At 40.2% G+C, this 72,089-nt stretch overlaps 1 protein-coding gene across 2 annotated transcripts; it reads right to left on the reverse strand.

Annotated features, from left to right (window-relative positions):
- Positions 1-21,396: 21,396 nt before the first annotated feature.
- SLA2 (Src like adaptor 2) lies at positions 21,397-51,485 on the reverse strand. 2 transcript variants are annotated; one of them, XM_063453272.1, is made up of 8 exons: positions 51,401-51,485; positions 35,754-35,873; positions 32,164-32,290; positions 30,879-30,965; positions 28,898-29,001; positions 26,659-26,808; positions 26,265-26,397; positions 21,397-22,108 (listed from the first exon to the last, which is right to left on the reverse strand). In XM_063453272.1, exons 2-8 carry the CDS (start codon positions 35,827-35,829, stop codon positions 21,958-21,960), a joined length of 828 nt encoding a protein of 275 aa, XP_063309342.1. In that variant the 5' UTR covers positions 35,830-35,873; positions 51,401-51,485; the 3' UTR covers positions 21,397-21,957. The 2 variants fall into 2 exon arrangements, with proteins under 2 accessions (XP_063309342.1, XP_063309343.1); XM_063453273.1 differs by lacking the exon at positions 51,401-51,485 and adding an exon at positions 39,531-39,582.
- Between the last annotated feature and the right edge of the window lie 20,604 nt (positions 51,486-72,089).

The following is a 72,089-nucleotide window of genomic DNA, read 5'->3' on the forward strand; positions in this document are numbered from 1 at the left end:
CACACACACACACATTGCCCCTGCCCCCATACACACACACACACACATTGCCTCTGCCCCCCATACACACACACACACACATTGCCCCTGCCCCCATACACACACACACATTGCCCCTGCCCCCATACACACACACACATTGCCCCTGCCCCCCATATACACACACATTGCCCCTGCCCCCCATATACACAAACATTGCCCCTGCCCCCATATACACACGCATTGCCCCTGCCCCCCATATACACTCACATTGCCCCTGCCCCCCATACACACACATTGCCCCTGCCCCCCATACACACACATACACACACATTGCCCCTGCCCCCCATACACACACACACATTGCCCCTGCCCCCATACACACACACACACACATTGCCTCTGCCCCCATACACACACACACACACACACAATACCCCTGCCCCCATACACACACACACATTGCCCCTGCCACCCAGCTACACACACATTGCCCATGCCCCCCATATACACACATTGCCCCTGCCCCCCATATACACACACATTGCCCCTGCCCCCCATACACACACACACACACACACATTGCCCCTGCCCCCATACACACACACACACACATTGCCTCTGCCCCCCATACACACACACACACACACACATTGCCCCTGCCCCCATACACACACACACATTGCCCCTGCCCCCATACACACACACACATTGCCCCTGCCCCCCATATATACACACATTGCCCCTGCCCCCCATATACACAAACATTGCCCCTGCCCCCCATATACACACACATTGCCCCTGCCCCCCATATACACTCACATTGCCCCTGCCCCCCATACACACACATTGCCCCTGCCCCCCATACACACACATACACACACATTGCCCCTGCCCCCCATACACACACACACATTGCCCCTGCCCCCATACACACACACACACACATTGCCTCTGCCCCCATACACACACACACACACACACACATTGCCCCTGCCCCCATACACACACACACATTGCCCCTGCCACCCATATACACACACATTGCCCATGCCCCCCATATACACACACATTGCCCCTGCCCCCCATATACACACACATTGCCCCTGCCCCCCATACAAACACATTGCCCCTGCCCCCATAAACACATTGCCCCCACATACACACACTGCCCCCCATAAACACACTGCCCCCACACACATACATTGCCCCACACACACACTGTAACTGTCACACACACATACTGACCCACACACACACTGCACCCCTGACATATACTGCCGCCCTCACGTACACACTGCAACCTTCACACACACACACTGCTAATACACTGTCCCCCTCACACACACACACACACACACTGCACCCCTCACACATTGCACCACTCACACATACCACTGCTCCTCTGCCCTACTACAGCCCCATTCCCCAGAGGACCTCAGGTAAGTTGTCAAACAGTTCTTAAACAGTTTGACTACTTACTCTGGGAGGGGGTCTTGGCATTATTGGCACTATAACCACTAAACTGAGCTGTAGTGGTTATTGTGTCTGGATTATTTATTTAAATAATCTACAAGTGCCCCTCCCGAGATCAGGCTCTGGATCCACCACTGGAAGGTTGTGTCCCAATGTCTCTCCCACTGCCGGCCTCATACTTGGGGCCGGTGCACGCAGCCCCTGGCCACCGGTCCGCCGGAAGGGACGCACAGACCCACCCCACACGGCTCTCAGCATCAGGGACATGGCTCTCCAGGGACCTCCCAGACCCAGGGGCCCGGCAGCTCCGGGGTCCGCCCAGGCCTTCCAGGTCGTTTCTCCAAGGTGAGTTGTCTCCTTTGGTGCCTCTGCACTCCTCTTTCAATGATGCCTTTGGGGGGAAGCCTTGTCAGTAGTGTGGCGCGGCTGCGTCGGATCACCAGCTTCCAGAGCTTCTGTGTCGGCTTGTATCACCTCTGTTCCTGCCAGGATGTGTTCTCAGTTTAGTATATTTCTCCTTAGTGTTGATGTCCATTACATCTGGCTGGCTGTCTCTTTGCCATTGCCAGTTTAGGTAGTCGGCGTAGTGTCCATGCGGGGGTTCCCGCTGTGGTACCTGTCGCCACCATATGGCCGGGATGTCCCCCGCCGGCCGGGGAGGGGAGACGGGGCCGTGTCCCGGGCCAAGGGTCTCCCCACGCCAGGGATGCTTGCCTTGCGGCGGGTTGGCTCTGTGTTGCGCCTTTTCACGGCGCCATGCTGCATGCTATGGCGGCCGATGCTCAGAAGCCGTGTGTAGGCCGGACCCAGTCCTCTCCGCCCGCCACTCAGTCGGCTTCATGCAGATATCAGGTGGGTGTCGGAGCTTTCCCCCTTTCAGATGCAACAGGTTTTGCTTTTTTTGAGCGGGTTTGGGTCATGTTTGGTGCTGATTCAGGCCGCTGGAGCCCATGCAGAGCGTGGCCCGGCGGCCCGGCCCCGCTCCTCAGGAAGTTCATTTTGAATTCATGTTAAATTCACACTTTAGTTAATACACCAGTTTGTCATCTGATATCCTACCAGACAGAAGAGCTGACAGTACATTTGAACATTTTAAAATTGCAAATCAAGAAATGTAAAAGCTTTAAATATCTATATTATTATTTATTAGTTTAATTAAATCATTATTACTACCTATAGAAATCAATTTATTATTCTACCTTTCATACTAATATACACTAATACCCTTCAATAACCTTCAGTCTAAATAGCGATTTTAAACTTTAATTGATGTTGTAACAATTTGTGTTCTTAGTACATGTTTAATGTGTTAAGTTTCCATTCTTTCTTGAGGCCTGAAAGATTTTCTCAAGCAACAAAGTGGTTCCTAAAATACAATTGTGCTAACCTTATCCACCCCCTTACGTGGTTTCAAACCTTTTACTTAGAATTAATTATCAGAAAGGCAAAGAATGAACATAAAAATAAATATTTACATTTTCACCGATTTGTTGTTACGGTACTTGACGGGTTATTTGCTAAATCTTTTCAGGATAGTAGAATTTGTATAATTTCACCTTTTTTGCCCTTTAATTTACAAACAAATTGTTGTTATCTCATCAAAACCTTTACCTTTTTATGTCTTATAGATAAGTGACTTGGTGTTATATTTTGGGGAATTTTACTCTGCTCCTTATACTTATAATTACATTAATTATTTTAATTGTGTTATTGTTAGACTTGTGTAATGCAAAAAAAAAATAGTTTTAGTCAAACCACTTCAACAACTTTTAGAGATTTTGGCAACATTTTCGTTATTGAAAAAAGATTTGGGAAAACAAATCAGACAAACCTAAAGGGTGCAAAAGTGGACCAATCAGTGTACTGCAAAATGTATACATGATATAAATATTTTATTACAATACACTGATATACCTTCCATTTTGTTCCCTGATCTACAGAGAAAAAGTACCTAAAAGAGAGAAACAGATGATATTATGCACCTATTAACTAAATAAATAGATTTTCTCACCCTTCCTGGGTGATACATTTATTCCTCATTCTCGGGTCCTGGGGGAGTCTGAGGGTACTGCACAGTATCTTAGTTGTTCCTAGAACTGCACTCTTCTGGACAGCAATCTCAGATGTCCCATCTGTAATCTGTTAAAGCCACTCCCCCAGCTTGGCAGTCACAGCCCCGAGTGCTCATATCACAACTGGGACTACTACTGCCTTCACTTTCCACATCCTTTATAGCGCTTCTTTAAGTCCTTGGTATTTGTCCACCTTCTCATGCTCCATCTACCTCATGTTATTGTCACTGGGTATTGCCATATCCACCACCACTGCAGTCTTCCTTTCCTTGTCTACCATCACGATGTCAAGTTGGTTGGCCAGCACTTTTTTGTCCGTCTGGATCTTAAAGTCCCACAAGATCTTAGCCCTGTCATTCTCAACTACCCTTTGTGATACCTCCCATCTGTGCTGATGTTTCAGTACACAATCCTAGAAACTTGGTTGTGGCTCTTAGCTATTTCTGCTAACATATTGTGCTGTTCCTGCTACTATGTGCTGGATTGTCTAAGAGGCCTTTTTGCACAGTCTGCACCTTGGGTCTTGCCTGGTGTGGTAGGCCCCTGCTTCTATTGATCTGGTGCCAAGTTTATGTTCCTGTGCTGCTGGAATTGATGCCTCAGTGCTGTCTTTCAGTCCTGCCTTTTCAAGCCACTGGCAGGATTTTGTCATGTAGGCCACATCCACTATCTGCCGGTGATACACCCCATGGAGAGGTTTGTCTTGCCGATATCTATTGATATCGATCAAAAAATATAAAATATAGTATTTGTCGATCAATATCGACAAATATACATAGAGAGAGATATATTTATTTTATACTGAGCCTCATTTTTTCCTTCTATTTTTGATTTCTCACTTGATCGGTAAAAAAAATGTATTTGGTGGTTGCCCCTTGTCCGTCAATCATCTATTTTTTTACTATCAATCCTTTCTTTTGTTGGCATTACAGATAGAATTCCGAATCACAAATCAAATGAATATATTGGGCCATTGCACGATTTTTTTCGTGACACGGCTACATTTCTTCTCAGAGTTGGGAATTCATACAATTACCCAGTCGAAATCCAGACAAATTGCAGTTCGGTCCTGCAGGCTGGGGGGCCAGCCAGACAGGCCCCTTCAGTCCTTCAGGTGGCAGTCGTGTAACTGGCAATGTCCCATCTCAAGCCCGTCAGTCTTGATTTACTTTCTCGAAATGTTGGGGGTTATGCTGCATAGTGCTTTCCAGCATGATTGGCAGTCAGCCTGGTGTGCATTTACGCCAGGCTGACATGCCCCTTCTCTTGCTGGTGCAAACCATATCACTGGTCCACCTGCTCACCCTGTCCCAATTTACATACCTCTCTATGTTGGGAGGTCTGACTTTGCATGCATTATGCAGAGAAAACTGTGAATGTTGCTGCTGGTCAGGGTTGTTTGGCATATGATCAAGCTACATAGACAAGAATAAGAGAATGGATGTGGTCAAACCTCTTCCTGGCCTGCCGAGACCTAGAGCTCACTGCCAATGATTCTCCATTGCACAGGAAACTTTTATAATTTCAGTACTTTTACAGCATTGCCACAATCAGTGACATATCCATCATTAGGCAAATAAGACTTAGGCCTATGTCGGCAAATATAAAAGGGTGGTAAAATAGTTGTCTTCTTTTTTTTTTAACTCAGAAATCTTGGGCAGCTGTTTCTGAAACGAATTGCCACTTACCCAAAATATCAGCATTGGGGCATTAGTAGGAAAAAACAATGGCTTTCAGCTGATATAAAATGCATGTATGGTGACCTCTTCCTTCCCAAAGAAAGGAGTAAAACTTTTTGTTTTTCAAAGTCAGTTTGAACGATGATCGCTACAGAAGTTCAATAGTCTAGTGGAAATATAGTACATTAGAGGTCTGAATGCCTAGGTAAAGGATCAAGGAGACGGTGTAAATATTTCAATGTTAAAGTCTGCTCTATGGAAATAATAGGCAAATTTCTAACCACTGCGATGCAAATAAAGATCTACCACCGTGGGTTCTCCTGGGAATGGAAAACAGATAAGATATGTTTCGAAAACCAAAGGGGCATTGTACTGTATATTCAACAATTATACATTTTCAGTATTTTTCTTTTTCAACAAACCAGTAAGCAAGGGGCTATTATTAGCTTAAACCACACACATAATTTGTATGTTTTATCAGAGAATCCAACATGTGATGCAGGTATATAGTTAATTTTCACTACCTTTCAATTGATTTCAAGTAAATATGTTCATTATATGTATTTTTTTTTTTTTTTACTTAACACTGAGATGTGGGGAATGTAAACATAAATTCATTTAATTTAGGCCTGAATAGATATATAAAGCTGTATGTTGTGGTTCTGGGGCATATAGCCTGTCCTTGAAGTCTCAGCAAAGTAAACATTGCTTTTTCTGAGAAAGGGCAATATTTATATTTGCCCCCAAGGCTAACTCTAGTGGCTGTCACGCTGTTCTGGTGTTGCGATCTTTTCAGGAATATCTCTCCCCATTGAGACGCATTGATGTATTGATGAAATGCTGATTTTGCAGTGTGACACTTTTCGCTCATGCGCACTAGTCCCCAGTTCTTCCCTTTTGGACCGGCACTCCAGTGGACTAAAGATCATTTAAAAAAAAAAAAAATTATACTTGTCAGGGACGCCAAAAAGTCTAAATATATAGAAAAACACTCTAACATTAGGAAAACATATTTGAATTGTTCGTTAGAGTGTTTCTTTTAAATGAAAAGGTGCAAAAAGGGGAAAAAGGAGTTGATGAGACTGTGTTGAGGTTACGGAAATGTTTAACAACAGCAGACTGTGGCCTTAAGTAAATACATAAAGCAAAAAAAAGTAAATAATTATATGCATATATGTATTAATAATGCATAGAAACTGACATTTATCTTTGGACTGATGTGGTCGCTCAAAGTAAAAAGGAAGAATGTGTCATTTACTGTAAAGAGGTTATTTTGCATTTTCACGTGAAATTTGTAAAGTAGAGCATAACGAGATATCCTCAATCAGATTTCATGCGAATCAGGTATTTCTTACCATGGGCACTATGAGAGAACACGATGGGGTTTATTTACAAAACACTGAATTCTAATGAATCGAAAAATGATTAGAAAACAATAAGGTCAAAATTAGCCAAACTGTGACTATATCTAGATTGAAAGATTTTATCCACATCAGCTATTTTTGTCTACATTTTGCAATTTGTTTTTCAAATTACTACAATATGCTATTGCACGGGGAAAAAAACCCAAACAAATCTAATTCTGGTGTAAAAAATGGTAACATCATATTCACACACATATTTTCAGATTTTTGCAATGTGTCAATCATTTAATTAATAAATCCATAACGGAACACAAGGAACCCTGGCTGATATGAAACGAGGCCAGATGTATCCTGTACTGGTGAAATGATATTCTTTAACATCACCTTGGACTGATGGCGTATATTATTACTGAATTACTGAAAGCAGAGGGAGGATATGTTATTTACTGTAAAAAAAAAAATGCTTCTGCATTTTCACGAGAAATTGAGAACGTAGAGCATAACGAGGTATGGTTGATTCATTTTTTTTATTTTTTTTAACCAGTTATTTCTCACCACAGGCACACTGAGAAAACACAAAGGGTTTATTTACTAAACAGTGAATTGTAGTGAATTAAAAACAAATGGAAAATAAAAATTGGCCAAAATAGTCGAAATGTGACTAAAGCTATTTTGGGCTACATTTTGTAATTTGATTTTAAATTCACTACAAAGTGGTGTTTAGTGAATAAACTATTTGTTAATTGCTTTTTCTGTATAACGAGGTGAAGAGAGGTTGAGTTGTGATGCTAAAAATTAGAAATTTAGCAGTTTAGCTGCACTAAGTCACAGGGAAATAATAGATCGTAACCCTTTCAGGACAAGGCAAATGCAACATACTCCCCAAGTGTCCCTATTAAGAAAGGCAGTCCATAATTTGGGACTCTTTTCTATCCTTATGGCTCTCTTTTCTAGGATCTTCATATTTTTGGTGTGTCTGAGTGTATAAATAACAGGACTGCACAGCAGTCCCCCTTTGTCAAGGCCCACCCCTGTGGTGCAGAAGGGGTTAATAACCACTTACCTGGATCCAGCGCCGATTTCCCTCTGCGCTGGCTTAGTTCCACTCACGCTCCTCCCCCAACGACATCTGCCGGCAGGGGTGACCTAATGCCCCAGCATTTTTCAATGCTTTCCTATGGGGATTCTAGTGATGCTGGAGTTCCTCATGCAGAGACGTCCAGCATCATTTAGGCGACCAAAAGTCGCCTTCAAGCCCGGAAGTCCCTCTAGTGGCTGTCTGGTAGTCGCCCTCATAGAAAAACTAGAACAGTTTTTTATTTAGCTTGCCCCTCTTGGGTCAGTATTTACCTCAATGCCCTTCACCTAGCCTGTTTACCTAGCATTAATATAACATCACAACTTAACCGGTTAAGGAGTAGCTACTACTCTCAAGCGAGAAGCATACTCAGCCCTACAAACAACACACTAACCCACCTAGTTAAGTGGCAACGCAGATAGATAATACCCTCACTTTCAGTAAGCTTGACCTAACTATGCAGACATGAGTATATAGCCTGTTATATTGTTATTTCTTTTTTTGTAAATTGTGCAATTCCTATCTATGCCATGACAATGTATCAATGTACCATCATGAATTAGCCTGTCAATGCTGTTATGGCACTCCACATATATGTTTGTACCTATTTGCACAACAAAAAGAAAGAATTAAAAAAATAAATAAAAAGAAGATAAGTAAGAGTCTTGCAGAACTCAGGATACATTTGTTCAAACCATAAATTAAGTGTTTTTATATATACTATATGTATTTTAAACATCATAAACATCATAAACTGCTTTCAGGTAGTATCTATAAAAGTTGACATTGACGTTTATGGCAGGCTTATGCAATGTATGATCATATAGTGTAACTAAACCCCCATTATTTTTTGCCTAGATTAGGTGTTTTTAATAAAACTAGTCAAATCTGTCAGCATCAAAGTAGCTGTTTAGTAGATAAGTGAGTGCGCTGGATTTCTATTTTTACTGTACTTATTGGCCCCCAGCAGCACCCCATTTAAGCATGTTTAGGTGAGTGCAGCCAGACCCTTGTTTTCCCATATATATTTAGGAGTCTAGCCAGCTCTTTGGTTTTGCACCGCCCCCTGTTACAGGTGTCTCATCTCAGGACCCCATTTAAGCCTTGTACTGCAGAGAACTCGAGATGGAAGGATTTCCCCAAGTGAGTAGCTCATTTAGTAGACAGTTGGCAGTGAGAGTAGGACCTGCCAAAGATGGGGTACATTGACGTTTGTGGCAGGCTTATGCAATGTATGATCATATAGTGTAACTAAACCCCCATTATTTTTTGCCTAGATTAGGTGTTTTTAATAAAACTAGTCAAATCTGTCAGCATCAAAGTAGCTGTTTAGTTGATAAGTGAGTGCGCTGGATTTCTATTTTTACTGTACTTATTGGCCCCCAGCAGCACCCCATTTAAGCATGTTTAGGTGAGTGCAGCCAGTCCCTTAGTATCTATAAAAGTTCACATGTCAAAAACATCATCAATGAACTTGGTCTCTAAAAGGTCTAATTAAGAATGTAAACAAGAAACAACAAAAGAAAGAAAAAAAGAGAGAGAGAAAGGAGGAGAACAAAAAAACAAAGAAAATCTGTATCACCACATGTATCTGTCTTCCAGATCTCATAGACCTATTTGGGATCAATTAGAGATATATTCCTTCCATGGTTCCCAAACTTTGAAAAAGGTATTGTGTTTTACTGTGAGCTCATCCATGGAATAGTTATATTCTATAGGTAGGTATTGTGTGTTTTACTATGAGCTTATCCATGGTAAAGTTATCTTCTATAGGTAGGTTTTGTGTGTTTTACTGTGAGCATATCCATGGTATAGTTATCTTCTATAGGTAGGTATTGTGTGTTTTACTGTGAGCTCATCCATGGTATAGTTATCTTCTATAGGTAGGTATTGTGTGTTTTACTGTGAGCATATCCATGGTATAGTTATCTTCTATAGGTAGGTATTGTATGTTTTAATGTGAGCTCATCCATGGTATAGTTATCTTCTATAGGTAGATATTGTGTGTTTTACTGTGAGCATATCCATGGTATAGTTATCTTCTATAGGTAGGTATTGTGTGTTACTGTGAGCTCATCCATGGTATAGTTATCTTCAATAGGTAGGTATTGTGTGTTTTACCGTGAGCTCATCCATGGTATAGTTATCTTCTATAGGTAGGTATTGTGTGTTTTACCGTGAGCTCATCCATGGTATAGTTATCTTCTATGGGTAGGTATTGTGTGTTTTACCGTGAGCTCATCCATGGTATAGTTATCTTCTATAGGTAGGTATTGTGTGTTTTACTGTGAGCTCATCCATGGTATAGTTATCTTCTATAGGTAGGTATTGTGTGTTTTACTGTGAGCTCATCCATGGTATAGTTATCTTCTATAGGTAGGTATTGTGTGTTTTACTGTGAGCTTATCCATGGTATAGTTATCTTCCATAGGTAGGTATTGTGTGTTTTACTGTGAGCTCATCCATGGTATAGTTATCTTCTATAGGTAGGTATTGTGTGTTTTACCGTGAGCTCATCCATGGTATAGTTATCTTCTATAGGTAGGTATTGTGTGTTTTACCGTGAGCTCATCCATGGTATAGTTATCTTCTATAGGTAGGTATTGATTGTTTTACTGTGAGCTCATCCATGGTATAGTTATCTTCTATAGGTAGGTATTGTGTGTTTTACTGTGAGCTCATCCATGGTATAGTTATCTTCTATAGGTAGGTATTGTGTGTTTTACTGTGAGCTTATCCATGGTATAGTTATCTTCCATAGGTAGGTATTGTGTGTTTTACTGTAAGCTCATCCATGGTATAGTTATCTTCTATAGGTAGGTATTGTGTGTTTTACTGTAAGCTCATCCATGTTATAGTTTTCTTCTATAGGTAGGTATTGTGTGTTTTACCGTGAGCTCATCCATGGTATAGTTATCTTCTATAGGTAGGTATTGTGTGTTTTACCGTGAGCTCATCCATGGTATAGTTATCTTCTATGGTTAGGTATTGTGTGTTTTACTGTGAGCTCATCCATGGTATAGTTATCTTCTATAGGTAGGTATTGTGTGGTTTACTGTGAGCTCATCCATGGTATAGTTATCTTCTATAGGTAGGTATTGTGTGTTTTACTGTGAGCTCATCCATGGTATAGTTATCTTCTATAGGTAGGTATTGTGTGTTTTACTGTGAGCTCATCCATGGTATAGTTATCTTCTATGGGTAGGTATTGTGTGTTTTACCGTGAGCTCATCCATGGTATAGTTATCTTCTATAGGTAGGTATTGTGTGTTTTACTGTGAGCTCATCCATGGTATAGTTATCTTCTATAGGTAGGTATTGTGTGTTTTACTGTGAGCTCATCCATGGTATAGTTATCTTCTATAGGTAGGTATTGTATGTTTTAATGTGAGCTCATCCATGGTATAGTTATCTTCTATAGGTAGGTATTGTGTGTTTTACTGTGAGCATATCCATGGTATAGTTATCTTCTATAGGTAGGTATTGTGTGTTTTACTGTGAGCTCATCCATGGTATAGTTATCTTCTATAGGTAGGTATTGTGTGTTTTACCGTGAGCTCATCCATGGTATAGTTATCTTCTATAGGTAGGTATTGTGTGTTTTACCGTGAGCTCATCCATGGTATAGTTTTCTTCTATGGGTAGGTATTGTGTGTTTTACCGTGAGCTCATCCATGGTATAGTTATCTTCTATAGGTAGGTATTGTGTGTTTTACTGTGAGCTCATCCATGGTATAGTTATCTTCTATAGGTAGGTATTGTGTGTTTTACTGTGAGCTCATCCATGGTATAGTTATCTTCTATAGGTAGGTATTGTGTGTTTTACTGTGAGCTTATCCATGGTATAGTTATCTTCCATAGGTAGGTATTGTGTGTTTTACTGTAAGCTCATCCATTGTATAGTTATCTTCTATAGGTAGGTATTGTGTGTTTTACTGTAAGCTCATCCATGTTATAGTTATCTTCTATAGGTAGGTATTGTGTTGTACTGTGAGCTCATCCATGGTATAGTTATCTTCTATAGGTAGGTATTGTGTGTTTTACTGTGAGCTCATCCATGGTATAGTTATCTTCTATAGGTAGGTATTATGTGTTTTACTGTAAGTTCATCCATGGTATAGTTATCTTCTATAGGTAGGTATTGTGTGTTTTACCGTGAGCTCATCCATGGTATAGTTATCTTCTATAGGTAGGTATTGTGTGTTTTACTGTGAGCTCATCCATGGTATAGTTATCTTCTATAGGTAGGTATTGTGTGTTTTACTGTGAGCTCATCCATGGTATAGTTATCTTCTATAGGTAGGTATTGTGTGTTTTACTGTGAGCTCATCCATGGTATAGTTATCTTCTATAGGTAGGTATTGTATGTTTTAATGTGAGCTCATCCATGGTATAGTTATCTTCTATAGGTAGGTATTGTGTGTTTTACTGTGAGCATATCCATGGTATAGTTATCTTCTATAGGTAGGTATTGTGTGTTTTACTGTGAGCTCATCCATGGTATAGTTATCTTCTATAGGTAGGTATTGTGTGTTTTACCGTGAGCTCATCCATGGTATAGTTATCTTCTATAGGTAGGTATTGTGTGTTTTACCGTGAGCTCATCCATGGTATAGTTTTCTTCTATGGGTAGGTATTGTGTGTTTTACCGTGAGCTCATCCATGGTATAGTTATCTTCTATAGGTAGGTATTGTGTGTTTTACTGTGAGCTCATCCATGGTATAGTTATCTTCTATAGGTAGGTATTGTGTGTTTTACTGTGAGCTCATCCATGGTATAGTTATCTTCTATAGGTAGGTATTGTGTATTTTACTGTGAGCTTATCCATGGTATAGTTATCTTCCATAGGTAGGTATTGTGTGTTTTACTGTAAGCTCATCCATTGTATAGTTATCTTCTATAGGTAGGTATTGTGTGTTTTACTGTAAGCTCATCCATGTTATAGTTATCTTCTATAGGTAGGTATTGTGTTGTACTGTGAGCTCATCCATGGTATAGTTATCTTCTATAGGTAGGTATTGTGTGTTTTACTGTGAGCTCATCCATGGTATAGTTATCTTCTATAGGTAGGTATTATGTGTTTTACTGTAAGTTCATCCATGGTATAGTTATCTTCTATAGGTAGGTATTGTGTGTTTTACCGTGAGCTCATCCATGGTATAGTTATCTTCTATAGGTAGGTATTGTGTGTTTTACCGTGAGCTCATCCATGGTATAGTTATCTTCTATGGGTAGGTATTGTGTGTTTTACCGTGAGCTCATCCATGGTATAGTTATCTTCTATAGGTAGGTATTGTGTGTTTTACCGTGAGCTCATCCATGGTATAGTTATCTTCTATGGGTAGGTATTGTGTGTTTTACCGTGAGCTCATCCATGGTATAGTTATCTTCTATAGGTAGGTATTGTGTGTTTTACTGTGAGCTCATCCATGGTATAGTTATCTTCTATAGGTAGGTATTGTATGTTTTAATGTGAGCTCATCCATGGTATAGTTATCTTCTATAGGTAGGTATTGTGTGTTTTAATGTGAGCTCATCCATGGTATAGTTATCTCCTATAGGTAGGTATTGTGTGTTTTACTGTGAGCATATCCATGGTATAGTTATCTTCTATAGGTAGGTATTGTGTGTTTTACTGTGAGCTCATCCATGGTATAGTTATCTTCTATAGGTAGGTATTGTGTGTTTTACCGTGAGCTCATCCATGGTATAGTTATCTTCTATAGGTAGGTATTGTGTGTTTTACCGTGAGCTCATCCATGGTATAGTTATCTTCTATGGGTAGGTATTGTGTGTTTTACCGTGAGCTCATCCATGGTATAGTTATCTTCTATAGGTAGGTATTGTGTGTTTTACTGTGAGCTCATCCATGGTATAGTTATCTTCTATAGGTAGGTATTGTGTGTTTTACTGTGAGCTCATCCATGGTATAGTTATCTTCTATAGGTAGGTATTGTGTGTTTTACTGTGAGCTTATCCATGGTATAGTTATCTTCCATAGGTAGGTATTGTGTGTTTTACTGTAAGCTCATCCATGGTATAGTTATCTTCTATAGGTAGGTATTGTGTGTTTTACTGTAAGCTCATCCATGTTATAGTTATCTTCTATAGGTAGGTATTGTGTTGTACTGTGAGCTCATCCATGGTATAGTTATCTTCTATAGGTAGGTATTGTGTGTTTTACCGTGAGCTCATCCATGGTATAGTTATCTTCTATGGGTAGGTATTGTGTGTTTTACCGTGAGCTCATCCATGGTATAGTTATCTTCTATAGGTAGGTATTGTGTGTTTTACTGTGAGCTCATCCATGGTATAGTTATCTTCTATAGGTAGGTATTGTGTGTTTTACTGTGAGCTCATCCATGGTATAGTTATCTTCTATAGGTAGGTATTGTGTGTTTTACTGTGAGCTCATCCATGGTATAGTTATCTTCTATAGGTAGGTATTGTATGTTTTAATGTGAGCTCATCCATGGTATAGTTATCTTCTATAGGTAGGTATTGTGTGTTTTACTGTGAGCATATCCATGGTATAGTTATCTTCTATAGGTAGGTATTGTATGTTTTAATGTGAGCTCATCCATGGTATAGTTATCTTCTATAGGTAGGTATTGTGTGTTACTGTGAGCTCATCCATGGTATAGTTATCTTCTATAGGTAGGTATTGTGTGTTTTACCGTGAGCTCATCCATGGTATAGTTATCTTCTATAGGTAGGTATTGTGTGTTTTACTGTGAGCTCATCCATGGTATAGTTATCTTCTATAGGTAGGTATTGTGTGTTTTACTGTGAGCTCATCCATGGTATAGTTATCTTCTATAGGTAGGTATTGTGTGTTTTACTGTGAGCTTATCCATGGTATAGTTATCTTCCATAGGTAGGTATTGTGTGTTTTACTGTAAGCTCATCCATGGTATAGTTATCTTCTATAGGTAGGTATTGTGTGTTTTACTGTAAGCTCATCCATGTTATAGTTATCTTCTATAGGTAGGTATTGTGTTGTACTGTGAGCTCATCCATGGTATAGTTATCTTCTATAGGTAGGTAGTGTGTGTTTTACTGTGAGCTCATCCATGGTATAGTTATCTTCTATAGGTAGGTATTATGTGTTTTACTGTAAGTTCATCCATGGTATAGTTATCTTCTATAGGTAGGTATTGTGTGTTTTACCGTGAGCTCATCCATGGTATAGTTATCTTCTATAGGTAGGTATTGTGTGTTTTACCGTGAGCTCATCCATGGTATAGTTATCTTCTATGGTTAGGTATTGTGTGTTTTACCGTGAGCTCATCCATGGTATAGTTATCTTCTATAGGTAGGTATTGTGTGTTTTACTGTGAGCTCATCCATGGTATAGTTATCTTCTATAGGTAGGTATTGTGTGTTTTACTGTGAGCTCATCCATGGTATAGTTATCTTCTATAGGTAGGTATTGTGTGTTTTACTGTGAGCTTATCCATGGTATAGTTATCTTCCATAGGTAGGTATTGTGTGTTTTACTGTAAGCTCATCCATGGTATAGTTATCTTCTATAGGTAGGTATTGTGTGTTTTACTATAAGCTCATCCATGTTATAGTTATCTTCTATAGGTAGGTATTGTGTTTTACTGTGAGCTCATCCATGGTATAGTTATCTTCTATAGGTAGGTATTGTGTGTTTTACTGTGAGCTCATCCATGGTATAGTTATCTTCTATAGGTAGGTATTATGTGTTTTACTGTAAGTTCATCCATGGTATAGTTATCTTCTATAGATAGGTATTGTGTGTTTTACCGTGAGCTCATCCATGGTATAGTTATCTTCTATAGGTAGGTATTGTGTGTTTTACTGTGAGCTTATCCATGGTATAGTTATCTTCCATAGGTAGGTATTGTGTGTTTTACTGTAAGCTCATCCATGGTATAGTTATCTTCTATAGGTAGGTATTGTGTGTTTTACTGTAAGCTCATCCATGTTATAGTTATCTTCTATAGGTAGGTATTGTGTTTTACTGTGAGCTCATCCATGGTATAGTTATCTTCTATAGGTAGGTATTGTGTGTTTTACTGTGAGCTCATCCATGGTAAAGTTATCTTCTATAGGTAGGTATTATGTGTTTTACTGTAAGTTCATCCATGGTATAGTTATCTTCTATAGGTAGGTATTGTGTATATTACTGTGAGCTCATCCATGGTGTAGTTATCTTCTATAGGTAGGTATTGTGTGTTTTACTGTGAGCTCATCCATGATATAGTTATCTTCTATAGGTAGGTATTGTGTGTTTTACTGTGAGCTCATCCATGGTATAGTTATCTTCTATAGGTAGGTATTGTGTGTTTTACTGTGAGATCATCCATGGTATAGTTATCTTCTATAGGTAGGTGTTGTGTGTTTTACTGTAAGCTCATCCATGTTATAGTTATCTTCTATAGGTAGGTATTGTGTTTTACTGTGAGCTCATCCATGGTTTAGTTATCTTCTATAGGTAGGTATTGTGTGTTTTACTGTGAGCTCATCCATGGTATAGTTATCTTCTAAATTTGCTAAAACGTCTTGTGAGGATGGTCCTTCAATTTTCAGGCAAGTTGCTGCTAGTACTCTCTGCTAGGGCAATCATGTTTAGTAGTTTTTGCTAATTTTCTGGCATTCCCTCAATTGGACGTGAAAGTAAGAAAGCAAAATGAATATTTTATGATGCAGGGAAGTAGCTAAATGCCAAATGCTAAAAGTGCACTGAATGGCTTAATTCCAATCCTTGCATTGTCATGAAACAGTTGAAAGGACACTTAAGGGTCAGGAACACATACATGTATTCCTGACCCTTTGGTGTTTAAACCACCATCTAGTCTCCCCCTTGCCTCCCTAAATATAGTAAAATCTTACTTGTTTTTAAGCCTGCAGCTGCTGCCTCTGCCCCTGATCTGCCTGCTTGGCTGCCATTATCAGAAGTGATTATGTAAACCAATCACAATGCTTTTACATATGATTGGCTGAGACTGTCAAGGAGGCAGATCAGGGGCAGAGCCAGCATAAATCAAATTCAGCCCTGGTCAATTAGCATCTCCTCATAGAGATTAATTGAATCAATGAGGAAAGTTTAGTGTCTGCAAGCAGAGGGTGGAGACACTGAATGGCACAGTGTGCAGCACTGCCCCAGGAAGCATCTCTAGCAGCCATCTGAGGAGTGGCCAGTGGAGTTATCACTAGGCTGTAATGTAAACAATGCATTTTCTCTGAAAAGACAGTGTTTACAGACAAAAAGCCTGAAGGTAATGATTCCACACACCAGAACAAATACAATAAGCTGTATTTGTTCTGGTGACTATAGTGTCCCTTTAAGGTGGGGGCACAAAAAAAATGTAAGCTGTGGTTTTAATATTTCCACCACCATATGGTATCTGTTAGTGACTTGTAAACGTGAAGCTGCGATTTTACTATGAAAATGCAAGGACAAATTATTTTTAAAGTTCCAACTAATATCCTACCCAGAATTAAAATAATTAATAACTGAATCAGTATAAAACTTCAATTTGCAGTTTACATAAAAGCGAGAAATATTTCTCTGTATATTAAAACCATCACTGGAAAACAGAAGGTAAATTGGGATTATGGACTACATTTTGTTTAGCATTAATTTGTCTCCTCCTCAACAAGAAATTCGAACTGGGGCCCTGGAACTTATAATGATGAAAGGATACGTCTGGCTGTCATATGTGACTGTTTTCCACTCTGACGCAGAGATCATTCATCAGTCATGGTACCCAGAGATCAATGTGGGCAGGGAAGCCCTGTGGGTGGTGAATTTCTCATGGTAAATGTCTATTGCTAACCTTGTTTCTATGGCTTTATAAAGTCTCTGTTCCTCTGCTTAAGATACTATATAATTAATTTTTCTATTTTTGACTTATTTTTCCACTATCACATCTCCAATATCCTTTATAAATTACCAATAATAATAATAATTTTATAAGTTACATCAGATTTTGAAATTTTACGTTATTGCATTGTTTTGTAATACAATAAATTCTATATATTTACCCTGGTATTTGTACTTTTTTGCTCCAAGTGTTTTCATTTCTTTAATAGTCCGATTGATGTCTAGGTTTAAAACAGAATACCAAACGAGAATTTGGGGAAATATTATACATAAAGTCACTGAGTGAGTTTTTTGTATTAAATTCCATAACATATACTGTAGAATCAAGTAGAGAAGGTACAAAATTTATCTGCTTTTTATTGCAAGAGACACCATAACCCATGTAGCTCGTTATTGTGGTTATGGAGCAAACACTGTTGGGTGTCAGGCAATATGGATGCACAAAGGAGAACACTAGGTACTGGGTCATGCAATGTAGAAGTAAAGGGAGATCGTAAAGGGTGGAAGGAAGAAGTTGCCAGGAAAATGCAGAGGCATATAAGAGGGAGCAGAGGGGTCCAACTGCCACCAGGGCTGCTGGTCTGGTGGGGCGCCCTACTGGAATGTTGGTGTACTGGCTGGTCATCGGGCAAACACTCGGTGGACTACTAGCAGCAGACCGTGTAAATAGCACTCTGTAGTGCATCAGAGAGTTGCCATGGGTTATCACAGCAATGCTCTGATGCCTTAATGACGGCTGACCTGAGGGAGACCTACACACAGGCTGCTCCTAACATGGAAGCAGACCAAATAATCAACCCACTAGACCACCAGGTCCCCTCCCTGGCCAAGGTAAGCAAGAGGTAGGAGGGGATAAACTTTAGTTTTGTTTTATTATGTGTATTTTTTTATGCCTAACCTAAAGCTCCTAACCCACCACAATGCTGCCCCTATCCACCCACAGTACTTTTCATATCCTCCCCACAGTAATTCCGCTACCCTCTCCAACACTGCCTCTTTCCTACAAAGTAAAGCCCCTAACTCCCCATAATACTGCCCATGTTCCATCACAATGCTGCCTCTTTTACCCCCTCAGTAATTTTTTTTAATGATTATCTTTTCAACATACCCTACATAACAGCCCGTTTTTACCACACTACGGTCCATATGCACCCACTCTGCAGCCTTTGTCTTCCAGTAGCCTATACATACGATAGCCCTATCTTCCATAAAAACATGTTAAAGTCCTAACACACTACAGCCACTACCCCTATACACTATAGCCTTTATCTCCCTCTATCATGCAGCCTATACATACTATAGCTCCTATCTTCCACTAACACACACGTTACAGTTCCTACACACTACAGCCACTACCACCATACACTAAAGCCTTTATGCTGCCATATGCACAGACACTACAGGCTCTATTTACCCCCAGACAAACACTACAACTCCTATCCACATACAGACTACAGTCCCTAACTCCTCCACACACTACACCACAAACAGCCCTATCCATACACACTACACCCCATAAGCAGCCTCCACCCACAACTCAACTCACAAACAGAGGTCCCACATACACGCAATTCCAAAGGCCATGTCCCCACAAACAAACAACACCACAAGAGGTGTCCCCTTAGAGACATACTACACTAATGCATCTTTAGAGATATACGACACCACAAGCAGTATCCCTACAAACACACAATACTACAAGCAGCCTACACACAACACCACCCTAATAAAAGACTTGGATTAGGAATTTGGTTGAAATAGCTGGCCACCCAGTCGCTAATCCAATAAAGGGGAATCTGGCACAGGTCCACCATGCCCCTGGCACCTAAAAAATCTATAAAGTAAGGGGGGCCATAGTCTTCCTGTGCCCCTGTCAAGGTACCTGTTATAACATGTCAGACTGGGAATCTCCTCCTGAAGGAGAGGGACCGTCCTCAGTCTCCTCCCTATCTCCGCAGTGGTTCCAATGCCGGCTGCTGTGGCCCTGCCCCTTTTTATGACAATGAAATAGTCCGTTTTGGGGGCGTGGCTATCTAATTAAAGAGCCACGATGTATAAAGAGCTATAAGGCTTTGAATCATTGACCTGTTGTGGTTCAAAGTTACTTTGTTCACTATAGTGCATTTTCTGGTTTGTGATACTTGGTATTTTGACTTCGGCTCTGGTTTGACTATTTTGTATTCTCCTTCCCTGTGACTCAGCTTTTATTGTATCGCTTTTTTTGTTTTCTGACTTCCTTGACCTTGTCTTAGCGTTAGTCTGGCCACTCTAAGGTCTGGTATACATTTTATAATATTTGCACAATGCGTATTGGATCCCTTTGTCATTCCTGACAGCCCCCATCTGTGGCCAGTGGGTGGGGGCTATTAAACAGAATTAACAGGGGAGGGCATAATGTTCCCACAGCCCCCACCCATAGGTGGAAGCTCTCATAGTAAAGTAGTGTCAACCCCACCCCAGCAACCATCCATCAACTGAAGGATAAGGCAAGACAAGTTTTTACACGTTTTTATAGTTCTCATATTCTCTGTTTTATTTTACGTATAGGTTTTTCTTCTCCAAATGTTATGTTTTTCTTTGCTTTGAATATCCATAACATATAAGTGATCTTTATGTTCTCCTTCACAGCAGATATCCCTTTTGGGACATATACATGTACATCTTATACTTCTTGTTTGTTTCATAATATATTGCTTTGTGAAAATTGGGGTTTATTTTCTAACTATATTCTTTAGTAGATAGATAGATAGATGATTGATAGATAGATAGATAGATAGATACGTAGATAGATGATTGATAGATAGATAGATAGATGATTGATAGATAGATAGATAGATAGATAGATACGTAGATAGATGATTGATAGATAGATAGATGGATGGATAGATAGATAGATACATAGGTAGATAGATAGATGGATGGATAGATAGATAGATAGATACATAGGTAGATAGATAGATAGATAGATGCAATTATGTGGTTACCACTAAATGTTGTTACATTGGAAATACCAAACTACCCACTTGTTTACACTATTCTGCACACATTTATTTTGTTTTCCATGTGTCATATGGCTTAAAAAATGTATTTCAAGAAAGACCAACACAAAGCTGGACCTTGAGCATTCAAGATTCTATGTTAAACTTGGTTCACATAATGATCTGTACCAGGGATATTTAGACAAGGAGAGCCTACAACCTACTCATTGTCACTCAAGAAGTATAAGTTGTGGACACTTACAAAATTATCAAAGTATACATTTTTTATTTATTCCTTTAACATGTTCATTACAATCATACTTCTGTTACGTAGCAAAGTGTTTTGAGACCTTGACATGAATAATATGTAGCACCTAATTGAATGGGGTAAATATTAAAAAATGTATTCCCTAGAAACAAGCGTGGTCTATAGTTAGTTTTTTGTCTATAATATGTTTTAAGATACAGACTTAAAAACATCAGTTAATGTCATGATTATTATGGAAGAATTTACTTTTATATTGTTTGTCTTCTTCTTAGTAGACATCTACCCTCTTTGCATTGTTCCTCATGTTTATTCGCTAAAGTGTAAATAACCAAAAATTTAAAAACCAAAAATTTAAAAAATAAATGTTATACCAAAACAGTCAAACTGGAGAAAAAAAAATCTCTAATACAGCTGTTTTCATTTTGGCTATTTTGGCCTACATTTTAAAAATGAACGTTAAAGGCTGAACTTGATAAACTCGAGCTTTTCAACGGCCTACATTACTATGGAACCATGAATCCTCAACACTCCACAATTTACTCTATAACCAAATCTTTTATCTTTCTCTAGTCCTGAACCATTTACTTATGTGTCAAATATGTTCAGGTGAAACGTTTCCGGTACTCTAGAACTTCACATGGTAAGTGGTCATAATTATATAATTGGTCCCACACAGGCTTCCCATTCAAGCAATTTGAAGCCACATAATATAAACCTCATATTGCTGCTAGTCTGGTACTAGACTATTTAGAGCAACTGTACATAACGGGGTAAAAATAATGATTTATTCAACAAAAACAATCATTATATAAAATACATTTCTTTACTGTAGATTTTGAGTCTAGGGATTTTAGAATTCTACTGCTTTATATACAATTTTATAATCTGACATTTCCCCTCTACTATTGTAGAATAAGACAACAAAGAATACAATACAGAATAATAAAATACAATATAAGATATGTACACATAAAGTGCAGCACAGCTGCAATAAATATAATTTTGTAAAAATTAGAATTCATTTTGTAGTATAGTATTGACAAGAAGTTGCATCTTGCAACGTTTGAGCTGTTCCAGAACAGTTCAAGACTGATCATATTTAAGGAAGTTCATTCATTTCCAGAGCTCCACCCAAAAAGTTTTGAAACCATTTTGAAGGCATGTCTGGCAGTAGAATATCATCATGAATCGTTCCGGCTGTAATTACTAAAATGTCCTCCATAAGTGTTCTCTTTCTGCAGCACTTTTTGAATTAAAGTCTTCCGTCATGAACATGTAAGAACTGACTGCTTCTCGGAGTCCAAGGCTGACCGGACAATCTTCACCTAATCCATTGTCTTCCTTAAAGAGTGCAGAGCTGGGGGCGATCATGAAAAATATAAAATATGAATATTAAAAACAAAAACAAGAAGACTATAGATCTGGAAATGAATACAAGCATTTGAAAAAAATACACATAAGAAGCTAGATTAACAATCTATAGAAACATCCTTTATTTTAATTTATTATCTTTACTAACTGGTTCAAAATATACTTAACATGTAAACATAATGTGTTCTACCATATAGAGAGGCACACCACCTAAAGTCCCCAAGCAGACACTGAGCAACGGCTGTCGAGCCCACCTCAGCGCCTCTCACGTGCACAGGCCACGCTTGCTCATAGATGACACACTCCTCCTGATACAACACTTTTAACTTTGCTCCAAGTACCGTCTCAAAATTATACTAACGATGCTAGCAAACCATCCGCACACACACGCGTGCAGCCCCTTAATTCAAATGTAGTGTCGGGATAACGGAGGTGACCACTACAGTTACAAAAGCATATTTTATTTAACAATGTTATCTTTACCCTTTATTTCGATACCTAGCCTCTCAGCCCTTCATGCAAGCACAACATGATTATCTGCTCAGCGTGCACAAAAGCATACTGCTCTTGCTACTCATGCTAGCCTAGTAATTGTTTAGCTTGGTATATTAACCTGCAGTTCTGTAAGCCCCACCAAAATGCAATATGTTTAGCGAGGTGTGCGAACCAAGCGCCTCATATAAGATCCAGAAAGGGGTTACAAGGAGCTTTTGATTTTGGTTTTGCTTTGTTTTCCTTGGATTTGTTAATCAACAAATGCATTTCGGATCTTAGGGTAAATGCCTAAAAATAACCCATCTTGAATATTCTATGGTATGCTTCCATGGCAATTTTTTTTTTTTTTTTTATTTTTTTTTTTTTTTTTCTATAAATCAATTTATTTCTGATGAGTGATCTTGTTAATGGGCATCTGTATTGTAATCAATGTTAGACTTTGTCGGCTTTTTATGTAAATTGAAATACTTTCCCCATGACTCCATGTGTTTCTGAATATTCGTTTAACTTTAGGAGATGGGTTCACTGTGACCTTGTGAGTTTGCCTTTGAAAATAGATGTGATTAAATTATTCTAAAGCTATATGCATTTTGTCGGCATCCGGTGTTGAATGGCAGTGGGCAAAGTCTGAGTTAGAAAGTACGAGAGAGACGACTTGGCAGCCAAAAACAGCCAGCGACATCATCTTGGCTCACATTCATGCTCGGTTTACTTTCAGTCCAAAAATCCTGCCAGATCGGTCTGCTTATATGTAGAATCCTGATAAAGTTCTCTTGTATGGACAGAAATTCCCTGAAATAGTCTTACTGACATGCATCGTTGCACCATCAGTTCCTGGAGACTTCTCTCTAGAGTCTTGAAAATCCAGACATCAGAGAACAATAGGGCGATAGAATTCTGATTTTAAGAAGGTCAGATGATTTATAATACAAAAATGACTTGTCTTGCTAAAGGGGGGCCTGTTAAGAGAAAGGAAAGTAAAAAGACAAACTGAGGGTTGAGAAGAGTTCAGTAACAATTCAAAGTGAATTTCAAATTTTAGACCAAATCTTTGGGAATTTTGCAGTTCTGCTAGTTTGGTCTTACGTTAGAAATTCACTTTAGATTTCCAACAATTCTCATTCTAGTAAATAACCACGACAGGGTTATTCACTTAAAGGTGCATTCTCAGGAATTCAAGGTAAATTTCCCATTTTAGATTTTTCAGTTCTGTTGGTTGTTTTTTTTTTTTTTTTGGCTTGGAATTTGAGGTTCCCAGTGAATTCCTAATAATGTACACTATAGTCAATGACTCTGTAATTAAAGAGGTTGACCTATTTTTAAATTCTTTATTTTTCATCATGCAGGGGTTAACAAACTTTTGACAGTGCCACAACAGCATATTCAAGCAGATATTAAACACATTATTGGTACATTTATGGCATGGAAATAACTGCACATTTTATAGATTATTTAACAAGCTTTGACATGCGCTTTTATCTGTAGCGCTCTGTAGCATAAAATTGTGTATATCACACAATGCAGTTTGGTGTATTCATCTTTGGTGCACAGTGATAAGGCAAGTATGAAAAGGGATGTCATAGGTTATATATATATAGATTTTTCAGTGCATTTATGTGGTCTGGCTGTGTGAGTGGTCTTAATGGGAGAGAACAGGTAGTCAGACTGTGGTTATATATATGTGAGAATGGCAGGGAAGTTGAGAGGTGGTAACAGGCTAATCCTATTAGGAAACGCTAGTCTCTCCAGAGCCTGCAATGCTTATGTCTGGCTTATATCTTGTGCCATCGCTTGGCAGTTAGTGCTGCCTGTATATGGGAGCCCATCATTCTTCATGCTTCATGCTTGGCACGGCTTTGCTTCTCACCCGGCGTGTTGCTGATCGCTATGCATATGCTTCTGTGCAAGCCTTCGTTGGCAGCGCCGCCATCTTGGGTGCTCCTTGAGTGCCAGTGTCTCGGCGTTGTGTTCAGGACGTGGAGCCTGTATGTGGCAGGGTTCTTCCTCCTCCCCCTCCTGACCTGCTGTTGTGAGGTGCTCTGCTGGGGTCGTTTGTGCAGGGTCGGTTGGTGAAGTGCTCTCGTCGGCGCCATTTGACACGGTAGGCCTTGTGTGTTCCGGGTGTCTTAAGCTCTTCCCGGCCCGAACTCTCCCCCGTGGGGACCGGGATGACCCCCCCGGCCCAGAGGGGGGGAAGCGGGACCGGCAGGCGACTCTTCCAGTCGGCTCATGGCAGTTGGAGAGGGATGCATGGTGGCGGCCGTCCACCCCGCTCCTCCTCCGAGTAGGCCGCAGCCCCAAAGTCTCGTACTGCCTCCAGGGGGTCTGAAACTCCCGATCTCGGGTTCTGCCGCCTCTGCCGCGACCGTGTGGGTATCTTGTGGGTTAAGTTTGAGACGTTGGCTTCTGAGAGTAGCCTAAGAGGCCAGATTGCTCCGGAGCCTCTCCAGCATGCGACCGGTCAGCATGGCGGTCCGGCCCCGCCCCCCCTTCCATGGCAATTTTAACCTAATACTTCATGAAGCGGACCTCTTGCATTGCATACATCGAGCCCAACTCACCTGATGAACCATGTCTTTAGCGTCTAATCTGTACACCAAATGTGTCCCGCATATCTAACATATCCTCCCTCCATATAAAAATGCCTGTATGTTGAATGACCTTACCAACATAATCCCCATGTTCATAGTTAAGGCTTTATGCCTTTCTAGCAATGTTAAGACATGGTATATAGTGGAACTGTCACACACGTACCATTGCATGTTTTTCAAGCCTGTATATAATATGTTTTCGTTGCACAATATAAAAACAAAAATGAGGCATAAATGTCGTGGAAATGTACAACTTTAATGTCATTGCTGTACCGGCCCTACATTGTGTATCATTTGTATATTTCACTTTCTCCATTCTGTAACCCAACTTGTATGCCTTAATAAAAGAAAGAGTGACAAAAAAAAAAATATATACTTAACATGTATACCTGTGTTTGTGATTATATTGTTTGAATGTGTGAGGGACTGTAAATCTTATTAAACTAATTTATCCTAACAAGTAAGATCATGTGACACCGTAGTTATGGTTGTTGCCCCCCTCTTTAAATGCATAGGTTTCACATACACATTGTTAGTACCTTAATGCCTCCCAACATAGGAGAGATCATATACCCTTGTTAAAAAAAAAACTCCCACGCCTATGACAACATAAGTTCTTTTAAATCTTTATGGGATCTGCCCCCCATCTTACCTTCAATGGTTCAACTGCTTTGTAATGGTGTAACCTCAAAGGTTTTTTTTTTGGTTTTTTTTTATGAATATAAAAATATCCAGCCTGACTATAACCTAGCCGAGAGCCTGACCTGTCTCTTTCATTATTTAATTAGTTTCAATGTTGTTGTTTTTTCATTTGTAGCATTTGTTTTCAAAATTCTACAGGCTAAATATACCTTTTGAATATGTTCTAAAATGTATTCAGACATGAGGTTTTTAGTGCTTATAAAAGTGAACTTTGTTTTTTTGTACAATATTCAGATTATTTTTTTTTTAGGTTTGCAATGCATTAGTGATTGTCACTAAAATGGCACATGCATTTTAGTGCATTTTACTACATTTTCTTTTTGTTTTCTCATTCTTAAATGCGTTAACTCTTACCTATCTAGTTCTTTCCAATTAAGAGTCGGGTTCCGGACCATCACCGGTTCATAATCACTGTGAATCACTGAATTGTTAATTCCTAATATAACGCAAGGTTCCTTCAAAACGCAGCATATGCCGTCCGCTGATTCTGAAAAACAAGTTTGTAAATAAATAAATGTTAGAACAGAAACAAGAAAAAATTTATTTATTTAAAAATATTACTTTTCAAAGGTAATGACATGACTCATGCTGGTAAGAGATTGAGTCACTAATCCAATCATGATCAGACCTTAATACTCTAGCTCTTGTGAACTATGTTTGCCATAATGCATAGCCAGCCAGTACAGCAGATGAAAATTCTCTACAACAGATGGAGCAGTAAAAGTTTGATAAACTCCTATTTATTTACCCCAGTAGTAATCCACCAATTCTTGAAGCGTTGGAAAGGTCAAACGAGGAGAAATATAGAACCAACCATTTTCTAGGCTATTGATACGGTAATGTTTGATTCCATCCCGTGAAGCTTGATTGGCTCGTCTGATGGACAAACTGAAACACCCTATAAGGCCAAGAAGATGGTGTCAAAATATATTACAATAGAATTCAGTATACAATATACCATTTTGTGAAATATCCCAATATTTTTAGATATATCAACTCAAAACTTACATATCGAAGACATGGTATCGATAAATTAGGTGCATCTCTATCCAAAATTTCTCTAGTAGTACAGGTCTACTTTTTTTGATATTTAACTTTTGCATGAGCTTGACCCATTGGTTTATTTGAGCTGTACGTAGCTACCAGGATTAAATTATTTGAAAACAACAGAACAAGCAGTGTATTTTGAGTTTAAAGAAATTTTGTCAAGCAATAAGGAAGTGATCTGATCTCTCTTTAAACTTAAATTTCGCCACCAAACACCGGCAAAAGAGTTGTATAGAAACTCTATACAAAATAAATCAAAGGTCAGAAAACATTCGGCAATTTTTCATTTTTTTTTTAAATAAATACTCGGCACACAAGGAACATGAAGGCTCTGTCGGAGTGAACTTCAAACCACAAATCAGCATGTTCCCTGTTATCTGACAGTAAACTCTAACCCACTAACTACCAAACTATGAGACTGATCACATGAAAGACGAGTCTTGTCATGCAGGGTATAACTTTACACTCCTCCACCAACGTATTATTTCTTTACATTTAAGTTGCTAGAATTCGACAGTAGAAATATCTATTTAAAATGTAATTTCCACAGACTTGGAATATGATTTTCAGTACAGGAAAGGCCGAGTGGCAAACAGTAATGCCCCTTTAAGATAAGACTTGGAAACTTGGTAACACACAACAGTTGCTTGTATTATCTAGGCCGAATTACACTGCACCTGCTCGTATTAACTACTTGGTTTCCTGTGCTTTTCGTCTTTACAGCATCCTTTCCACAACTTATACCACATTATGTTTAACAGGTGTGAGGACTTCCTGAATTCAGATAGCAAATGTAAAATACATTCACAAGTAAAACTGGCTGCATACCCCTGAGCCTGACCTCTGACATAGTACCGAATATCATATTTTAGCTGTGCAATTACATGTGTTCCAATATTTATTTTATGATTCCGGGTTATCTTTGGACAACAGTGAATGTTTACAAGTTGGAGTCCAATAAAACAGACTGGACAATACAAAAAATAGTCTCATCGCCACGTTTATGTTGTGTATTACAGGAAAGATGTGGGTGGCATATATTATCGCAGCTCAAAATCCGCTCATATTAGACAAAATATTTGTATGTCTCCCTGTCCGTACTGTTTGTTTATATATATATATATTTTTTTTTTCTATTTATTTATTTATTTATTTATTTTTAATAAAATGGCCAACCTCAACCTAAAAATAAGTTACACTGATGTCCTGGCACATTATCCTTTGATTGCCCACTGCTGTATAACACACGCCAGTGCCAGCTGGCAATTCGGACTGTGGTGACTTGTTCTGTATAGCCTAGATCTCCAGTAATTATCTAAATCAGATATATGTGTGTTCAGGGCTGGATTCTATGACTTAAGATGGGTTTACATCTTGCAATTTAATATAGACAGAGTATAGTCACTGGAGAAGAAGCATTCAACCCTTCCTCCATTAATCCATCATTCCAACCCTCCCTCCATCAATCCATCCATCCATCCATCATTCCAACACTTCCTCCACCAATCCATCATTCCAACCCTTCCTCCATCAATCCACCATCCATCTATCCATCATTCCAACTCTTCCTCCATCAATCCATCCATCCAACCCTTTCTCCATCATTCCAACCCTTCCTTCCTCCATACAGCCATCCAACCCTTCCTCCATCAATCCATCCATGCATCCAACCCTTCCTTCCTCCATCCAGCCATCCAACCCTTCCTCCATCAATCCATCCATCCATCCATCCATCCAACCCTTCCTCCCTCCATCCATCCATCCATGCAACCCTTCCTCCCTCCATCCATCCATCCATCCATCCAACCCTTCCTCCCTCCCTCCATCCATCATTCCAACGCTTCCTCCCTCCAGCCACCCATCCAGCCCTTTCTCCATCCCTTCATCTAGTCCTCTGTTTCATGCCCTTGTATAATGCAATTAGTCATTCAGTAACTTACCTTTTCTAGTTTCGCTTTCTCGTATCAAAAAGGAACCGACGTGGTTGCCATTTAGCATTAGCAATTCTTCAGCTTTTTCCCGATTTATACCACTATAAAGCCAGCTAACAAAAATAAAGCAGGGAACTTGTGATTAAGATTCTGTATTATTTCTTATTAGATAAACAGTAAAAAAAAAAAAAGATTCTTATAAAACTAAACATGCAATTTGATTTATTTTGTATATATATATATATATATATATATATATATATCAAAGGCGTTACTCACTATATAATGAAATGTTCTGAATTAACTCATTTGCAAATTTTAAATATATGTGTTAGGAAAACAATAACGTTTTTGAATGTTTTTAGCTTTGTTATATTGCCTAAAATTTTGGATATAGGCCATCTTCCATTATAGTTTGTAGATTGAGGTAACAATAAACCCTTTGCATACCAGTGAGCTAAGGGAAATAATATCTTAGCATTATCTATAACATTGGCACTCCGATATATTATAAGCATTTGTCATATCACTAACATGCAATTTCTGATGACCGTTTAGGACCAAAAATCACAGTGATGGCCTACCTTAACCAACTAGGGGTTTCCTGGTTACATTTTCCATGATGTGAACTTATTCTTAAGGCTGTCTGAGCATATTTGGAAATTTAATTCAGAAACATTTGGGATCCAAAGCTTAACATCAATGACTTGCAATGTCTACCAATCAAGCGAGATTCTTCTAATGGAAACTACATCTCTAGATTGTCCATCAGGTATTCCAGGAGACTCTTCAAATAGTAATATCTATAGGGAACATTCTAAATGTGTCGTTTACATAGTTTGCTTTAAGTTGATCTGTTTGGGCCTAAGATTTTAAATTCCATTTTGAATTCTAAACAGTTCACACTTCAGGGAACAACTTGGTAAGAGTCAAAGTTTTGTATATATTCCAATTTGTGATAGGCCCTCTTTAGACCCCAAAACTCTGAGGGTCAAGCAGACCATCAGTGGTTACAGTATATGAATACGGAACAAGTTACTGGCTGTAAATAAAAACTCAATGTCTGTACTGGGAGTTTTCACCTTTGTTTAGTTTCATATTTGTTCCTATTTATTTAGAACATTTTAGTTTTGATTCCTGTTTTGGTCTTGCTGTGTTATATGACTATTTTAAGGCTACAAATGGGGGAATGGAAACACTTAATTTACGTTTTTTGCCAAGGCACAATATGCATAAAAAAAACCACATCCACTTTTATGTCTTGGAAAATGAGGATCCGTGAGCAGTTACATTTGAAATATTATTTTAAGCTGATATTAGTCACAGCACATATTAACCTACGGAAAACCACGGATGGCAATTATGCATGTAGGCATGTAGTTATGTATTCAAGTTTGCTGAAATTTTTAAAAAAAAATAAATCCAAAAATATGTTTAATTGTTATTTTCATTATGAAATATTTGATGGTGAATTGATTTATATTAAAAAATGTTTCAGCCTGATATTTTGATGTATACTTTGCGACACAGGTTGACTATAAACAATCCATATTCCAGTATTTGAAATAATACAACCCTGAAGTATGCGTCTGTCTTAATGCATCACAAAATCAAATCATGATCTTCCATTCTACAGCTATCTTCCATCAACTCATAGTTTAGTTAATGGATCTAATGCTACTAAAGTGTGAATTCCATCACATATAGACATGGGCAAAGTTTCACCATCATTCTGGTTTGAGCAGCAGGTAAGGAGAAGGATGGAATGTTGCCTCCAATACCAACCCTCATTTGCTAGATTAGATGATCTCCTGAATTACAGGTTTTAAATCCATTTTTTTTTTATCTCCAAATTCTTAAATTACAAAAGAAGGGTAAAAGATAAAAAGGTACAGAGATCATTTTGTCATGTGCTACTGCTATTCAAATATTTGGGCCATTCATTTTGATTTATTTTGCATTGATTAATGTAGTATTATTTTAATCTTACCTGTTGTATACTTTGGCAATGTATTTTTTTGGCATGTAACATTCTTTGCCAGTGGAAATCGATGCCACCTTCCACCAGTCACCATCCCTGGAAAATAAAAAAGATTTAGATAAAGAGATTAAAATTGTACTTAAGGTGAAAAAAATAAAAACATGATGAAAAAAAACATAAAATTTGATCAGTAAGAAAAATATATTTTTAGAAGAAAATAAAGGCTGACCCTGTGACTTAAAATACAAGAGATAATAGGTATCCTCTCAGAAACAGGGATAGATCAGAACAAAATATCACATTTTTCCTTTGTGGGAACTTGTGCATGATTAATTAGGTCTGTGAGACAACTTCACAATTTAATTTCATTAAAGGGACACTGCAATCACCCAAACAACTTTAGTTTAATGAAGCCATTATAGTGCATAGATCATGCCCCTGCAGTCTCACTGCTCAATTATCTGCCATTTAGACGTTAAATCAAATTAATTTGCAATCAGATGTTAACTTGCTTTAGACATTTTGTATCTCCTGCTCTGTCCATTGAATGTTAATCAAACACAGGAAGCTCTTGTGGGGTCTAAAAGGCTATTAACAGGGCAGGAGATAAGAAATTCAAAATTAAACAGAATGTGATATAAAGAAAGTGTAAACAGTAGATCTCTCTTCATTCTTTGTTCATGTTTGGTATTTGCATTTCCACAATTCAGAGGCATGGATTAATTTAGTTCTGTTTGGAGGGGGGGGGCAAGGGATGGAGGGGGGGGAGGGGGACCCATGGTAGAAAGCTACTTAAATTTAAATAGAGCTTATAATGCAATCAGAATAGGAATAGCAATTCCGGTGAAATGGAACATTAAAGAGAATTTGATTTGAAAAATGTATAGCTGGGTGATGGCACATGTGGGTCCTTTATTCAAAGGCACCAGCCTTTCTTTCTAATTTAAATTGTATTTTTTGTAAAATTAGACACAAAAAGCAAAACAACATCCTGGACGAATATTGGTCTACATTTAATAAGAAAAACGGGTGCTATTGTGTGTGCAAAGAGCTAAATGTTGAGAGATATTCTATTGTTTCCATGGCGATTGCTCCTTTTTTTTTTTTAGCATTTTGCCCAAGAATAGCACCTGTATGTGCCATGAAAAACATTCCATCTTGTTCATAAAAAGTGTAGGAGTATGGCAAGGCATCTTTTCTGACTGGCATCAGTTAATAAGAGTCAATACTCTTGTTTTTAATGTTCTTCTACTTCAATTTAAAAATAAAAAAAAACAAGTTTGTGGTCACTCACTCAAAAAGTAGGTGCAGTTGCTCTCCGACACGAACTGTGAAACCTGGTTGACCACCGAGTGGAAAATTGTACAAAGCCACAAAGACACACTTGTCCACTACCGGTCCGGGTACATATGCTGCTGTAGCTATATTGAAAAAGAGAAAAACAACACATTGTGAAATAGGCGTACAATAAGGTCAACATGTAAAATGTGCCAATAGATCTGGATATATATAAAAGCAAATGTAATTTCAGTGTCAGCTATATTATAATTACTTATTTCTTTGTGCAGATGCAAATGTATTATGTCCACTAGAGAGACAATATTGCAAAATGTTCAAAAATGTAATCAGGCTTTATCAGTAAGACAAGAGATAAAAGTTTTATATAGAGGTAATTTGTTACGAATATAGTTGAGAAGAAAATATATTTTTATGCAAACCAAAATTCCCATTTTGAATTCTAAAAAGTTCACACTTGAGGGAACAATTTGGTAAGAGTCAAACTTTTGTATATATTCCCATTTGTGATAGGCCCTCTTTAGACCCCCAAACTCTAAGGGTCAAACAGACCATCAGTGGTTACAGTACTTTTTTTTTTTTCTCATTTAAGAGAATTTTCCATGGGTAGGACAAATCTCATCTTAAATTACCTTTAATTTCTGTAGATCCGTCAAAATGCAGATGGCAATGATAGGCTACAAGTGTTGGTCTAAACCAGGGGTCCTCAAACTCCGGCCCCCCAAGATGTTGCTGAACTACAACTACCATGATTCTTTGAATTACATGGAAAGCCAGAGAATCATGGGAGTTGTAGTTCAGCAACATCTGAGGGACCGGAGTTTGAGGACCCCGGGTCTAAACCAACCGAAGAACTTACAACCTGCCAATGGCGGGCACATTAGGGTAGATTTATAAAAAAAAATGGGAAAATGAAAGCTTCAAATGTAGGGTTTTTAGAAAAGCCTAAATTGCTTGGAATTCAGAGTAAATTCATGGTATATTTCACATAATGCTTTAAAAGAGCTGAACTAAAAACATAGATAACTTGGACGTTTTTTTTTTTTTTAAGGTGAACCAGGCTTTTGGCTGCACCCTAAGATTCAATAACGCTACAATAATCAGTATAGCCTATGGCAGGGGTGCCCACGTAGATCCCCAGATGTTTTAGAACTACAACTTCCATGATGCTTGGTCAATCTGAAAGCATTCTAAAGGTTGTAGTTTTACAACATATAGGGATATATTTCTTTTGGGCACTCCTGGCCTATGGTAATTAGGGTTTTCCTTTAATACTTTTTTTCCTGCACTCTAAATCAATGTAAATATCTTGTTTAGCCCCAAATATGCAGGTAAAAAGAGACTTCTTAATAGAAACATAGAATGTGAAGGCAGATAAGAACCATTCGGCCCATCTAGTCCGCCCAATTTTCAAAATACTTAATTAGTCCCTGGCCTAATCTTAAGTCTAAGATAGCCTTATGCCTATCCCACGCATGCTTAAACTCCCTGCAGTAGTGTATTTATTTAGAAGGAAGATTTGCATAAATAAATATGACAAATATGCCTTTGTTAACAGGCCACGGAATGTTTAATGATGTTTAAGGTGAAACTCTCTCTTTTCTGGAATTTATGCCATTGGATAAAACATTAAAAATCACCTATAAATCGTATTAAAATTTATATAAGATGCTCCAATTTCTTTAAACGTTCTATTACAGACTCAGTAAATAACATCATAATTCAGTTCAGACAGGGCAAAACCAAGGCAAATATTGCAACGCTGTGGATTTTTACATTTTACTTTCATATTTCACACCTCACAACACATATTTCTTAAATGCAGGAATAATTAAACATAATAATAAAAACTCATGAGAAGTCACAGTTTCGCTTTAAAAGAGACGTCACACGTTTACGGAGGTGTATTAACCCAGTGACAGAGGTGACAATTAAAAAAAAAATGCCATCTCTAAGTAGGTGTCTGATGTTCGAGTTCGGGATTTACATCACATGCTGGAAACACACTTTCTATACTATAGTGATTCTTTTCTAATAAATGTTTTTGTAAGACTTTCCTTCAATATCAAAGAGCAGAAACCACAGCTACTCATATCAAAAGCGCCCGTATGTATTCCCTCTGTGGATTCTGTGTCTCCAATTTGCATTTCACTCTGTTTTCTTACGAGTGTAGGAAAAATTGAGTTTATTTGCGCAGTGGAGCAACACATCTCCTGTATAAGAAGATGGTCACTAAACAGAGCATAATAAAAGAAAATACAACAACATGTACACACAGTATAAAATGCATAATAATTTATTTACTCAGAAAGTAATAAAATACATAAAATGTTGAGATGTATTTTATTGCAAACCTGTTTACTGTATTGTTTATGATTAGGTTCAATAGAATATAAATTACAAAATTATGATCTAAAATAACTCTCATCTCTTTCTTGTTTACGTTGTAGATATAATTATATGGAAAGAAACTTTGTTGAGTCGTATTTAGAACTTTACAGGTATACGTTAGAGGAGAGATACAGTAATTATACTGTCAATAAAATAGAATGTAAAACACATACTGCATTTATAGATTACTATAGGAGGACCTTGAACTTAAGATAACCTAAAAGAGGCACTCTGCACACCATAATCAGAATTGTTGTTATTGTTCAAAGAGTCTCTCTAGTTAGTTTTGACCCATTCTTGACCTGGACCTAAATATCGGCTCCTCTACTGTAATTCACCCCACGTAGAAATTACATTCTGTATCAGACGTTCAACTTTTGCAATTACGTTCTGAAATGCCATGTAGGATGGCCAATGCAGAATTTCACTTCCACATTATCCAAACCACAGCAGACAGGCCATAATTTAGGCGCTGGAAGAGTTCCATTTTTTATCAAATTCAAAATGGGTTGACACTAGTCAGGAAGATAACACCCACAGAATCTTCGCATCCTAAATGCAACAATAAGTTGTAGTTGTTCGGGGCTTTAATTTTAAATTACTTTCTCACCATTTTGGTACATACTTGTACCAATTCGGGATTTATTTTCAGGAGCAGAAATTATTATTTGATATAGGTTAGTAGTGTTTTTTTGTGTGTGTTTTTTTTTTTTTTTAAATAACCCAAACTGGGAAAACGTGCTTTTCCTTTTTTTTGTTTTCAATATTATGGTCGATATATGTAACTTTGAAATGTCCCTTACAGCCACTACGAATTAACCGATTACTGATACTTTATAGAAAGGACACATCACATGGAAACCGGATATTAAGACAATGGTAGAAACAGTTATTGTTAAAATAAAAAACATAAAAAGTGACCTGTTTAAGGTATGATATTCATTCAAGAATATCCAAGGTAAAAAAATATCCAAGGGTAAATTTAAATTTGTAAAGACTTATAGTAACATTGCTTTATCTCTTTTACAACATCAGTACAACAAAGTACTGTGAGAAGTCTAAAGTAATTTAACAAACTTTTACTTATACAATAATGGGGAACACCAATTGAATAGTGGAACAGTGTCAGAATGAAACAAAAATAATCTTAAAAAGAAAATATTCACTCGTACAACCTGGGAGAGATACAATTCTTACCTAAGGGATTTGCTTGTAGGTTGGATATACTTGCTGTTATAGTAGTATAGCTTTTCTTGCTGGGCAAGCTCCCCATACCGATGTATAAATCACAGCACTTCTCAAAGTACTAACAAGAACCTACGAGACAATACAGACAAGAAATTACTTTGTATTAATAAGTAATAAAAATTACTTAGGAGTTCTATCAGAAAATTATTTGTAGGTTAAGTAATTTAGTAACAAAATTTAAAAAATGTAAAATTTATTCTGCTTTGAAAAGCAGCTTATTTCGCGACAGAATTGTATAATGTTCAGTAGGTGCGAGGTAGGCCCCTGTCTGTAAATTCTAATGCTAAATTATGAAATGTAACCAGCAACGTGCCAAAGTGGCACCTTGATCTTACTAGGCCTCGGTGCTTTGCAGCTACTAGGCCGTAGGTATTTTGACTTTGAGTTTGAGGACTTTTTAAGTTATTAATAAACTTGAATACACATTTTGGAACTGTTCTGGGCACTATTAGAGGAGCATAGCGATTTAATAAAAGGAAATTATATTCCGTTGCTTATCGTTCTGTTTATTCTGAATTTACTAATCCAAAAGGTGGAACCGCTTATGGTACCTGCAAGTACTATTGGCAATATATTTCAATGTGTTGATGAACATGCATTGTTATATTGAACGTATTAATCTCAATAAAATATATTTACCATAACTATAAGGAAAGATGCACATAACAAGTAACATTCTGCCATTTCAAGCTGCTGTTAAACATAAATACAAAGAGGAAGTTGTCGCACACTACAATCCCATTAACATAAATCACTTTCCAGTAGATATGAAGATAGTCACAGTCTAACACGTTTTACCAGGAAGGCCTACATTTAGATAATAAGCTTAATCATCTATGAATAAGCCTTTGTGGTGAATTGTGTTAGATTGTAAATCCTACTCCTGCGTCTTCATCTAATTTGTTAGTTTTACCTTTTTACTGATTTTAATGGAATTAAATAAATACGTATTTCTATACCTGACAGTGAGTGATGTAAGCTAATGAGCTAGTAGGACGAGTCAACTCTATGTTGCTTTTATTACTAAAGAGCAATTGTTTTCCAAAGTTCTAAAAGTTGAGCAATCAACATCCAACAACCATATTGTTTCTTGTTGCCGTCTATAATTCTTGACAATTCCAGAAAGGATGGGTCTGTTATACCTTCTTACAATACTGCATTTAGTTAACTGTGAACTTTTTTTTGGAATGTTTATAACTTTAGATACTTAAGAAAAATACATTTTTTTTATGTTACTGATCTTTCATTTTTAAAAACGTGTTGATGAATTTTTACAAGTAATTTAATTACATGCTTTTTTTTTTTTTTTCATGTGCCCCAATGGGCACCTGGAAACAATAAGTGAATTCTAATTTTCTTTGTGCTTGCATTACAGCAACTATCTCATATTAAGAAGATTGTATTGTATGTTCTGTTAAATGTTTGATGTAATGTTGCAATCTGTTGTCTATCAGACATCCTCATTGAGAGAGAATAATGCACCATATTGCACTGTACCTAAGCTGCAGGAAAGAGATGATCATAGACGCATGTTTTGCCGTAATAAAAGGCATTCTACTAACCATCAAAGACTATACTGAAAAAATGAATAACGTGGGAACTACTTAATGATGAATTTACGAAAGCAGTATATTCCATCCTTATCGAGTTTTAGAAAATAAAATGAATAATAAAAAAGAATTTTTTTTTTTAAATAATATTTGTTACACAATTATATTAAAATATTACAACTTTTTTCATTACACAGCAAAAATAAAACATAAATAAGTATATATATATAGAATGTACACCTATATATATATATATATATATATATATATATATATATATATATATAAATAATCCAACAATCTCTGGTACTCTTCCCACAAAAGCAATCACAACATTTTTTTCAACCAAGGTGCTTCTTGGTGCATATATAGAATCCCAAAGAATGAGAGCACTCACTGGCTTTAGAAAAAAGTATATTAAATGTTAAGCAAACAAATCAACGTTTCGACCGTCAAGCGGTCTTTATCAAGATCTTGATAAAGACCGCTTGACGGTCGAAACGTTGATTTGTTTGCTTAATATTTAATACACTTTTTTCTAAAGCCCGTGAGTGCTCTCATTCTTTGGGATTCTATATATATATATATATATATAAACAAAATACCAAAGCCAGGCACTCCTCCGTGCTTGTAATTTCAAAGTATTCTGAGCCTAGGTGCAGTCCCGCGTTATATATATAAATAGGTAGTAAAGGGAGCACACTAGGTCTTGAAAAATCGTGCAAAAGTATTTATTGCATTCAAAAAGAATACAACGCTGTGGTACAACAAATCACAGCGTTGTATTCTTTTTGAATGCAATAAATACTTTTGCACGATTTTTCAAGACCTAGTGTGCTCCCTTTACTACCTATTTATATATATATATATATATACACATTACAAAAGCCTATTTGCCGTGACTCATTATGTTAACAATCAGATCAAGAATAAGTGACTCCTTGGGTTATTCCTTCTCAAGGGAACCCTTTTGCAATACTTGAATATTATATGCAAATACGCAAGCTCTAGTAATTTAGCAGAAGGCTCTAGTCATTTAGCGGACCCCTAGCTAGCCAACAACACATTTCCTTTCTGCAATTTATGGTCAAAAGTGTAAGGCAATACAACTTTTAGGCAGACAGACCGTTCCCATCATTCCAAAGCCCCTTACCATAATGCTGTCCTCCCCTCACTTTATGTCAGATATGCCCTTATTTTGTTCCAATAAATCTCTAATTTAATGCCATGCAACAGGTCTCCATATTAAGGCTCATGGCCGGCCGTCTATTGATGTCAATCAGGAAGGAGGGCTGGAGAAATTTACTCTCCTAGAAAGATTACTAATATTTTTATAATATTTAAATATTTCACTTTTTTTTATAGTATCGGAGTTAGTTTATTTTTATTTTTTTAAATCAAAATTGGCCTAAATTTCTTATCAAATTTGTTATCAATACAATAGTTGATTATATGTTTTAATAGAAAAAATACCTCAATTAAGCAAACATATATACAAAATAAAATTATGTAATAATTGCAATAGGTGTAATACGATGCATAGTTAAAAACAAGATTATATGAATTAAATATTTTTTCACATTTTCGTATTGCTAATATTTATACACAGGTGTTGGAACAGATAGGTAAGATTGTTCTTGATTTGAAAATACAAAAGTGTGGCAGTACTAATCCTTTACTAATGATTGAACTACATTTGCCAAATTTGGACCAAAATACCCAGTTTTGTAATATTAGAGAGACTGAGATTTTTTCCATCTAAGCTCTTTAGCCATTTATGTTGCAAATATGTTTTCCATTTCTCCACAATTTGCTTTAAACTGAGTAACAGAAGCCTAAAAATTAGATCTGAATAATTCAAAACACGAGCAGGTTCACTTAAGTTTAATTACATTTCCAATAGCCAAACTAGTATTATAACTTAACCTAAAAATGCACCTTGTACATATAGAGCGAATGAAAAAACATGTAATTTTCATTCCGAAATCCATAGCTAGAATTGAATTAAACAAACCATTTATAATAACTTTACAATTTAAATATTTTAAGAACCATTTTAATTTTGTTGTAAGCGCAAAAGAAAATTTGATGGTCTAGGCTAAGGTAGTAAATAACCTGACATTTTGCGAATTATTTGTCATTTTAAACCCTTAGATACAAAGATGGTTAAACAAACCTCATGCGTTGGATGTCTTGTCTATTCTCTGCCCAAGTTTCATTTACTGTCCTCCCATCTGTCGTTAAAGTGGCCACAGCACATTATGTAAGTGTGGTCATGTACTGCGGAAACCAAATGTTTGTGTGTACTCAACTTGATGTTAAGTGAGGGGGAGGAAACAGTACAGAAAAAGCAGAAATTGTTTGGCCAACAATAAAAATTAAGCAAATAAACACACTTCTATTTATATATTTTTTTGTATGGAAAAAAATTAAATAGATCTGATTTTGACAGAGATTTGAACTTACCATATATTAAAGCATACAGAATGTGAAGAGTCAGTTGGCCAATAAAGTAATTCTTGAATTCCTTTAGTGTGTTAAATTTACCGACCTACTGTCTGGAAGGACTTTCAGTGTATCCACTGCCCTTTGGTATTTCTACAATAATGCTCAGATTCATGAGACCCAATATTTATATTGTTAATTATATTAAAATGTAAATGGCTGAACCATTAGAATTGTCAAATTAATTTATTTTCATATGATATATGCATAGTGTACATGGTGGTTTACAAATTAAAAAAAAAGTATAACATTTTTCCGATTTCCGTGTGGGTGGTCTGATTCCTGCAGGGCATTTGAAATATGGATTTGTAGAGAAAGGATACTGGAGACGCATGGTATGACATCATATGTTCTGCAATCTCCATCAGTATGACATGATGATGAGACTCATGTTATGTTATGTTATTTATATAGCGCCATCAAATTCCGCAGCGCTTTACAATGGGTGGACGAACAGACATGTAGTTGTAACCCGACAAGTTGGACACACACGAACAGAGGGGTTGAGGGCCCTGCTCAATGAGCTTACATGCTAGAGAGAGTGGGGTAAAGTGACACAAAAAGGTAAGGATAGTATTAGACTAGTGACAGTTGCAGAAGAGGAATCAATTGGGAGCTATTAATAGTTTAATTGATACGCTTTTATGAAGAAGTGGGTTTTTAACGATTTTTTGAAGCAGTGGAGACTGGGTGAGCATCTAAAGGAGGAGGGAAGCGAGTTCTACAGGAATAATGCAGCCCTCGAGAAATCTTGAAGGTGAGCATCAGAGATGGGAGTACTGACAGAAGATAGATGTAAGTCTTCAGCAGATCGTAAGGGCCTAGACGGGTCATACTTGTGTATAAGGGAGGATAGATAGGTGGGAGCAGCATTATGTAGAGATTTGAAAGCAAGAACCAGAATTTTAAATTGAGCCCTATATCTTACAGGAAGCCAATGTAGGGACTGACAGAATGGTGAGGCGTGGGAGGTGCGGGCAGAAAGGAATATGAGCCTTGTCACCGCATTCATTATGGACTGTAATGGCGCAAGTTGGGAGTACGTAAGACCACTAAGAAGTAGATTACAGTAGTCAAGGCGAGAAAGGACAGTGGAATGGACCAGCACCTTAGTCGCATCTGGCGTTAAGTAGGGGCGGATGCGCGCACTGTTTTTGAGATGGAAACAACAGGATTTGGTGATAGACTGAACATGAGACTTGAAGGAGAGGTCGGAGTCAAAGAGAACACCTAGGCAGCGAGCCTGCATGGTGGAGCTGATGGTAGCACCATTCACTTAGAGAGACAGACACAGGAGTAACAACACTTGAGGGAGGAAAGACCAGAATTTCAGTTTTGGTCAAGTTTAGTTTAGGGAGTTGGCAGCCATCCAGTTAGAAATAGCAGAGAGGCAGTCAGAGACACTAGTCAAGAGGGACGGGGAGAGATCAGAAGAGGACAGGTAGATTTGCGTGTCATCTGCATAGAAATGATATTGGAAGCCAAAGGAGTTAATGAGTTTACCAAGGGAGGCAGTATAGATGGAGAACAGTAGGGGACCAAGGACTGAACCTTGGGGGACACCAACAGAGAGGAGTTGGGGAGAAGAAGCAGAGCCAGAGAAAGAAACACTGAAAGAGCGCTGGGAGAGGTAGGAGGAGCACCAGGAGAGAGCAATATCTTGTAGACCGATAGGATGGGGGATGAGAAGAAGCTGTTGATGATCAACAGTGTCAAAAGCCGCAGACAGGTCAAGGAGAATTAGGATAGAGTAGTGATCACAAGATTTTGCAGTGAGTAGATCATTGGATACTTTGGTCAGTGCCGTTTCCACAGAGTGCTTAGCGTGGAAACCAGATTGAAGCGGGTCAAGCAGAGAGTTGGACTCGAGGAATTCTGTCAATCTTGCATATACAATTCTTTCAAGGATCTTGGATGCAAAAGGCAGTAGCGAGATAGGACGGTAGTTGGATGGGTAGTTAGAGTCAAGGTTGGGCTTCTTTAAAATTGGGGTTACAGTTGCATGTTTGAAGGGCAATGGAAATATACCAGAGGAGAGAGAGAGATTGAGAATTTTAGTGAGAGGTGGAGAAAGAGAAGAAGACAGAGTATGGATGAGATGCGAGGGAATTGGATCTAAGGAGCATGCCTCAGTTTGGCTTCTTGATCAAACCCAGATACTGTAGTCCACTGGGAATGTATTAGAGGTCCAATCCAGTCCTGGTGAACATTGAGATTGGAGTCCAATAGCCTATGCCCAAACCCACACAGTGCTGGACTAGAATAGGATCTGCACAAATACTGAAAAATGCCTAACCCCTGCTGCTCTCTACCAACACACATCCAAAGCCAACTCTTGCTATTTTCATTTGCAGAATTGTATGAGACTACCGCTCTTGTATGCTTGTGGTCCAAGAGCAATTGACCTCTCCCAAAAATGCATCTTAGTCCTCAAGGACATTTCTAGGTTCTAGAACACCTGGGACTTGAGCCAAAAACAATACTTGGTAACCCTTACTCTAATAGATAGGTGGGACATGTCATTGTCTATGCACAGCGTGCTGCTTATGCTCTCCTGGATGTCAGTAGAAGTTTAGCCAGAAACAAGCTTTTAAAATTAATTTGTATTTTTGTATAAGCTTTTTAAATTATTTTTCAAAATATTAAATAATTTGGAAAGCTAATCAAAAATATTAAATTGAGGCGTGATAATAGAGCACGCTCAAAGTTCTGTTCCCAAGCAGCCACTCCAGACCATTACATTAATATATTGGTGATATTTCGTTCTTTATCAGTTGACTGTCTTGCGCAAAATAGTTTATAATAAATAATAAAAATTTAAAAAATTATAAAACGCTATTATCCTCCTATTATTCCTTTACTACTCCACTACCTGTAGATCTGGGGTTGAAGAGTCCCACATCTGGCTTTTTAGCCCCTAAAGCCCCCCAACTCCCAGAAACAGCAACGCTATCTCCTGTCTGTCTTAGTTTGACTGTCCTTTATTGCATTAACAAAAGTTTTTCATTTTATTTTAAAAAAATACTTCAAGACTTCAAAAGTGCAAGTTCAGCTATACAAGAAAACTTAAACTGTTTGCAATTGAAAATGTTTAACAAGATCTGAAATTTGGAGAGAAAAAAAATGAAATTTGAAAATGTTGAATTAAACTCATTCTCTATACTTATATCACTGTGGAAGAAATGGGTTCAATATGAATTTGGGATTCGTTCCACACAAGCAAAAAAGAAAGTGTCATAAATCATTTCATCTCTTATATATCCTAATGCAACGTGCCCCTTTTTTCTGTCTAGTCTAATTCCATATTGACCAGTAGAATTCAGTTTACTATTGTGCTCTTTATTATTTATTTTAGTGACTTTTGTACTACTGTTTATTTACATGTTCCATTTTAAATTTTAGTATTGGTATTGATGTGAGAATGGGAATTTAATACACTCTAATGCTCATCCTTCCAAGTCAAAAGTTTGACAAAGTATCATCAGATACTGCATTAATTATCTTGCGTAGAGATCTGTGCCAAACGTCTCTGCTGATATAATCCCAACACATATATTCCCTGACTTCCATATAAACATCTAATTAGCCTATTGTATCATATACATATCAACAAATCTACTCTACCATTATTTACATTATTAAAAAGCTTAAGTATTCAGCCTTGGGTCTGTCAGAGAAATATTTATATTATTAAGGATCTTTCTTATAGTGTACTAAACATATTTGGGATTTGTTGGTGGGGCTCTAATGAAAAGCATAAATTCTGAAGTAAGTCAGAGAGAGATAGCTTATAAACATGATCTTGCGGCGAATTTCATTAATAAAACAGCGTTCAAAAATATTTATTTATATTTATACTGAAAATTATGAGGAATTCAGCAGTATTGCTGTATCTGGAAATAAATCCCCTCATTAAACTGGAGAGATGCCGATTCTAAACTTGGCCGCAAGAATTTCTATTTTCTCCAAAGATAGTACAGTAAAAAAAAAATCATTATATGAATATGTTAACTAAATTAAAGATTGAGTACTAAAACACATTATTTCATTATCTCTGACACCAATATACTCCAAGCTAATTGGGAGTGTTCTAAAATTATCTTTGCTAGTTCTACAAAGCTAAAATTATCTTTGTTAGGTCTACACAGTTTCCGTCCCCCCAGACGCCACCATTGGCGGTGGTTTGGGGTGCTAAATTACAAGGGGGTGGACCTATTTTATTTCATCACATTCTTCTTGCTTCTTGTGCATGTCATTAGTACTTATTATTTTGTGTAGAATGAATCAATTTATAAGACAGGAAAAATATTCAACACTAATTTGTAGGTGTATGTCTAACTTCTCATCTGTACACAGTGCTGTGTGTTGCATCATATTTTGAAATCAAATATCAAGCGGAGGGCAAAAAGGAAACTAGCCAATAAATGGAGACTTGATTATTGCATCAATAAACGTGCATTTGTAGAGAATTAACAAAAATGAATGTTTACCGTACAGACATTTTGGCTGAGAATTTGCAGTTACCTTCTCATTTCTCCGCCATTTTCCGTTTAGTAAATAAAATTCATTGTAAATATGGGACAAACAATAGGATATCCAAATTCATTGAGTTTAGTTCATTAAAATGTTTAGTATCAACCCAATTGGTTAATATAATCCTCCCAATAACTTTACGAAAACCCATTGCAACTATTGTGCGATGTATTGTAAAAAAAAAAAAAAGAGGCTCAATTTCAATCAATATATTGGGAGATTTCTACCTCTAACTACCTCTTTCATCTCTCATGCTGTCTTTTATTGCATTTAAAGTGATTCAAGGTACACATATACATATTTATGTATATGAAACCTGGCAGCATTCACTTAAACATTTATACTTGATAGGGTGCTGCTGCGACCAATTTATACAACATACAGAATCCAGCCCACTCACAAAGTTATATAGCTTTTAAAAACACTTGACGTAGGCAGAAATGTATAGAAATTTAGTTACAGTATATGATAACACATTGCATATTCCTGCCACAAAGACAATGTACCTCATATTTGGCAGATTCTACTCTCTTTACATATTTATGCGTGTACAAGCACTCGTGCTGAACATGCAAATACACACATGAACAGGACACACACACCTTAATCCACATTAAACTATATTACGTTGTAAAATATTCTGCTTAATCCAGTCTCTCTTTTTTTTTTGTTTTGCTTTTCAAGGATCTCAATTTAAAGAGGGGATACAGTCATTATATGAAAAATAGAATAAGTTGGAAAAAAAAATTCAAAAACAAAAAGGAGAATTTTTTTTAAATAAATTTAAAAAATAAATAAAAAATAAAATATATGCTTTAGATTATTAATGTAATGCTGGTTAAGGGAACTTAGAAGTATGTTATGGAATAAAAAAAAAATATATGTGTAATATCTAAGGAAACATGGTTAAGAATATACCGCCAACCGATTATGTCTAAAACAGTAAATATTAGTAAACGTTTAAAACAGATGGGATACTCTCTGTAATAATAACTTACTTACTTTTTTATGAATGTATTGAATTTATTGTATTGTTTAAAATGATTAAAAAATATATATAAATTTATGTACACAGGGACACTCGCTAATTATAGTTGGCAGTCACTCACAAGCAGAAAAATAATTTTTAGATTATATTTGAGTTTTGTAATCATCTCCAATTCCACCCCTGAAATTAAACAAATTAAAAAATAGGGTCTACATACATAAATGTTTGCATATAAGCTATGCATTTGTATCAGTTCATATAAATGTAAATACATGCATTTAAAATAGGGATATTTCAATGACTCCTTCAATGTAAAATACTACAGCATGCCCAAGTGCAAATCGATATATGTTTTAAATATAATGTGAACAATGGTAAATTATGATTTATTAAATATACCGCACTGTCAACCCTTAGGATACTGACAAAACTTTTATTAAATTTTGTTAAATGTCTCCATGGAGTCCAATAAAATGAACGGTGATATTTTTTTATTTTTGTACTTTTGCGTTTTTTTTTACAGTTAGGAGATAGATGATAGATAGATAGAAAGATAGATAGATACATATATACATAGATAGATAGATAGATAAATAGATATTCGCATTTTCATACACAATGTATTAGATACTATCCTCGTCATCAAAGGGTCTTGTTTTCTGTACAATTTTCTCTGACTATTGTCTTTCATCTAATCTGAGAATTTTCTATTTCAGTTGATTATCATAGCACTAAAACTACAATGGATAGTCTTGGCACAGCAGCTATATATAAACTACATCTCCCATGATGCTCAACTATCCTGAAAAAAGCCAAGTATCATAAAATTTCTAGTTCACATACATGCGCTTTATTAGGGATAACCCACAATACCATAGAATATAGTTTCTGTAGGTAAATTCTTACTTGCGCATACATGTATAAGGATATAGTAACAGAATACAAACTACAATGCACAAACACGCACATATTTCTGTTTAAAGGATACTATTGTCAATGCCAACTAGACTTGGGCACGGTGAGATAAGTTGGCTCAACTGCACCATTTTTCCCAAAAATAGAACATTTTTCAGAATGCCTGCATTTTGGTGAATGTCTGTGCAGAATTTCGTTGCTAAAAACCTGGATCGGGAACTGAATAAGACAAACCAAAAGGGAGTGAAAATAGTGCCATTCAGTGTTAATTATACAATATATATGTATATATTTGGTAGTACACTGATAGGATCATTTTTAAGCCATTTGGTTCACAGTTCAAGTGAGAAGATTTAACCAGTATAGAGAGAACCATTAGGAGCAATAAAAAAAGAATCTATATATTAATATAAGCAAAGATTATTATCATTATCTGTTACTCAGAGACCATTTTTCGACAATGAAGAATATGAAAAATAGTTAATGGACTTTGTTTCACTAGGTTGTCTGATAATCCATAATTTGCAATACCCGAAAAGTGATTAACAAGATGTAGTCTTGGAATGGATGAGTGGGGCGCTAGAGAATATATAATCATATAATCGCGTATCCCTTAATACATAAGTACACAAGGCATGATGTGGGGTAACATGAAAAAGAAGAGATAAAACAACACTAGTGCAGATGGTACTATTCAAAGTGCAAATGTGCAAATAAAGTATAGTAGATACACTCACACCTTAGAGCCAAGGCTTTGAAAGGCTCTAGATAAGGTGAGAGTCTCTTTTATATTTTGTTCTGGGTCTATGATTTATACAAACATATTGCACTATAATCTTTATATTTGTTGTTTGCCCTGAGGGTGGTATCCGTCCAAAAAATTGGGGTGCTGCCTATAAGAGCACATCCTCAGGCTCTGAATATTGTGAGTGTGTATCTACTATACTTTATTTGCACATTTGCACTTTGGATAGTTCCATCTGCACTAGTGTTGTTTTATCTCTTCTTTTTCATGTTACCCCCACATCATGACCTGTGTACTTATGTGTTAAGGGGTAAGCGTTTATATATTCTCTAGCGCTCCACTCATCGATTACAAGACTATATCTTGTTAATCACTTTTGGTGTATTTTAAGGGTGAGGGAAGGAAGGTATTCCCTCACGGGTGTTTAAGAGCTGCTACTCACTAAGTAAACTTTCAAACGCTTTCTTTTCACACCGAACACTTTGTGAGTTATTTTTGTTTTCAATATTTTGCAATAACCTTAAGGGAACAGTCACTCTCTTATCCCTATATTTATCAAATAAGTATTAGCGAGGTTTAAAAAAATAAAATGACGTTTAAATCCACACCTCTTTATCCTGCCACTGGGTGCCTGCAAAACAACTGCAAAAATAACCAGAGCATCTCGTGAAAAAATAAAATAAAACAAGTTACCAGTGATATTCCATATTTCATTCAGTAGAATAAATGTCAGAGAAGTGCAAGTAACTTACCTGCTCTCAAAGCATTGTCTTCCTTACAGATGTAAAATGTAAGGGTGTCCCTTTCGAGAAGTGGCTTTATATTATGATTAAAAGTGTGTGATTGTGGCATTAAAGGAATTTCTTTTACTGGGGGTGTGTGGGTAGATTAGGGGTTCCTTCTATACTTCAGTTAAATGTTATTAAATGAGGTTAAACGATGACTAAATACTAAATCTCACTGAGCCGTGTAGTAGTGAATCTGTATTACTGGCACCATCAGTCAATGTATATGTCTTTAGAGACAAATATGTTGTGTGGAAATAGTGTGACATGATGTAAATGCTCTGTGTGGTATTTTCCCTAGTAACTTGGGTATTCATGCATATCAATGAGGTGATCAGAAACGGCCTGGCACAATGTCAGCTGAAGGGTTTTTTGCATAACCTACAGTATGCCTGGAAATAAAAATACACTTTACATAGTGTATATATGCCAGATATAAACAAGTTCTGTTTAATAGAGGTGAGTCATAGACATCAAGGCAAGGGTACCATTCTGAGGCAAAGTGCTAAATGGTGTGCAGTCACCATGGAAACCAATGGAACGTCTCAATTTACATCCATAATAACATGTGTGTGCGCACGTGTGCGTTTGTGTATCTTTAATGATTCTAGTGTATAACATTTTCTTATTTAACTAAGATTTCGCAGCTTTCAAAGACTTCCTGAAAAAAAAAAAAAAAACAGATGTGCTAACCTTAATTCGTCTGTGCTAGAAAGATATATATTACAAGAACTCGACATAGCAGAAAAAGTGTCGAAAATAACATATTTCAGTTTCCCTCTGGAGTTTATTAAAAGGAAAAGTGTTTGTGGCGTTCTGACAAAGTTGCAAAATTTAACACAAAAAAAATTAAAAAAATAAGAAAATCAAAAAGTTAATCAACTTGATTTAAAAATAAAATGTACGTAGGCCTAACTTTGCAACTTTGCTGTAAACCTCTGCAAACTGATTATGGTTCATTGTTTAGTCAATACAAACAAAAGACTCCTGTTAAAGTAATATTATGAAATAGAATTATATATCAGTATTTTTTTACAACCCTCAGTAATGTAATGTTTTTATTGTTTAAACGTGATGAGTGTATGAATATGTACACACGTAAAAATGAGGAGGGCTACATACAATTATACTATATATTATATATAGTAAGGTTTATTCAGCCGAAGAGTCTCCTATTTTCTGAGTTTATTCTGAGTCGTTTCTTTATCATTTATTTTACCAGGAAAACTATGTTCTACAGGGGAGAGGGGGGAAATTGCATACATAACCTGGAGAGGGAATATGTGTTCATAAATGACCTGGCAAGCACATGATATATAATGATATGTAATTTAACAGGTAACACCAAATGATGCATTTAAGTATTTCAATGGGGCCTGAGATGTTCAAAACTGATCACAGCTAATTTATTTTGCCATGGCGTCTAAGTGCCACATTTGTTTCAGCAAATTTGGACATTTTTGTTCAGCTCGGTTGATTTCTATCATTCTAATAAAATTATTTCGAGGTTTGCTCTGTTGTCTGTTGACCAAGTGAAAACGTCATTGAATCAAATGTGAATTATAAAATGGAAGCAGTGGAAATCGACTGAAAATAGCTGCCGCCAAACAGAAAGGGGTCCGAATATCCTTGCTTAAAACAATATATGTATGCATATACTAAGGTAATAAATGGGTTTGGGGGGGGGGGGGGATTTGGATTAAGGGGGTTGGTTGGTAGTAGGGTTAAAGTGAAATAGATATATATACCTTCTACCTGAAAAATGGCCTACATTACATTAGATAATTCAAACTACATGCCTAGAACTAATGAGAGAGAAACTCTAGCTTTTTTGGTTTTAAGTTTCTGAGCACGCAGTACAACAAGAAATTAAATAAGATTCTCAAAGTCACTGACAGGTAGGTACCAGGGTAAACCCCAAATTGTTTGTTTTAGGTGCTTTACATATGTATCCATAATTAATTCATGGTTTGTTTTTTTAGGAATTATACTGAAATGCAGGCAAAAATAGTCGAGCTGTGGCTTTAACCGAGTTGGAGTATTTTTCAAGGTCAACTAGTTTTGCCTAACTTTTGCCATTTTGGTTTTAATTTTGCAACAATCCTGTTAGAATGATTCGTAACCAGGAAGAGAATTAAATGTTCATAGAAATATTCAAAATGTACCATGTTACCATGCAGGGTATTTAATGCACGTGGTCTGTTGCAACCCCCTCAGTACATTGCAACAAGTGTAATTAATAAGTAAAACACACAATTCTTTCTTAACATAAATATCGCAGGTTCTCAGAAGCAATGCACATGATGCAGATGTATCAGTCAGTGAATCAGACAGACATGCATAAACAAAAGAACCACCTGTGTTAAGTAATCTGAAACTTAAATTAATTTAATACTTCACGTGCTATACTAACTAATTACTTGTGAGTGATATCAAAGATAGAAATAGGTTCTGAGTGGGTTATATAAGTTCCGCTATTCTCTTAATAGACACATGTTTAAGTGTAAAGTCCATTTGACTCTCAATATTTAATCACGCGTCATCAAAATATCTAGCGACATTCAAAACCAAGCAAAACACTTCAAAATATGACCTTTTAGGTAGCCCACCATAGACAATTGCCTATATATTGACTTACTGGATGTGGCAACCAAATGTTTCTAGTACTGGCCTTCTTGGAATGACCAACTTCTCAGAATACAAAGTTGAGCAAAACTGGTTCACGTAATGTATTCAAGTAAAGCTAAGCGGTAATAAAGGTGCGGACCCCTTTGCCTAGAGGGGCATCACACAGCCATAGCACATACATGGCCTAGTGAAGGCTGACACAATTGTCTGTCCTTCTTGCATCACTCAAGTAGAGAGTATCTGCCTGAAATTAGGTGCTAGACAGCATATACAGGAGGGACTAATCCAGATATTAAATGGTAAGACTTTGCTCTGTAATAGCACAAGCAAAAAACAACCTGTTAGAGCCATTAGTGCAAATGATTTAATCTTTAAATACGAGAGTGAGTTATTAAACATTTTTGCCTTTACGTTCATTTACGCAATTTACTTGAACTACAGAAAGGAACGCAATATTTCGAAATCACAAAGAACATAAGTCAGGAGGATCCAGATTGGTTGGCCATAAGAAAAAAAAAGCAATAGAAGGAATATCAGATTGTGTGACCGTCAAAATGTGTCCATTTACCTGTTAAATCATCCTGCTAACCTAAATACAATGAGAATCTGCCTCTTTATCCGGAGATTGTAATAAAAATCCCAAAACTCCGAATCAATAATTCCGTGACTTACATGACATTACATACAAATTTGAGATTTGTCCATATCTACATGTGTCCATATAAATGGTTACATATTGAGCAAAAAGCATGGTGATTTCTCCACCTGTAACACTTATTTTCCATGGTAACGGTGCCACCTGTAACACTTAGTTTCCATGGTGAATGCTCCAGGTGTATCAGTTATTTTCTGTGAATATTGCTCCAGAATTGCTCTTTGGAACTACAGCCCAATGACACAGAAATCTATACTAGTTCGCAAAGTTTAGATCAATAAAGACAGCTTACCTTACTGACATATTTTCATTAGATATAAGCCACAGACAGTCTGTTTACAGCTTGAAGAAAGTGTTTTTGAACAGGAAGTGTGCACTATCAGTACGAGTCTAGTAATGATGTTTCTGCAGTGACACACAAAGACTAAAACTGGCCGATATAAGTGGGAAGGCTCTTCAGAATGTGTGATTGTCTCAAACATGTTTTTGTTAACTCTCTATTGCTGTGACGTAGTTCCCAGCCAATGCAAAAGGCTCTGCTAGATGGGGACAGTTTTTCGTTAAGGAGGGGTGTAGGAGTAGATGAATGAAGAGCAGGCAGTGCTCACTCTGTTTGTGTCATGGATTTATTGTGCTGTCAAATGTCCTCTGAAAAACATGTAGGTTATGGAAAGTATAGATTGTTTTTTGCTGTCCTCCGTACGTTTTAAAGATAAATAGGAAATATTGATATTGATTGTCTTAAGTTTCAATAACAAGATGTTTGAAAAGAAAATTTTTTAAATGTTAATTTGAAACTAGTTAACGTTAAAGGGACACTGTAGGCACCCAGACCACTTCAGCTAATTGTAGTGGTCTGGGTGCAATGACCCTTTTGCACTTAGTGCTGCAATGTAAAACTCTGTGTCTGCCTACCAGACAGACACTGGAGGCGCTTCCGGATTCGAAACGGACTTTGGTCAGTTATCTGACGCTGGACGTCCTCACGGACCTCCAGCATTGATTAATGCTTTCCTATAGGGAGGTCTAATGCGCGCGCAGCCATTGTGCATTACGTCTCCCCAGCCATCTGATGTTGGCCGGTAGGAGCGTGGGCTGAGCCTGACCTACCGCCGATGGACACCGTAAGTAGCTGAAAGGGATTTAACATGGGATGGGGGCGAGAGGGAAGGTGGCACTCCAGGATTCTCTAGTGCCAGGGAAACGGGTTTGTTTTCCTGGCACTGGAGAATCCATTTAAAGTGTATTTTGTTTTATATTTTTTTTATTAATGTTAGCATGATCTAGATTTAGATTCAGAGTTCCCCATTTTAAAAGAAACAAATAATATTTTTTTTAAAAAAAAAACATAAATCTTGCAATTCAACACCTGGGCAGTTAAATATTAGCAGATGATTTACAAACTGTGAAATCTTTATGATTGATGATCTTTGGTCCAATCGGATTCTTCACATCTCTTTGAACCAACAGCGCATGCACGGCAGTCACTGTGCTCTGCCAACCAAGTGCTACTCTTAGAGATACACTGAATCTAATGTTTCATTGTGAGAATCATTGAACGTATTCGGTGTCATCATTAGGTTTCTTAGTGAATACCAGAATAAGAACTCATACAAGCCAAGTGAAATAAAAATTTAACACTACAGTGAGGGAAAAAAGTATTTGATCCCCTGCTGATTTTGAACATTTGTCCACTGACAAAGAAATGATCAGTCTATAATATTAATGATAGATGTATTTTTACAGCAAGAGACAGAATAACAAAAATTCTGAAAAATCCAGAAAAACGCATGTCAAAAAAGTTATAAATTGATTTGCTTGTCAATGAGTGAAATAAGTATTTGATCCCCTATTAATCAGCAAGATTTCTGGCTCCCAGGTGTCTTTTATACAGGTAACGAGCTGAGATTAGGAGCACTCTCTTAAAGGGAGTGCTCCTAATCTCAGCTTGTTACCTGTATAAAAGACACCTGGGAGCCAGAAGCAATCACAAGGCTGGAATGGGCTACAAGATCATCGCCAAGCAGCTTGGTGAGAAGGTGACAACAGAAGATGACAACAGTCGCAAATGGAAGAAACACAAAATACCTGTCAGTCCCCCTCGGTCTGGTGCTCCATGCAAGATCTCACCTCATGGAGTTTCAATGATCATGAGAAAGGTGAGGAATCAGCCCAGAACTACATGGGAGGATCTTGTTAATGATCTCAAGGCAGCTGGGACCATAGTCACCAAGAAAACAATTGGTAACACACTACGCCATGAAGGACTGAAATCCTGCAGCACCAGCAAGGTCCCCCCGCTCAAGAAAGCACATGTACAGGCCCGTCTAAAGTTTGTCAATGAACATCTGAATGAATCATAGGAGAACTAGGTGAAAGTGGTCAGATGAGACCAAAATCAAGCTCTTTGGCATCAACTAAAACCGCCATGTTTGGAGAAGGAGGAATGCTGCCTATGACACCAAGAACACCATCCCGATTGTCAAACATGGAGGTGGAAACATTATGCTTTGGGGGGGTGTTCTGCTAAGGGGACAGGACAACGGCCCCACATCAAAGCACTATGGACGGGGCCATGTACCGTCAAATCTTGGGTGAGAACCTCCTTCTCTCAGCCAGGGCATTTAAAATGGGTCGTGGACGGGTATTCCAGCATGACAATGACCGAAAACACACAGCCAAGGCAACAAAGGAGTGGCTCAAGAAGAAGCACATTAAGGTCCTGGAGTGGCCTAGCCAGTCTCCAGACCTTAATCCCATAGAAAATCTGTGGAGGGAGCTGAAGGTTTGAGTTGCCAAACGTCAGCCTTGAAACCTTAATGACTTGGAGAAGATCTGCAAAGAGAAGTGGGCCAAAATCCCTCCTGAGATGTGTGCAAACCTGGTGGCCAACTACAAGAAACATCTGACCTCTGTGATTGCCAACAAAGGTTTTGCCACCAAGTACAAGGTTGAGGGGGTCAAATGGTATTTCACTAATTGACATGCAAATCAATTTATAACATTTTTGACATGCGTTTTTCTGGATTTATTTTTTGTTATTCTGCCTCTCACTGTTAAAATACACCTACCATTAAAATTATAGACTAATCATTTCTTGTCAGTGGGCAAAAGTTCAAAATCAGCAGGGGATCAAATACCTTTTTCCCCACACTGTATAACAATAAACAGGGCCTAAAATTCCAAATCCTATTCCACTAGCCAGGCTTAGAAGTTACTCGTTTTTGCGAACCTGGAGGGTCCATGGTACACTCACCAGGGGTGAATTTCTACTTGCCAGGACAACATTTTTACACAGATAATTGGGGCATTGTACATTGACAAAGGGCATTCTGCCCAAAACATTTGTACTCTTTTTTGTTTTTGTTTTGTTACCTCTATTTTGTTACCTCAAGAGTTGCACTAGTACTTATGCAAACTCCACCTTTGCGCTTAAACCCTTTCTTTTTGTATTTAATTTTTTTTTTGTACATAATTTGGTTTCACCTTTTTGTAATGTCTCTATGACAGAATACACGTGTACATTTGTTAGCACTTTTTGGTGCTGTTATCAGGAGTCACCGAAATTTGCTCATTAGAAAGGACATTATGGAATGAGTGCAAAATTTGGGATGCTATATGAAAATGCGACAGTGGGGAGCCTAACAATTCTAGATTTCTCATATACAAAATGTCACGATTCCCGGGAACCAAACACGCTAACACACACACAGAAAATGTGCAGTACCGGACCTTAGAGTGGCCGGGCTAAGCACACAAAGAATAGACAGGAGACAAGCCGAGTAAGGGGAACCAGAAGACAGAATAACGAGAAACAAGCCGAGGTCAAAGGGTAGGAGAAAGTCACAAAGTCAGATAAACAAGCCAGAGAGTACGTAACCAGAAACACAAGTTCAGTAGCAATACTAGCAAGCAAAGACCACAACAGGGGAGAGAGGAACAGGAAAGGTGAGTATATAAATCCATAGGTTAATTCTGATTGGATCATTTCCAATCAGAATTAACAATCACACGTGGGAGATATCTAGACCTCCCACTGTGATTGAGGCACTGTGCCTTTAACGCCGGGTCAGGTGGCTGACCCCGGCGTTTCTTAAATTGGGCGGTCTCCCAGCGTGCAGCGTCATGCATGCTGCCGCTGGGGGACGTAGAGGAAGACGCGGGAGGCATCCGTGGCTGGGAGGATGCCGACCGCCGAGCGCACGCCAGGAAGGGGACCGCGGACGGCTGGAGGGTGAGTGCCGGGGGCGGACTGCAGCCTCCCCTCGCAGCCGTCTGCGGGATCCTGACACAATATGTATGAACAAAAGTGACGAAATAAAAATGGCTAAAGTTTTTTAGACCATACTGCTTTTAAACAATGCTGTTAGTATGATGAAATAATATCTGTGTGTATGCACAATGTCCATATACAGTAAGTACAGTTACCTGGCTCAAACTAAGCATATGTACTATATAGAGCAATATATATTCTGCCCAGCCCTTTCTCCCCCTCCATACCCTGGTTGCTCTAGGCATGGACAGCACTTTTCGTTGGAGTGAGGACCTGGGATTTTTTTCCTTTTTCTTCTTATTAATTATTAGACAAATGTCATGTGATTTATTAAACTTAAATTCAACAAGTTGTGTGTGTGAAATCTGTGTGTGTGTTAACAGTGTGTATTGTATATTGTATTGTATTGTGTGTGTGGTTACTGTGTGGGGTGGTTGTAAGTGTTTTGACTGGGAGTTTATGATGTATGTGGCTATCTGCAGAAGATGTGTGTGCAGTGACTATGTGTGAGAAGCTGTGAGTGATGTAAGGGCTGTGTGTGGGTTGCTGTGAGTGATGTATATGAGAGTATGTACAGTTGCAAGAAAAAGTATGTGAACCCTTTGGAATGATATGGATTTCTGCACAAATTGGTCATAAAATGTGATCTGATCATCATCTAAGTTACAACAATAGACAATCACAGTCTGCTTAAACTAATAACACACAAGGAATGAAATGTTGCCATGTTTTTATTGAACACACCATGTAAACATTCACAGTGCAGGTGTAAAAAGTATGTGAACCCTTGGATTTATTAACTGGTTGAACCTCCTTTGGCAGCAATAACTTCAACCAAACGTTTCCTGTAGTTGCAGATCAGACGTGCACAACGGTCAGGAGTAATTCTTGACCATTCCTCTTTACAGAACTAATTCAGTTCAGCAATATTCTTGGGATGTCTGGTGTGAATCGCTTTCTTGAGGTCATGCCACAGCATCCCAATCGGTTGATTTCAGGACTCTGACTGGGCCACTTCAGAAGGCGTATTTTCTTCTGTTTAAGCCATTCTGTTGTTGATTTACTTCTATGCTTTGGGTCATTGTCCGGTTGCGACACCCATCTTCTGTTGAACTTCAGCTGGTAGACATATGGCCTTATGTTCTCCTGCAAAATGTCTTGATAAACTTGGGAATTAATTTTTACTTCGATGATAGCAATCCGTCCAGGCCCTGACGCAGCAAAGCAGCCCCAAACCAGCCCCAAACCATGATGCCCCCACCACCATACTTCACAGTTGGGATGAGGTTTTGATGTTGGTGGGCTGTGCCTCTTTTGCGCCACACATAGTGTTGTGTGTTTCTTACAAACAACTCAACTTTGGTTTCATCTGTCCACAGAATATTTTGCCAGTACTGCTGTGGAACATCCAGGTGCTCTTGTGCAAACTGTAAATGTGCAGCAATGTTTTGTTTGGACAGCAGTGGCTTCCTCTGTAGTATCCTCCCATGAAATCCATTCTTGTTTAGTGTTTTACGTATTGTAGATTCGCTAACAGGGATGTTAGCATTTGCCAGTGACTTTTGTAAGTCTTTAGCTGACACTCTAGGATTCTTCTTCACCTCATTGAGCAGTCTGCGCTGTGCTCTTGCAGTCATCTTGACAAGACGGCCACTCCTAGGGAGAGTAGCAGCAGTGCTGAACTTTCTCCATTTAAAGACAATTTGTCTTACTGTGGACTGATGAACAGCAAGGGTTTTGGAGATACTTTTATAAACCTTTCCAGCTTTATGCAAGTCAACAATTCTTAATCGTAGGTCTTCTGAGAGCTCTTTTGTGCGAGGCATCATTCACATCAGGCAATGCTTCTTGTGAAAAGCAAACCCAGAACTGGTGTGTGTTTTTTATAGGGCAGGGCAGCTGTAACCAACACCATCAATCTCATCTCATTGATTGGACTCCAATTGGCTGACATCTCACTCCAATTAGGTCTTGAAGATGTCATTAGTCTAGGGGTTCACATACTTTTTCCACCTGCACTGTGAATGTTTACATGGTGTGTTCAATAAAAACATGGCAACATTTCATTCTTTGTGTGTTATTAGTTTAAGCAGACTGTGATTGTCTATTGTTATGACTTAGATGATGATCAGATCACATTTTATGACCAATTTGTGCAGAAATCCATATCATTCCAAAGGGTTCACATACTTTTTCTTGCAACTGTATATGGGGGAAATTATGAGCATGACTTTAGTAGTTATGGTGCATATAGCCTTCCTTTAAGCTTGTGCTGAATGAGCCCGAATCGCGTAGGAGACATTGACGAACCCTCCTGGTCAGCTCCTATTAAGTGTAAAAGTCATCCCTGACAATTAATGTAATGGACATAGTCACTGTCTTGTCTTTTGGGTAATTAATAAATGGTAATCTCTTATTGGGTTATATGTTTTTAAATCCTCTCACTCTTACTTGCTGACATCTTACGTTTGATTATTTAAATGTGAGCAACCATCTAAATGGTGCACTTCTACTGGTCCCCACTCGATTCTCTGATACTGAATGTAGGTTTTGCAGTCTGCTCCAGGCACAGAGAACATCTTCCACAAATGACCGAAACTATTCATCTTACCTACTGACCACAATCTCCACTTCTGTTCCCCTTTACCTTGGTGTGTCACTCCCTGTGTCTGGATTTACTGTATGCTTCACGCTACATACGTGATTACTGACCATGGGCTCTCTTTTCACTTCCTCCTGATTTCACACGAATCTCTAGCTGTTAGTACCAACCTAAGATAAAAGGAACTGTAATTGTATGGAACCCTCGAAACCTTTTGAAGTCTGCTGGTTCCTATTTATTATTCCTGCGAAATTATCCTCCCACTCCCCTCTGGTCAGGGCCGCCATAAGAATTTTTTGAGGCCCCCTAGAAACAAACTGTCTGTGTCCCCAACACACACACTACCAAATAGACACACACTCACAGATTGCTACACACACATGTACACTAAGCACAAACACACACACACACACACACTCTTATTATACACATATGCACTAGCACACACAGAATTACTCACTATGATATACATAGCATTGATACACACTGCACTATGTACACTGCTACACACACACACACACATTGAAGATTAGGTGTTTTGTTAGTCACCCTCATTTTCAGTCACCGTTTTTCAGATGGAAGGTGGCTTTCCAGCGGTAAAGTGAGGATTAGGCTGTCACAGGGATGCAGATTGTAGGATGCTCTCCTGGGCCCATTCCTCACTTCCCGGATAGTTTCCCTTACACAAGTGATGGTAGGAAGTGATCTACTGCAAATGTGAAGAAGGGGTCTGCCTGTGCAGTCCGGTAAGGGCCCCTTAAAATAGTACTAGCTAGCTGTCACTGCCCGGCCTTTGGTGCTCAGCGCCATCATTGTGTGCTATAATATAACACAAGATCGTGAATGCAAGAAAAAAATAGTTACACAAGTCGAGTGAAATAAAAAAAGAGTAACACTACAAAAACACAGTGTCCTGAGAAACCACCATAGGGCATTGAAGATATTCCCAACTAGGTTTAAATAGCTAGGTGTCCAACTACGTGTAATTCATCAGAATCAGAGATTGACTCTTTATAAAGGACGCCATAGTATTTGTGCAGCCTTTGGGATACTGCTACGTGTAAACACAATGGTGGGGAAACCCGCAATACTATATGCATATGTACAAATAAGTAGGAAAATCCACCCATTCAAGGATTAGTGGCCCATGTTTAAAGTGATTTAGCCGGGTTTCTGCCATTATGCTGCTTTTAGGTATTCCCTGATTGTAGCTGTGTTTGAGATAAATGTTGCTCTTTCCAGGCTGGGATTTTTTTTGTATCATTGTGTTCCTGATAAAGTGTGCATATTGCACAAAATGCATAGATTATGCCGTTAGCTGTAGGTTATTATATTTCTTTTCCAAATTTTGCTAATAAAGGATTGAGATTCTACATATTACTGTGGGTTCTTTTTTTTCCAGTTGGAACAAATGTTTTTTTTTTCTGTTTTACTTATATCGTGATGAGCTGGCCTCTCACCCAGCAAACTGTACATAAGGGCACCAATACTGAATTGTAGGAGGGGAAAGGGAAACTATAGTGCCAGGAAAACAAACTTGGGGAGACCTAATGCGCATGAGCGGCAATGGCTGTGTTCGGGTTAGGATTTCCCCTGCGGGGTTTTGGGTGACGCTGGAAATCCCCATGCATAGTGTGAGGATGTCCAGCTTCCTAACGTCACGACCCGGTAGTCCCTCTAGTGGTGGAGGTGAAGTTAACCCTGAAAGGTAATGTAACAGAGCTCCCTTTTCCCCCGACTGGGTACCTCCGTCAAGGACCGTTTCCTAGCTGGAACATGGGGAAAAACCACAGCACTTCTGCCCACAGTCGCCGTGGCTTGGCCCTGCAAACGCTCCCTCCTGGAGCCGAATGGGAAATTAGCTCTAGTCCTTACAAGGACTTTCCTCGTTGAATCCCCTGCAAGCTGGAACAGCAGACACAGGAGTAAATCTTCTTTCCCTCCAATAACAGGACGAAACACAGTTTTGGAGTGTAAGCTGAAATAGATTTTAATGGAGCCACACTTGGCCTTATATGACAATCCCCATGCAAGGGGTACGCCCACATGCAGGCCCGGACTGGCCATCGGGCACACCGGGCAAATGCCCGGTGGGCCGCGGTGGCCGTGGGCCGAGGCCAGCAGGGAGATAACAGGATCTCCCCGGCCGGCCCCTGCAGGGCCGGCACTATCCTAGCGCCGGCCCCGCTGTATTTCATGGAGGGCCGGTGGGGAGATCAAAGATCTCCCTCACCGGCCCACATGCTGTCAAAGGCGGCCGCCGGCGGGGAGAGAGGGAGGGAGCCAGCCTGCCAGCAGAGGAACCCGGCGGAGCTCTAACTTGCAGCTCCGCCCGGTTCCTCGCGCGAGATCCGGCGCGTTGCCATGGCAACGACTGGATCTCGCGAGAGTGAACTCTAGCCCGCAGGCTAGAGTTCACTCACCGCTGGACCACCAGGGATGGATGACAGAGTGCCTGAACCCCCCTCCCACTCACCAGCGTGCCGGTCCCCCCCTCCCAGGCTAAAAGGTAAGATGGGAGGGGGGGACATACATGACTTTTTTTTTGTTTTTATTTACCCCCCCAAACACACTACCTTCTAACATGTATCCACAGCACTCACACACATCATCCCCAGCACTATCACACTCAGCACTCTCACACACATCATCCCCAGCACTATCACACTCAGCACTCTCACACACATCATCCCCAGCACTATCACACTCGGCACTCTCACACACATCATCCCCAGCACTATCACACTCAGCACTCTCACACACATCATCCCAGCACTATCACACTCGGCACTCTCACACACATCATCCCCAGCACTATCACACTCGGCACTCTCACACACATCATCCCCAGCACTATCACACTCGGCACTCTCACACACATCATCCCCAGCACTATCACACTCGGCACTCTCACACACATCATCCCCAGCACTATCACACTCGGCACTCTCACACACATCATCCCCAGCACTATCACACTCGGCACTCTCACACACATCATCCCCAGCACTATCACACTCGGCACTCTCACACACATCATCCCCAGCACTATCACACTCGGCACTCTCACACACATCATCCCCAGCACTATCACACTCGGCACTCTCACACACATCATCCCCAGCACTATCACACTCGGCACTCTCACACACATCATCCCCAGCACTCTCACACTCAGCACTCTCACACACATCATCCCCAGCACTCTCACACTCAGCACTCTCACACACCATCCCCAGCACTATCACACTCGGCACTCTCACACACATCATCCCCAGCACTATCACACTCGGCACTCTCACACACATCATCCCCAGCACTATCACACTCGGCACTCTCACACACATCATCCCCAGCACTATCACACTCGGCACTCTCACACACATCATCCCCAGCACTATCACACTCGGCACTCTCACACACATCATCCCCAGCACTATCACACTCGGCACTCTCACACACATCATCCCCAGCACTATCACACTCGGCACTCTCACACACATCATCCCCAGCACTATCACACTCGGCACTCTCACACACATCATCCCCAGCACTATCACACTCGGCACTCTCACACACATCATCCCCAGCACTATCACACTTGGCACTCTCACACACATCATCCCCAGTACTCTCACACTCAGCACTCTCACACACATCATCCCCAGCACTCTCACACTCAGCACTCTCACACACATCATCCCCAGCACTATCACACTCAGCACTCTCACACACATCATCCCCAGCACTATCACACTCAGCACTCTCACACACATCATCCCCAGCACTATCACACTCAGCACTCTCACACACATCATCCACAGCACCCACACACACAAATCACCCACAGCACCCACACGCACACACATCACACAGCACCCTCACACAAATCAATCACACACAGCACCCTCACACACATCACACCTCACACACACATACTGCACCCCTCACATACACACAGAATCCCCCCGACACACTGCACCACACACATACACAATACTTCCAAACATATATATATATATACACACACACACTAGATTCCTTGTAAGCAAACACATACTACACTCCTAAACACAAACTCTCTACAAAAACTACATCACTTATACACATACACTATAGCCTGCATGCACACTCTTGCTACATCCCCTATACCAGGGATAGGCAACCTTTGGCTCTCCAGATGTTGTGGACTACATCCCCCATAATGCTCTTACACACATAATGCTGGCAAAGGCCCAGAGGAGGCGGGCTGAAAGCTAGCCGGATAGGAGGCATGTGTGGGTGTGGTGGGTGTGGGTGTAAAATGGGTGTGGCATTTAGGTTAAGGGTTTGGGTGGGGTTGTATAAATAACGGACATTTTGTCCCCTTCACCTCAGCCATCTTAAAAATAACGGCAAGGTGACAATCTCTCCCCCTGTTTCCTATCATTGTGTTGCTTTTGCTTACCCCACGGCCAGAAGCATGGATATCGATGGAATCCTTGCTGCTCTTCGGGCTGAGGCCCTCCAGGACGGTGGCTGGCACCTGCAGGCCCAGCTGGTAAGGCTGCAGGGTGCCTCCTTGGTAGCTGCTCCCTCTGTCGGCAGCCAGGGTACTCCGCGCCGCCGGGCGCGTCCCCCTACCCGTTACAGCCCCTCGCGGGAGGGTCGGGTGAGGGGTAGGAGCAGGAGCCCCGTTGCCGGCCCGCGCGCCAGGTCCCCCGCGGCCGCGGGCGGCAGCGAGTCAGTGCAGCCTGTCGCCTCCTCCCCGAGGCGGTCTAGAGCTACACGTGCGGCTGCCGCTTCTCGGGGAGGTGATGGCCGTCCCGCGCCGGTTCCTGCTCCTGTGATCTCGGGGGCCTCCAGGAGGTCGTCCGCGAGATCACTTTCCAGCACAACGTTGGAGACGACCCGGGCACCTGACAGGCGCTCGGCTCATGGTGGATCTCAGGCGGAGCGCGAGCAAGTGAGGTCGGCGGCCGGCTCTTCTTCAGGAGTGGTGAGTAGGCTGCGAGGCGGCAGGGCAACCAGTAGGGGGTTGGGGGGTTCGGGGGGTCGGGGTATGGAGCCAGGTCCGGCTACTCGTGGGCACAGCTCCCCCCCCCTTCTCATCCTCCCCGCTCTGTCTCCCCTGGCCCGGCCACTACCACACTCCCATCAGCCTCATCCGTCCAACAGGCACTCCCATCAGCTTCATCCGGCCAGCATGCACTCCCATCAACCTCATCCGGACAGCATGCACTTCCATCAACCTCATCCGTCCATCCTGCATTCTCATCATCCTCAGCCGCCCATCAAGCTCTCCCAACACTATCTCCTGCCCATCCTACCCCCCTTGGACCCCTCCCTATGGGTCTGATGCCCTCTGCATCTGCCCCACCGTTAACTACGGTCCATCCTGCCCCCTCCGGGGCTCTTTCTGCCATGCCAGTTTCACACACAGTTTTTACCACTTCTGCGGGTCCCCAATTACCTGGGTTGGGTGGGCAGGGTTCTTTTTCACCTGTCCTGTCTTCGCAGGTCACCCCTGGTCGGCTGACAAGTCGGTTCCCTGATGCTGTGACTGGTGCAGTGCTTCCTGCGGTCGCAGTTCCCTTGGGGCCGTTGCAGCCTGGTGGGCATGTTGAAGTCCCGCTGCTACCTGCCAATTCAGCTCCTGCAGGTGAGTACTCCGGTATAACGGGGTCGGGTTTGGGGGGCGCTGGCGCAGGGGAAGTGCAAGAATGGGGTTCTGTACTCCAGGCTATGAAGCAGGTTTTGCTAACCCTTGAGCGGGGATATCGCCCCGGGGCTTCCCCCCCGGTGGCTTTAGATAACCAACTTCGGGCGGGTTGGGCAGGTTCCGCAGGGTCTGATCCTTCAGCAGTCGCGGCGTCAATGCCCGCCAATATAACACAGGCCCCCAGCCCCTCAACCTCGGCGTTACTGACGGTGACGCCGGAAACTGCAGGGGGCACGGCCGGGGACGCCGCTGCTCTCTCGGGTTTGGGGGTTGCTCCGGCCGCGCACGGTGCGGCGTACATGTGCTGGTCAGGTCCTCTGGGCCTCCATCTAACGCCGGAATTGCGCGCAAAAATAGACAAGGGGGAATTTGTTGAAATCTTTTCTCTCCTCCCTATGGAAGATCTTCCCCGGGTTGACGCTGACGCTAAAGAGTCCGAAAAGGACAAAGAAAAGTTTCGGTACCGGAAGATTCCGAAAACTTTCGGAAACTGGATCCGAGCCTTTTCGATCTTAGCCAGCGTGATAGGTGAGAAGACTCCCGCCAAATGTTCTTCCCTATTCTGCTACCAGGACGTGATATGGACCGCTTGTCGGGTGTACGGCGGGTTAGGGTGGTGGCGGTATGATGAGCAGTTCCGCCAACGTTTAGCGGTTCGGCCTTCCATGGGCTGGGATCAAATGGACATTGGCTTGTGGTTAGCTATCATGACCCGCCCAGCCTCACATCAAGGGGGCCTGTCGTCCTTTCTTGGGGGGGCCGGCGCGGGTTCTTCAACCGCAGCGTCGGCCGGTCAACGTAAAACAGGCTGCTGTTGGCAATATAACGATGGCCAATGCAAATTCGGGTCTAGTTGTCGCTTCAAGCATGAATGTTCGGGGTGCGGTGGGTCCCACCCCGCTTCAAAATGCTTCAAACGAGCCAAAACTGGCGACAAAGGGGACTCCGTGGGCGCTAAGGGCGAAGACGCCGGTGGACGTCGACGCGATGCGCCCATGGCTAAATCGTTATAAGAATAAGAAGGCGGCTGCCTTATTACTGGAGGGATTTGGGCAGGGGTTTTGGATCCCTCACCGGCCTCGGCAGGTCTCCGGTTTTTGCAGAAACCTGAGATCTGTTTCTGAATATCCAGGGGTGGTCAGGGAAAAACTGGCGAAGGAAGTAGCGCTGGGCCGCATGGCGGGCCCATTTCGGGAATCGCCACTCCCCGATCTAAGGGTTTCACCGTTGGGCGTGGTGCCCAAACGGGAACCGGGAAAGTTCCGGCTGATTCATCACCTGTCGCACCCTCATGGGTGCTCGGTAAACGATGACATTGCAGCTGAATTATGCCGCATTTCCTATGCGTCCTTTGACGCTGCTGTGGGCATAGTAAGGGCCGCTGGCCCCGGAGCACTCATGGCAAAAACTGATATCGAGTCTGCTTTTCGCCTCCTACCAGTTCACCCAGAGTGTCATCATCTCTTGGGTTGTGCATTTGAAGGTCATTATTACGTGGATATGTGTCTCCCCATGGGTTGTGCAATATCCTGTTTTTATTTTGAATGCTTCAGCTCTTTTCTGGAATGGGTAGTGAGAATGGAGTCCGGTCACGATTCCCTGCTTCACTACTTAGATGACTTTCTGTGTGTGGGCCCCGCGCATTCCCCGATATGCTCCCGGATCTTACAAGCAGTGTCGGATGTGGCCTGTATGTTCGGCGTGCCGCTGGCACCTGACAAAACGATTGGCCCTTCCACGTGCTTGTGCTTTCTCGGGATCGAGATTGATTCGGTCGTCGGGGAATGTCGGCTTCCGTTGGACAAGTTGGCTGATCTACGTGGGGTGGTCCAGGAGGCGAGCTCCTTGCGGAAGATCACGCTGCAACGACTTCAATCCTTGTTGGGCAAATTAAACTTTGCCTGTCGGATTATGCCCATGGGTAGAGTATTTAACCGACGCCTGGCGGCTGCCACGTCAGGGATACTGAAGCCGTTCCACTTCGTCCGCTTGACCAAACCGCTCAGGGAGGATTTAGCGGTTTGGGCGGTTTTTCTGGAAGAGTACAATGGTAGGTCTTACTGGCAGCAGCCCGAGGTAGCGAACTCAGTGCTGCACCTGTTTACGGATGCCGCGGGTTCGTCGGGTTTTGGGGCTATCATGGGAAAACAATGGTGCGCAGAACCTTGGCCAAGATCGTGGTTCGACTCGGGCCTGACCAAGAACATGGCGTTCTTGGAGCTTTTTCCCATTGTGGTGGCTCTCCATCTTTGGGGGCCGGAGATCAAGGACAGGCGTGTCGTGTTCCACTGTGACAATTTGGGCGTTGTCCAGGCCATTAATCGGTTGACAGCCTCCTCTCCTCCGGTGGTCAGGCTCCTGCGGAGCTTGGTACTGCGTTGCCTGTCTTTGAACGTTACATGTCGCGCTGTGCATATTCCCGGTGTAGAGAATACCACGGCTGACGCCCTTTCTCGTTTCCAATGGCAGGTGTTTCGTCTGATCGCGCCCGAAGCAGATACGAAGGGCCTTCCCTGTCCCAGAGAGCTATGGTCCCTTGGCCTGAGCGAATAAGGGAATGGATTCGGTCTTCAGTGTCGGATGCTACTTGGGCCCGGTACGGTAAGGCATGGAGTGACTGGGTCGCTCTGGAGCAGGACCAAGGTGGGTTTTCTTCATCTGCGGAGAGGGTTCAGGGGGTTTTACGGTTGCTCTGGTTTTGGGAGGCTAGTGGTTGTTCCCCAGCCACGGTAGCGGGGAAGCTGTCAGGTCTGAGCTTCTGGTTCAAGCTGACTCGCGTGCCGGATGTGACCAAAGACTTCATGGTCCGGCTTGCAATGCGTGGCTGGCGTAGAGGTCCGCAGCCTCGGGATTCCAGGAGACCGGTTTCTGGCGCACTGCTACTTGGTATCGCGTCGGTCTTATCCAGGGTCTGTTTGTCCGATTTCGAAGCGCGTTTGTTTCGGGTGGCTTTCTCTTTCGCCTTCTTTGGTGCTCTGCGGATTGGGGAGCTTGTGAGCCCTAGCAAGCGGATTCCAGGCGGCTTGTTGTTCCATGATGTGTCTGTCGTGGATGATACGGTGCGTTTTTTGGTGCGAAAGTCGAAAACTGACATTTTTGGTAGGGGGGCATGGGTTTCCCTTCGCGCCATTCCCGGCTCGGCTGTCTGTCCCGTCGCAGCTTTTCAATCTTACCTTCTGTGTCGCCCGGATGTGGTAGGCCCATTGTTAATCCATGGGGATGGGTCTTTTCTTTCTCGCTTCCAATTTCTCCGGGTTTTCCGTTTGGCACTCGACCAACTGGGTATTTCGAGCACAGACTTTGGGGGTCACTCTTTTCGGATTGGGGCCGCTACGGAAGCCTCTCGTTTAGGTTTCTCGGACCAGGCCATTCAAAGGATTGGTAGATGGGAATCGGGGAGGTTTCGGTCCTATGTTCGGCCCACACGTCTGATCGGTATCCCCCTTGTGTTTTCTCCACAGGGCCCGGCCGACGGATCTGGATAATCGGTCATTCCTACATCTACTGGGCCCACCTGCGGGCTGGGGTTCGCCCGGGTGGGACAAGGCTTGGAATACCTCGGGAACTGGCGGAGGTCCGGTGGTTCGGGTTCCGGGGCATGAAATGGGGTCAGCTGTTGCCTGAGGTCGTGCAGTTATCCACGTTATTAGGAATCCCGGATATCTTGGTGGTGCATCTGGGAGGGAACGATTTAGGTTCGCTGCCTGCGTGGGGCTTAGGGGAGCTGATCAGGCGAGACTTGGCGCGCTTGCGAGTACTTTTTCCGAAAATTTGCCTAATATGGTCAGGAATAGTTTCCAGGAACTATTGGAAGTGCGCACGCGATCAGGGTGCTATGGAGCGCTGTCGAGTAAAGATTAATAAGCGGGTTTCCAAGTTTGTGCTAGGTGTCGGGGGCTTGGCAGTGCGACACCGTATTTTTGAGCGGGAGGCAGCTATCTTTTTTCGCCCGGATGGGGTCCATCTCACTGATGTCGGTTTGGACTTGTTTAACCTAGAGCTGCAGGATGCGTTGGAGCAGGCCATGGCGTTGCTTGGGGGTCGCGCCCGCTGATTTAGGCGTAAATGCAGCGGGGCTAGTGGCGGGTATGGTCCTTGCCGAACCAATTGGGAAGAGGAGTACAGGAAAAGAAGGATGCTGGGTCGGGCCCCCTCCCCTAACCTCGGGAAAGGTTTGGGTATTTGCGCGTGCCCTCTGTGCCAGGAATGGTGGCCAGGGGTTGGCATGTGGTATTGGAAGGCCAAGGTGAAGGCCAGGTATCCTGGACGAGGGGGGAGGGCTGATGCCTCGGTAGGGCGTGTACCCTAGAGGGTTGGTGGTACGGTTGGCAAGGACTAGTTCAAGTTAAATAATGCTTATACCTTGTTTTATTTATGGTTGGTTTTATAAATATGTTTGATAAATTATAAATAAAAGCTGTGGCCTTTTTTATACCACACATATATGTTTCCTAGTTTTGATTGGGTTAAGGGTTTGAATGGGGGGGATGTATTGTGTCGCACCACACGATAACCGCTACCTACACACAAGGCCCAGAGGAGGCGAGCTGAAAGCTAGCCGGATAGGAGGCATGTGTGGGTGTGGTGGGTGTGGGTGTAAAATGGGTGTGGCATTTAGGTTAAGGGTTTGGGTGGGGTTGTATAAATAACGGACATTTTGTCCCCTTCACCTCAGCCATCTTAAAAATAACGGCAAGGTGACAATCTCCCTCCCTCCCTCCCCTTTTTTGCTGTTTTGTTTCCTTTCTCTGTAGGTGTTCAATATCTTGTCACAGCCGGCGGGTATGGTCCTTGCCGAACCAATTGGGAAGAGGAGTACAGGAAAAGAAGGATGCTAGTTTTGATTGGGTTAAGGGTTTGAATGGGGGGGATGTATTGTGTCGCACCACACGATAACCGCTACCTACACACAAGCATCATGGGAGGTGTAGTCCAAAACATCTGCAGAGCCGAAGGTTGCCTATCCCTGCCCTATACACACACACATTCTCTACAGCCCCTAGCCACATATGCATTACATTACACCACAAACACAACACGCCTAAAACCAACCTTATAACACAATACCACACCACAATCAGCTCACTCTACACACACACAATACCACAAGCAGGCTCCAAACACATGCACAATACTCTTTCCTGGCATTTTTGTCTCCTGGTATCCATTTATAGAGAAACCAGAGACAAGTTGCAAGGAAACACAGTGCAAGCATGTTATTAAATTTGCTTGCGCTGTGCAGAACAAATACAGGGCTTTTTTCTCATGCTAGAGCTCTTCAGCAGAGCTCTGTGCATGGTCTGCCCTGGAAGAGCATTGAACCAACATGCTCACTTTGAGAGGGGGCGTGCTTGTCATTAGTGATGACAAAACACACCCTCTCTGCCCCGCCCCCTTCTTAGTGGGCCGCTGTGGTAAAAAAATGCCCGGGACGAATTTTTTTCCCAGTCCGGCCCTGCCCACATGGACCTTGTTGAGGACAGGTGCACAAACTTGAAAACCAATAATAACACATTTAGCACAGTTCCATGAAATCAGTGCTAACAGTAGGTCAACTTTGATAGTCTTTTACAGGTTCCATGCAGGGCCCATAGTCTGTGGGCAGGAGGCTGGCCAGCAGGCTCCTCCAGGAGCTCGTGCCAAACTCAGGTAAAAAGGGGAGTTTGTCACAGGTAATTATTGCAGTTTCTTAAAAACTGCAATAATTACCTTTGCAGGGTTAAGGGTCCAGGGACACTGCACGCAGGCCACTGCAATGAGCTGAAGTGGTCTGGGTGCCCATAGTGTCCCTTGAACTTTAAAAGGAGCTGTGCAAGTTTGGCCTGTCTGTGTTATTTGAATGATCCCCTCCATTCCCTAGGCTTATACCCTGCATTCACCAGATTCCCAGCTTACTGAAACAGTAAAAGAGGTAACCCTTTCAGTTAAAGACTGCACTAAAAAGTAGTATATTGCTTTAATGTAGTTTCCCTATGCTGGGAAGCATTTTCTATTTCAATTCAATATTTAATTTATGTATTAATATATTTTATCTTATTAGAATTGCCTGCTGCTCTTACACTTTTCACCTAGTAGAGGCACTTTAAGTTTAAATTTGGGGTTTCAGTTTAGTGAATTATAGGGGATACTCTGGGGGTTATTCGAAACTGCACTGGGTGTGTTCCAAACTGCATTGGACTGAAATACATGTGTATTTTTCAGCTTTCCATTTACTACAATTTGGAGTTTAGCGGATAGTTTCATATATTAACTGAGGGGGTGGAGTCAAATTCCATGGGTGGAGTCTAGCACCCGCCATCTTCATATGTCACCAGTGTGCACACAGGAATTCTTTTTTTTTTTTTTATATATATATATATATATACCGTATATACTCGAGTATAAGACGAGTTTTTCAGCACATTTTTTGTGCTGAAAAACCCCCACTCGTCTTATACTCGAGTCAGTTGTCTGTATTATGGCAATTTACATTGCCATAATACAGACAAGGGCCGGGGGCTGTCAGGAAGCTGTTACTTACCTTCACAGCAGCTCCTGTCAGCTCCCTTCTTTCTTCTCCGGTGCGTGCAGCTCCCAGGTCAGCTCCCTCTGCAACGCTCCGCGCGGCCGCGAGAGTTGCAGAGGGAGCTGACCTGGGAGCTGCACGCACCGGAGAAGAAAGAAGGGAGCTGACAGGAGCTGCTGTGAAGGTAAGTAACAGCTTCCTGACAGCCCCCTCCTACAGCCCATCCACTGGACCACCAGGGAGTGAGAGCCCCCCTCCCTGGCCAGCTAACAAGCAGGGAGGGGGGACGAAAAATATTAATAATAAAACAAATAATAATAATAATTAAAAAAAATATTAAAATAATAACATAAAAAAATAATACAATTAATAATAAAATTAAAAAAAATAGTTACCTAAAAAAAATAATAACATTAAAAAAATATTAAAATAATAATTAATTAATAAAATGCCCACCCCCACCAATGCTCTGCACTCACACACACACACACTGCACTCACACATACACACACTGCATTCATACACACACCGCACTGCATTCATTCTAAACACACTGCATTCATACACACTGCACTCATACATACACACTGCACTCATACATACACACTGCACTCATATACACACACTGCACTGCATTCATTATACACACACTGCATACACACTGCACTCATACACACACACACTGCACTCATACACACACTGCATACACACTGCACTCATACACACACTGCACTGCATTCATTATATACACACTGCATTCATACACACACACACTGCACTCACACACACTGCACTCACACACACACACACACTGCACTCACACACACACTGCACTCATACACACACACTGCACTCATACACACACTGCACTCATACACACACTGCACTGCATTCATTATACACACACTGCACTCATACACACACACTGCACTCCATTCATTATATACACACTGCACTCATACACACACTGCATACACACACACACACACTGCATACACACACACAGCATTCATATACACACACTGTAAATAAATATTCAGTTAATATAATTTTTTTAGGATCTAATTTTATTTAGAAATGTACCAGTAGCTGCTGCATTTCCCACCCTAGTCTTATACTCGAGTCAATAAGTTTTCCCAGTTTTTTGGGGTAAAATTAGGGGCCTCGGCTTATATTCGGGTCGGCTTATACTCGAGTATATACGGTATATATATATATATTTAAGGCCAATAATTATTAAATACTCAATTACAAGTGTAATTTTATTTATCAAGCAACGTAAAATGTAATGAGTTGTATGTAGGAGGGTGGCTGTTAGTGTTGTAGCTGTGTGTGATGTGTGTGTTTTGGCTGTGTATGTGTTTTGGCTATGTGTGTGTAGCTGTGTATGACATAGCAGTATGTACGATCTATATGGCTGTCTGCGTGTGATGTGTGTGTTTTTGCAGTGTGTGTGTGGCTGTGTATGACGCAGCTGTATGTACAATGTATATAGCTGTCTGTGTGTGATGTGTGTATTTTGGCTGTGTGTGTGGCTGTCTATAATGTAGCCGTATGTACAATGTATATGGCTGCCTGTGTGTGATGTGTGTATTTTGGCTGTGTGTGTGGCTGTCTATAATGTAGCTGTATGTACAATGTATATGGCTGCCTGTGTGTGATGTGTGGGTAGCTGTGATTGATGTGTGGTGCTGTGTCGGTTGCTGTGAGCGGTGTACTTAACCGATTACCTACCATAAGCTCTCTTCTCACTTCTGATTTGACGTGACTCTCTGGCTGGATTTACAGTGTACTGCCTGGCTTAAGATAAAAGGAACCATAATTTGGTTGAAACCTGAAACTTTTTAAGGTCCTACTCATTCATCCAGGGGCTTTTTACTCCTATTGTCTTCAGGGATTT

The sequence above is a fragment of the Pelobates fuscus genome, chromosome 5 (assembly GCF_036172605.1).
Source record: "Pelobates fuscus isolate aPelFus1 chromosome 5, aPelFus1.pri, whole genome shotgun sequence".
NCBI lineage: Eukaryota > Metazoa > Chordata > Amphibia > Anura > Pelobatidae > Pelobates > Pelobates fuscus.

What these genes read in the sequence shown, in the direction of transcription:
- SLA2 (XM_063453272.1), bottom strand. Translation starts at nt 35,829, where the DNA reads ATGGGGAGCTTGCCCAGCAAGAAAAGCTATACTACTATAACAGCAAGT. An exon ending in CCTACAAGCAAATCCCTTAG is followed by an intron (nt 32,291 to 35,753) that starts GTAAGAATTGTA and finishes TTTTCAATATAG; the next exon opens with CTACAGCAGCATATGTACCC. An exon ending in AATTGGAAAGAACTAGATAG is followed by an intron (nt 22,109 to 26,264) that starts GTAAGAGTTAAC and finishes GATCGCCCCCAG; the next exon opens with CTCTGCACTCTTTAAGGAAG.